At 39.9% G+C, this 72,089-nt stretch overlaps 3 protein-coding genes across 6 annotated transcripts in view; all 3 read left to right on the forward strand.

Moving 5' to 3' along the window:
• The first annotated feature begins 2,061 nt into the window (after positions 1–2,061).
• On the forward strand, positions 2,062–3,629 carry LOC145459645 (pinopsin-like). The gene is made up of 4 exons (XM_080338223.1): positions 2,062–2,291; positions 2,482–2,699; positions 3,268–3,414; positions 3,473–3,629. The coding sequence occupies exons 1-4, from the start codon at positions 2,210–2,212 to the stop codon at positions 3,581–3,583; spliced, it is 558 nt and encodes a 185-aa protein (XP_080194349.1). The 5' UTR covers positions 2,062–2,209; the 3' UTR covers positions 3,584–3,629.
• Positions 3,630–34,243: 30,614 nt separating this feature from the next.
• LOC145458536 (medium-wave-sensitive opsin 1-like) lies at positions 34,244–48,163 on the forward strand. Of its 4 annotated transcripts, none has more exons than XM_080336956.1 (8): positions 34,244–35,021; positions 35,776–35,944; positions 38,829–38,930; positions 40,737–40,829; positions 40,899–40,954; positions 43,254–43,400; positions 43,459–43,545; positions 46,064–48,163. In XM_080336956.1, exons 1-8 carry the CDS (start codon positions 34,806–34,808, stop codon positions 46,169–46,171), a joined length of 978 nt encoding a protein of 325 aa, XP_080193082.1. In that variant the 5' UTR covers positions 34,244–34,805; the 3' UTR covers positions 46,172–48,163. The 4 variants fall into 4 exon arrangements, with proteins under 4 accessions (XP_080193082.1, XP_080193090.1, XP_080193075.1 ...); XM_080336964.1 differs by having other exon boundaries at positions 43,257–43,400; XM_080336949.1 differs by having other exon boundaries at positions 34,259–35,021; positions 40,737–40,954; positions 43,257–43,400.
• A 20,933-nt stretch (positions 48,164–69,096) lies between these two features.
• The window catches only part of LOC145434506 (pinopsin-like), an 8,909-nt gene continuing 5,916 nt past the window's right edge, over positions 69,097–72,089 (forward strand). The window contains exons 1-2 of the mRNA XM_080311861.1: positions 69,097–70,659; positions 71,104–71,266. Of these exons, the coding sequence (XP_080167987.1) occupies positions 70,510–70,659; positions 71,104–71,266 (313 nt within the window). The 5' untranslated portion in view covers positions 69,097–70,509. The remainder of the gene's footprint in view (positions 70,660–71,103; positions 71,267–72,089) is intronic.

The raw sequence follows: 72,089 nt of genomic DNA on the forward strand, positions 1-72,089 counted from the left end.
TTTCAATTTTTGAAAGTCCACCGGTCCGCCAGACATTTTTTGAAATTTTACCGGTCCGCGAGGTGAAAAAGGTTGAGAACCACTGGTTTACACTACACTGTGCGTGCGGATTAGTCGATATTTTCGTTAACTTAGAAGTGACGTTCAGCCTTGTTCATACGACTCTAACTATACCATTTAGATAAGACGTCTCTGAAGTCCTGTAAATACTTGGAATTACAACACGCTGTTCAATTTCCGTGTAACATAGCATGAGGGTCGTGTGTACACTGTATGGAGTGTACACTGTACATGTACAGTGTACAGTCTGTAATACACCATGTCGTTTTATTACATAATCTACCGACACACGGCTGATACGCGAAATGTGATGTCAAGGATTTTTAGTAGGATGTTTTTCGTCTTGTGTGAGGTTTAACTATTATCATACTGATAATGTAATGAATGTACCATGAAGGCTACATTGTACATTCTTATCGCGAAAGTATGACGATATTTTGTAGAAAGTCATCAGGGTTAGCCTTATATATTTCAATCGATCTCATATTGTCGAACCCAGCGTGTACTCGAAGGGGGTGTGGACATCGAAAAAATTATCTCTTTCACGCTTTAATAACGTGGTCAACATTATCATTTTCGATTTGTCTTCAGTACTGATTAAATAGAAACGCCGGAATCCGTCAGTGTTGATTTGGACAATAGGACTACTTTATACCGAGATAGTTCCCAAGATTTAGTATGGTATATCTTGACGATATCATCGAGCAGTGCACCTCGTTTCAAGGCTGTCACTCAATGAATAGGGTACACTCTGGTCGTACTACACCACAAATTCTGCGTATAATATATTAGGAAATATATGTTGAGGGGGTCTGGCATCGAACCCAACAGACGAACATTGGGATATTCATGAGCCTTGCATGCATGTTGAAGCTTATTTTTTTATTTATTTTCAGCCAACCAATCAGAACAAAAAACCAATGACATTGCTTATCATCAATCTTTGCTTCACCAACTTACTCAGTGCCGTGGTGAGCGTCATCACGATCGTGCCCATCAACACGGGAACTTTCGTCACGACCGATGTCATCTGCGCAGTCTACGTGCTTATCCAAGGCTCTCTAGGTTGGTTTACCAAATGCTGAAGTCTTGTAGTAAAGCTGTTTCCTCAATAATCACAAGATTGTCAGGTCGCAATGAATCATTCCGTTTTCAAATGGTAATATGGTAAACTTCAGTAAGTAAGCTCAAACATTGTTTACTTCATAATATAGAAGGTTCACGCTGGCTGAATTAATAAAATATACTTCATCATGGAGTATGAACGCTCGATATCCACGGTATGGATTATACCAACATAAAAACCATGATCCCCATAGTCTTCGTAGTTTTGAAATGAAGTGACATCAAATTTGACAAATTTGACATCGCCTACAACTAGCCTTAGCCTATATAGATGTGCTTGTACAATGTACATCTACATCTACGGAATAAATTAAACGAGTTAAAACTGAAAATATTTGATGACTTGAAATCGACTCGAAATCGGAAAGTTTGAGATTACTCCTGGCTTGACTGGAAAACTTAACCCGGGATTAAATTTACATTGACTCGAAATGACTTGTAACTCGAAGAAAGGCAGTGACTTTATCCCAATATCTTGTGCACGCGGATTATTTACAACAGGGTGTTAGCGTTAATAACCTGAACAGAAACAACCTACGTGGCAATGCGAATTCAAACATAAATCACTTTTAGCTTTTGCGCCCTGTCTGCATGGCATAGTCGGACTTGGGATCTTTTATCAGAGTATACGCTTGGTACCATTCGAAAAGTGCCATGCATAACGATGTGACCGCAGCGAAATCACTTATGATGAGTTGCTGTTACAATATTAATGGTTCAGCAGGGGTCGCCATCTGGATCTGTTTTCTACGTTATGATTATATTTATTTTGTGCTCGATTTCATATCTGTATGGCTCCCAGTCCATCGCCTTACTGAGAAATTAAATAATGATGTTAAATGACTGTAGAATTCTGATATTTCACAAAAGTGTTCACGATGTAGAAGTTTCCCAAGTCGGTTTGCGAATCTCTAAAGTATTCGCACCATCCCTTTGGCATGCTATACTAATCTAAATGTAGTAGAGAACTGAATAATTATTTTCAACTAAATCGTACATTTCAGGCGGGACTTGCTTATGCTCGATGGTTGCTTTATCAGTCGCACACTACATTATAATATGCAAGAGGGTACGAATGAAATTTTCGCAAATGAGTGCTTTTGCAGGTATGCATTACCTGCAGTGAGTTTCGTTGTGGATTACATGTGATTTTCTAATTTTGTTAAGATTCATATGTAAGCATGCGTAATTTTGCCCACTCAAGTCCACCGCTCTCAATCTTATTTAATGATTTTCCCTGCGTGGAAGAGATCAAAATCAAAAAAATGGTAGTTAGATTTACTCAATTCTTTTCAGCTATCATCTTCACCTATATTTGGTCTGGGCTGTGGAACACTGTGTTGGTGATAAGCGATGGATACGGATCCGACAGATTGCATTCATTCTGCGTAATCGTCTGGAATTCACCTGACAAATACTTAGTTCAATATTACTTCTATATGATTTGCTGCTTCGCTGTGCCGTTAGCTGCAATGATCTTTTGCTACAGCTCAATTCTGATACGTGTTCGAAAAGTGAGTTGTGTAAAAGCTAGGTGCTGTAGCCTATATATAAATACCTAAATTATAATTCTGTTCATTATCTGTCGTCCCACAGTCGGAAGAAGTTGAAAGACGTCATATTTCTTTCTTTCTTCCCCTCTCTGCCAAGCCCAGATAACATTCCGAATTCTTATGGTATCTGGAATTTTTTTTATCTTTGCGGTAACATGGCTGTTGTCATATCAATGCAAAAACGTGCCATGGCGTAGCAAACGTGGTATAGCTCATTCTTAATGGATCTAGTTTCGTGACTTCCAAAGATAGTAGTATCGGCGCTTTTCACCTGTACAATCAATTCCTTCATATCATTACACCACAACTTGGTACTATAACCTTTCGATGCCTATGAAATTTCCCTAATTTTAAATAGCAAGAACGGAATAAACTGCCTACAACTGATGAAATGGTAAATATGAATGGAGTGAATAAGTTATCTGGCAACTCCGCAGTTTGTCTATCGAATTTGCTGTCATTATTTAAAGCTGTTGAATGATGTTGGTGAGACACCGTGAACTTTATGCAGTTCTCTTCATATTCCAAGGATGCGAAGAAACCTTCTGACTCGAAAACACCAACAACGCTGTTACGGACGATGAAATCAGTTTTATCGATCATGCTAGCATTTGTTATTTGCTGGTTCCCGTATGCGATCATCGTCATATTGAAGATAATGATACAGGAAGATAATGTAAGAAGTGTTGATTATTGCTGGCGAGTGACATGAAATTTAAAATCTGAATACTTAGGATTCATACCCGGAAATGTTCGCTTTCCTGGCAGCAAAAACTTCGTACCTGTCATGCCCGATCATCTACGTCATGAAGAATCGCAATGTAAGCCTTGTACCATCACACTAAGCGACTTTGAGACGAACCCCGAACCTCGAAACAACATGGAGTAGTCTTCGAGATCAGATACCCACTTTGACCTAGGCCAGTGGTTCTCAACCTGGGGGGCGTGGAAGCTCTGAAGGGGGGCGCGAAGAAGCGGTCAACTGAGAAAATATTTCGCGCTTCGCGCGATTTACCTCCGATTCACGCGTGTTTCTCAATATATACACCGAATTTCATACTTCCTAATTATCTCATCAACAGTTATAACATTCCATGCCATCAAAAAGTCAGTTGGGGTTGCTAGCATCCCGGGAGGATTTTGTGATATGACGATGAGGGGCGCGAAATTTTTCACTATCATAAAGAGGGGTATCTAAAAAAAAGTTGAGAACCACTGGCCTAGGCGAAGTAAAGAAGAGGCATGCACACTAAATGAAAAGTAATGCAGAGAATATAAGACGCAAGCGACAAAATGCCCATGTCGCAGAAGGCAAGATCGATGTTAGGTCGTGGTCCGGTAATCCTGAAAGCTGACTAGTATTCATTTAGATAAAATTGCTTGTATTTCGAGGTGAATGCGGACATACTCAACGACTGTCGGATAACGGGTGAGATGTTGTTCCACAATCGGGGTCCGGCATACTTGGTAGAGCAATGCCTTTTCTTGCATTCGTCATGATCATATGGTAGTTGTTCTTCGTTGACGCGCGTGTGCCGTACTTGTGCGCTTTTGACTCAATATTTGGTTGTATCAGCATCATTTGCTGACTACCTACATGTACTGTATTTCGTTCTTGATCTTTTGTGATTGCGGGTCACGCTCACAGCAGAGAGCCACTAAATATTCAAAATAGGAAGGCTGAATATCTCGAGCAAACCTTTGTAACAAAGCAAGTAGGCTAAAACTCTTGAGATTGGCAAGGTTTAGTGGTAATGTTGTTATGCGGCCAGTGCCTTGCATAGAGTGATCCGAAATTGAAATGCAAGGAATTTTAACCAAAGATGTTATATGGACGTGAAAAATTTTTATACTCGAAAAAGGTTCACAGTGCATAACCCACCAAGGTTTGTTTGCGAACGAGAACCTCTTAATTTCTGCGGTTCACGCAAAGAACGCGAACCCGAACCCTACGTTCATATCATTGCTACTGTTTCAAGTACTAGGGATTTAAAGTAGGATCGTCTACATGTCATAACTTGAAAATACGGATATATTCTTATTGCATTTCAGATAAGAAAGGAAGTCAAGTCCGTGTTCAACCGCTGCACACGTGCACAGCCTGTCCGAAATCACGGAGGGCCAAATAGAAAGTTGCCAGAACTTTCATAGAAATCAACCCTGTTCGATATTTTTACCTAAGGCAGTGGTTCCCAACCAGTGGTACGCGTACCATTAGCGGTACACGATGGTCTTCTAGGTGGTACGCGAGTAGATTTTGTTTTTTTGTCGACCGAAGGGAGTTTTTAGTTCTGGTGGGGTTGATTTTGAGTTATTTTGTAGCCATCGTCCGTCACTATTCCCCAGCTGCTAATTTTCCCTTATACGTCGGAATGCGAGCAAGGATTTTCATCCCTGATGACTATCAAGTCGAAGAAACGAAACCGACTTGTTGCGCCCATACATGACTTTCGATGCGCTTTGAGCAAACGTATGTCACGTATTGACCAGCTAGTGGTAAATAAACAAATGCAGCCATGTCGCATTAAATAAATTGACTTTTGTTGTGTGTTGTTATTTCATTATGTTGTTCTTCTTCCTGAGACTGGTGGTGAAAAAACAATTCCATGCACGTCATCAACCCTGGCTGATAATGCCTGGTTCAGGGGTGTCAAACTCAAATTGCAGCGCGGGCCGGATCCAAGTCATGAAATCGCTCGCAGGCAGGACAGTCAACGAAATCCGAAATGTTGCCTCGTGCCATTGCGTGTGAACGCGAACCTTTTTGAAAGGTTCTGTGTGAATGCAAACGTGAACCTCATGACGTCATTTTGCTAATTCAGACCCTACATTTTAGCAGTGTGGGGATGACTCGAGTCATGACTTGACTCGAGTCAGACTCGAGTCAAATTTTCATATGACTTGACTTGACTCGAGTCACTTTGGAAAAATGACTTGACTTGACTCGGAGCTTCAAAAATGTGCACTGACTCGTGACTCGGACCAAAATTTACGAGTCAATTTCAAGTCATCAAGTAAACGGTGTCGAATATATCACTGTATCTTGTGTATGTTCGGACTGTTCGATGTACGTACGCAGGTGTTACTTGTGAGAGCAACCAGTAATTCATGATTCTACGTTACAGTGATCCTCCATTGTTGGATCACAATTAAATTGACGGCAAACTAAACAAGCACAGCCTACGTTGTCGAAGTAGTAGTAGAAGATTGATCTAAATAGCAATGTGTTTCTCTTCCTTAGACGGCTCAATGCTCAACGTTGCGCACTGCTCACATTTACCAACCCTCTTGTATGATTTAAATTGAACAAATATAGTTTGTGCGTTTATATTCTCACGGATGTGTAAATTGGTGTTGTAGGTTATTGTACCATATCAATTTGTTTCAACTTCTCGAAGCTTCGTATTATATCCTACATTTTGGCTGATAATTACTCACTGTAGCATGTAGCTGTCCAGATACTCACGTAGTTTATTAGCAGTTCTACGTGTGCGAGAGGGATACAGCGTCTTTTTGCATGTAGATTTAACTAGATATTCGTTATTAGATCAATTAATCTTTCTTTCACCCATCTAGCGTAATGTAACGACTCTGAATCATCATTCATACATCGAAAATTCAATTTGAATTGAAATGTGACTAGACTCGTGACTTGACTTGACTTGACTCGACTTGACTCGAGTCACCTCCAAAAAATGAGTGACTTGACTTGACTCGAGTCACCTTTGAAAATCGATTGACTTGACTTGACTCGAGTCAAAATCTTCAATGACTCGAGATGACTCGTGACTCGAAGGTAGTGACTTGATCGCAACACCGCATTGTAGTGAAGTGATAGCGTATATTATTGTACACGATACCTAGCGACAACTCGGGCCCCATTATGCCACAATGCTGAAGTACATATTTGGGACAATCAAATGATATGATAATCCCATCCGTCGCTTTGCCAACAATTTCTACAAGTGGGCCTACTTGCAAGGGAATATATGCTTAATTGCTTACGTCTTAACGGTCTAGGCCAGACTGGAGAATGTATTCGGCGTCTGAGTATTGCTACGTTGATATTGTGCAGAGTGTAAAACGGATTTCTATACTTGCTACAGATATTACCCCATTACCAAGTTATACAGCAGTAGCCAACACCCCAATTGCACGGATTTGGTTTTTATGATACAATACTAGACATATGAAGTGAAGATTGTCCCAGTACGCCCGCTAGATTTTTTACATCAGACAACGATATCAATCTCATTGATTGCTTGAATAAGCATCATTCGCTGACAACCTACCAGAGATGAGCGGATTTGAAATTTTTATGTCCTAATCCAATCCAAATCCGAACCTTCAAATCCAAATCCTAATCCATTACTTTTTCATATTCAAGTCCATGTCCAATCCTAATCTGATTACAACTGGAAATTCAGAAAAAATACTAATTTATGCAATGGTGGGATTCGAAAATTTTCTTTCACACCAACGATTCACTTGATTCAAGATAACTTAGTAACAATAAGTACATTATTAACTGATCTGAATAAAGTTTGTCGCCATTCGCCACACGACATTTCAATCTCCCAAAAATAAGAAAATCCAATCCAAATCCTAATCCGTTCTGAAAAAAGTGTCTAATCCAAATCCGACAAAATTTCACAAATCCTGTTTTTTCAAAACCTAATCCTAATCCATGCTCATCTCTGCTACCTACATGTAGTGTATTTCACTCATGATGATGTGTGATTGCGGGTGAAGCTCACAGCAGAGAGCTTGATATTTCGAGTAAACTTCTGTAACAAAGCAAGTAAAATTTTTGAGATTGTAAAGGTGCCTGCTCGTTTAGTGTTGATATTTTTATGCTGCCAGCGCCATTCGTAGAGTGACCTGCTGTTGAAATGCAATAAATTTAAACTAAAGATGTTATGATGAAGTGAAAATTGTAATATATGAAAAAGGTTGACAGTGCAGAACCTACCAAGGTTCGTTTGTGAACGTGAACCTCTAAATTTCCGAGGTTCACGCCAGGGCTGTGGAGTCGGAGTCGTAGTCGGTGGAGTCGGAGTCGGAGTCGGGATAATTTTCGCTTGATGGAGTCGGAGTCGGACTCGGAGTCGTGAAAACTATAATAGCTGGAGTCGGAGTCGGAGTCGGAGTCGGTGGGAAAATACTGGAGTCGGAGTCGGAGTTTATGAGAATGACTTCGACTCCGACTCCGACTCCAACTTCTCTATCATGAAAACATTTGCTTTCAAATAATTTTCAATAGAATTTTGATGTACCACCAATCACCGTTTTTATTAACCATACAGATCAGGTGCGGCCAGCCCAAGGCACATAGCCCAAATTTGGCACATGAGAATTTTAGATGTGGCCTGCGAGGTAATCCTCGAAATTAATTATGACGTCAGGTACAATTACAAGGCCAACCAAAATTTGATTAGCATGACCGCGAAATTTGATGATGACTAAAACAACAGATCTGACGCATTGACGTATCCAGGGGTCAGCCACATTTATCCCAGATTTTCGTATATGACCATAAAGTAGAATATTTCATAGCAGATTTATTTGACTTGAAATTTTTCGCGGTACTTCGCATGATTCATGTCACTACATTTCTTACATTCAGTATTTTAGCCCCCTTCTGAAAATTATAAATACATATTATCCACAGAATTAAGTCTAACTATATTCGCAATTAGGAAATACGGCTTCGCTTGTCCACTTGCAGCGAGATCGTCGACAAAACGTTTGCACAAAATGATAGAGGCATGTTCACTGATAACGTCGATTTTGCTATGTCTAAACGTCGAATAATCCTGTCCTTGCCAAATGAGCCCAGTGGCATACCGATGCGACCCCCAATGTATGTTAGCGACACATTTATTGATATAGCTATAGCCTAATTCAGTCGTTATATTGCAGAAAAAATTCGCGCTTCGCGTGACCAGGGTCTAATTGCGCATCGGCACAGTTGCATGGCATATTGCTATCAATTTCAGAGCGTATCAATATAAGGCTTGTTTGCGATGTTACCTAATTCGGTTCGCTCCTATCGACGATTAAAAAAGGTTATCAACATTCCAGTTGCCCGCGCAATGGTTCGTAAATCTCAAGTGTCCCTTTCGCCGAAAAAGTTGCCCACCCCTGCTATAGATAAAATTAGACATTACTTGCAAATTACAACTCAGTTGCAGAAGGGAAGAAAATCGCAAGATGCGTTTTCGCGATGCAGTCAAAATTGATGCAATTTTTGTAATTATACCATGATACTGTGACAGAGAAAATGCATCGGCTGGTTTTGCAAAATTGTATAAATGATGTAAAGATGACCAAACTATGCTTCCCACTTGACAAAATTAAAAATATTTGTAGTGTAGGTTAGCTGCTTGGGTCGCACTAATGATTAAGAAAGACTGCAAGTCCCAATCCTTGAATACTTGATTAAGTACATGTAGACTAGACATAGGCTATGGTCTTTGACTACTTAACTAAATTCCCTTTATGATCAATGTCTTAAATTAGTAGTAAGAGTGTTTGTGCTTGTAATCAGGATAGTGTGCAATGACAAAATTAGTAAGTTCAATTTCTTTATTAGTTGCTGAGTCATACACAAGAGCTACAGTTGGATTTTTTATCTTCAGTTTTATTATACAGGATTGGATATCTGCCATAGTTGTATGATGCATACATTTCAGGATATTAGAGAGTCCATGTTATACAAACTTGAATAAGGAAGGATATTTAGCAAATCTTTATTTCATGTTAATTGCATAGTGGATAATTCGACCTGTGCCACAATGAAACAATTTAGCATGCCACATTTAATCATATGTTTGCATATGTTTAATGGTTGTATGATAGTCATTCAATCGACAATGTGGCATATAATTTTCGAAGTAAATTGGTAATACTGCTGGAGTCGGAGTCGGGAGTCGGAGTCGGAGTCAGTACGTTTAAAGACCCCGGAGTCGGAGTCGGTACGTTTAAAGCAGGGGTCACCAACACGCGGCCCGCGGGCCGCATGCGGCCCGCCATGTCATATTCTGCGGCCCGCGACCTGATTTGAAATTTAGGAAGAAACCTAAGAAAACCATTTTGAAATGCTGAAACTAACTTCAGTTTCAACATGCTGTTGTTGTTCCAAAATAAGCTATTCTCTTGTGCCCAACATCACTATTCGTCATTATAGCTAAAACGGCTGTGGTGATGGTAACAGCATTCCATCGAGGGAGAATCAGCTGATGTGAATGGGCATATTATATTGTCTTACCTTGCAATGGCCCAAACACTGCCAAGACCGAGACGCAAACGGCTTGGGCAGTGGTTCCCAAACTGGGAAGCGCGCGCCGCTTGTGGGGGCGCGAAAGCATCTGAAGGGTAGGCGGAGATGCGCTAAAAGGAAAAAAATTTTCGCGCTCGGCGCGATTTACCTCTATTTCATAGTTAGCGCTGTGTGTATAGTCCGGAATTCATCTAATAGAATTATGTTATCAACAGCCATAACCTCTCATGCCATTAAACTAGCCGTTGGGATTTCTAGCATTCTGGTTGCATTTTGTGATATGACGATTTTTCAGTATCATAAAGGGGTGTGTGTCTAAAAAACTTTGAGAACCACTGGCTTAGGGCTTCCCCACAAGATCATGCTTTACGTGGAGATGGTCTTTCAGCTAGTAACGTATCTCGCTAGTCCCAATATCGATTCCTTAGTCGCTGAAAAGCGTTTCCAGGTATCATGCACAGCTCACAGTTTAAAATAAAATATAATTGGTGATAATGATTTTTTGTTGTATTTGTATTCCTTTATTGAAATAATATTTCTTTTGTGGTAAAATATGCCCATCGCCTATGTTAGATAGCTTACCGTTGTACTGACGTAGAGATTTAGAGCGTGGTTGCATATTTTACATCGATATCGAATTCATGCGGCCCGCGGCCTCTACGAAATTTGAAAAGTGGCCCGTGGCCCGCGACCCGTTTTGAGTTGGCGACCCCTGGTTTAAAGACTCAGGAGTCGGAGTCGGAGTCGCTATATTGAAAATGTGTGGAGTCGGAGTCGGAGCCGGAGTCGGTGGTAAAATTTACCGACTCCACAGCCCTGGTTCACGCACAGAACGCGAACGTGAACCTCACGTTCACACCATCCCTATCACCAAGCATATATAGATAATATACGGATCGTAGGGGTTTCATTCTAGCGAGTCGGAACACCGTTATTTGCGAGCAATGAAATTGGCGAAGATACGATGATTGTCCAGTTGAATACAGTTAAGAACCACTAAAACAGCGGCATTACCGGCGATACAAGTTGACATAGTTCTGTGTTCCTTTGCTTCAGTCATAATCTGGCGTTAGCCCTGTGTATGCGTTGTGATGAATACAAGATATTTAACTTTTAACGCGGACGATGTAATTCGGTTTATTACTGTGGATGTGATGGATAATATAATTTTTTTAAATCTCTTCAGAATTGCTATGCGGGCAGGATAAAATCATCTGGCGGGCCGTATGTTTGACACCCCTGGCCTAGTCTAATAGCATTTGTTATTACACCTCGCATGGGTCAAATACGTGAGTATGACGTCATAAATGGTGAAAATGCGCTTTAATTATGTAGGTGGTACGCGAGCACTGCATTAAACCTCGAAATGGTGCGTGGGTGGAAATAAGTTGGGAACCACTGACCTAAGGACTACAGCGCCGCACTTCAAAATCCAACAGCAATTCGATTATTTCGAGATCGTTCGTGACATATCAACTCTTTTAATATATTTCGAAGCAAGTTATAAGGGATTCTGCCAACATTTATTAGCCTACAGTTTCTTGTTCGGTACGTGAACTGTGTGAAATGTGAATGGTAATTTAGAAGCTTACATTCGTAAACGATCCTTGATAGATCTTACTCGCCTGTGACCAAAATTTTCCAGTGGCCTCAACCTTAACGTCACGATCGAAATTCCCTTGATTGCAACTTGCGATCATTCGCTGTATGACGTAGGAAGCAAGAAGGAAATCAACACAGAACCATGAGGATCATGACGTTCTAAACCAGGGGTGGGCAATTATTTTTCCCCGCGGGCAAAATGAGAAGCATAAATATGTTGGCGGGCCGAGTAAGAAATTTTAGAATATCCAGCGTAATGATTTTATTTCTAAAATGGAAGCAGTGAAATGCACGAGTTGGTGCTCAGTGGATGTGTTGATATTGGGGAATGACAAAGTGACGGTTAATTACTCGAAAAAATATTTTTTTGCCGTCATATTTTGAAACAACGTTAAACATGATACATTTTGAACTCTCTTTAAACCCCTATCCGCGTTTTTCTATCAATAAATTAAAATGTATTCGGAATGGCCGAAACAACCCGTTGTCTTCCCCTAAAACGTTGGTCTTGGCCCCCCCATAGAGTTCTAAACCAAGCTCCTGGCGGCTTCGCTCCCAGACCAGCCGCCATCGAGATGCACGATGCACGAGATGTCTTGTATACACTAATTGGCAACGTTTATGCCCTAATCGCGCTAAGCGCGGAATTTCTTCATAATTCAGGATTCAATCGGTCAATAATATAGGTAATTGCAAATATATTGCTATATTTTTCAACCTCTCTCAGCCCACGTCGTGGCCTATTCAGTTTCACCGCTAGAGCTGAGTGAGGTACTGTCTTGAAAATGTTCGGGAGGGCCCGTTGGTATAATTACTTCGTTACATGTTGTTATTTAGTGACCTCCCGTCTGCTATGTGAAAATATATTGAAATCGCCAAAGCGTACCAAACTAAGAAGACGCTCCCGATTCCCGATTGGTATTTCTTTTCTGGCAAATATTGCCTATGAACAATAGGTCTTCGTGGTTTTCGGTCAACATAAGGGCAGTCCTTTGCGGGCAAGGTTTTCTCGCTGTCGAGCTTTTTCCCCTTTACTTAGTTAATTTGATCAGCAGTTGCAATTGCAGTGCCTTCTCGGAATCCGGTGTTGACCTAAAGTTCATTTATCTTGGTGCGCCGTGGTACGGTAATGGTTAACGCCGAAATGTCCAATTCTAAAAACCATTCTTCCCTAAATCGCGCGAAGCGCGAGAAAAATTTGAATGAAGTTGCATAAATTAAAAAAAAACACTATAATTTATGTTCATTCACGAAACAATTTCGGGCACCCATCGAGCTCGCCCCCCTATTGGGGGGTGCGGGGTGCGGGAGTTACAGTCCTGAAGATAATATATAGCTTATTGTCTTGGTAGCTGGTTTGCGAGAAGTGTGCAGCTTGCCGAAATGGCCTCGTTGTTTAGCCAAGGATGCAGTTATTAACCATCTTTGAATTTCAACTTTCGGCTTTTTTTACCTTCTTTATGGATGGTGATATATTCATAGAAATCATGGGCATTGATTCACTTGTTTCATGAATTATGGATTTGGAAACACATCACGTGACAATTTGAAACACAGACAGTGTAATGCGTAATGTGACAATGGCATCAAAGAAGGTTTGGTGACTTCTTGTGACTTCAATTCTAACGGCATAATTTGCTGCATTGACTTTACTTTGAGTCTGGATAAGACTCGGGAGGGACGTATAGGCTGCGTAATCACGGTACGGTAATGAACAGGCTTGATAGTAAACGAATTTCCGGTTCAGTTTATACATCCTATGGCTTAATTCCAGGCTGCAACATTAAAAAGTAGGTTTGATATTTTAAATTTTAAGCAACCTTCCGCCTGCCGCACAGAATCGCTCGGCGGGCCGCACTTTGCCCAGGCCTGTTCTAAACGGTACTGAATTATGAGAGTTTTGCTTGACATATCAAGATGTCTTGATTGTGTATAATAAAATGACTTTTCTGCTTCACCGTAAGGAGCATAGTACATGGGCCATGTTCCCATTCAGTGACTAGGTTTTGCATGCCAGCTACGACCGGATATGGCATAATGTGGCACAAATACAAGGTCCCTATATAGAGAAAGTAACCTTGGATCAGTTGTATTTAGCCGATGTTCACTGGAGCACTAGCGGTTCCGCGAGCCAGTATTCGGAGTTCCGTGGCGGTCACGACATACATTCAACGAATAGATATGATTGTGATGGTACGCCCGTCTTAAAAATAAATCAATGGTTGCAGGCAATTATAGGAGCGACCAGTAGCTGAATTGTAACTGTTATGGCTAGGGTTGTATTTAAAACAAAAATCACTTCAAAACAAACATGTTTAAGACAGGGCCCCTGTTCAAAACATGTTTTTCAAAGCCATGACGTCACGAATCTTCGATTTTGATGTAGTATTGGATTGACATTGGCGTTGGCTATACAGGGTGGTAAATGTTCGTAGGATCACACAAGATAATTTCAGGAAAGTATTTGCCCAGTTATGGTATAACTTTACAACTAAAAAACAACACATTTTTTAGGCCTTTGTTTTAAAACAGTGTTTAAAACATGTTTTAAACAAAGTGCTTCAAACAACAATTTGTTTTAAAGGCATCCCTAGTTGAGGTGGTAGGCTACGTACTGGCGTACGGCGGGAAGGTTGGGGATCGAAATTGAAACCCTTCCTTCTCAAATGATAACGCCAGCTCTAATATTTATAAGCACAATTTAGCAATTGGTGTCACGTTGCGGCGTTCCGACTGAACAATACGATGACACTTTCATAGGTGCAGCCTTGCATTTCTGAACAGTATGTCAAATGGAACAGCAGAAGTGACACTGACTTCAATAAATATTCGTTATAATGTTACCCTTTTGTGTGAATATTATACTTTTGTAGTTTTGTTCCTTAACACAGTTTATTTTGTGCGCCAGTAATATTTAGTAATGTATGAGATGTGTAATTCGATTTGTGTATTGTGGCTCATCGGAAATTTGGGGTTTCGTGGATGCTTCTTGGTTAGCGTAACTGTTCCGTCGGTAAGTAAAGATGAAGAAGCATTGCCTTGGATCTCGTTGATGCGAACCAGACATGGGGTAATCGTGATTAGTAATCGTAATAGATTACGACGATTACAGCATTTTGAAGTAATCGTAATCGCAATCGATTACAGTCGAAAAAAATCCGAAGTAATCGTAATCGTAATCGACTACTTCCCATATCTAATCAATTTCTTTGTGAAAGAACGATTACTTTTTATTTGTACAAAGACGATGACATAAACTGATCATTCGTGAAAAAGGAAGAGACATTATACCAGGTTAGTGATAGCACAAACGTCTGGTTTTCAAACGCCACTTCTCATTACACGTCAGAAGTAATAGCTTTGCTCGGCATTGCGTAAGAAGTATCTCTACACATGGTAAATAGATATTCGATGTATAACGTACATCGTAGTGTGATTGTAAGAACACCCACCGTAGTGAACATCAGGTTATCGATTCAGTTCAGTCGCCACTATCTCGCAGCAGGGTAATAATCACCATTCTGCCTATCAGTTTCATATAGTGGCTTACGCGTATTGATGTTTGTTTGTGCTGCTTCGCGCGCAGTAGACCTATGTAGTACGTACGTAGGCCTACACCGGACAAAGATTTGAAATTTTGTACTCGTCAAATAAAACATTACGGCTTCCACAACGAAGAATTCAAAATCAACATCCGCTGATATTTATCATTACCGAGACGACCGATTTCGAATCGTTGGGCGAGGCCGTTCACAATTCCATTTGTGTGCCTTGGAGTCGACTTTTATCAAAATACACCAACCAAAACTCTGTCAACAAAAGGAGTTCGTATACCACCTAAAAATAGTACATTGAACGCTCCTTCATTCACGAAATTTCATGCTGGTGACGTCATATTTTGTGATACGATTGTTGATATACAATGTTCTTTCCATTTCTCTCCTAGTTGCTGACGATTACCCCTGACGAGTGTCAGTCGAAAATATTCAGGTTTATTTCAATATGCATATACCATTGAATTGTATATTGAAGTTCTGTACCTCCAAGAAGCTCTGCAATCGTATCTGTGATTTGCCTCGTGCGCAAGATATTCTCGCTGGCCCGAATCATCGCGCCGCGGCCCTCGCAGGCTTTGGCTGCTATCTCTGCAATCGTTTGGAGACAATGCCGTTGACGTTAAATGTATAATGATTAGCGATGGTTATGTCATGATTGTTCAACAGTGACATCGCAAAAAAAGAATGGCATCGAATACTAAAACATAACCATTGCCAGTAACTTATCATATACGCGCAAGTTTGTCAACACGAGAAGCCTGTATAATCGGCATTTACGCATGTACTATTCATGTACTGCGAATGCAGGGTGCGTACTGCGTACTATACACGGGTACAGGCTTTTCTTCAGAATCTACGCGCCATTTTCAGGGTGCGTATTATACATGGGGGCGTACAATACATGGAAAATTACGGTAATTAAATCTATCAAAAATACACTATAATTAATGTTGGTTCACGAAATACTTTTGAGTTCTCTTCGAGCTCGCTCCGCACCCTATTGGAGGGTTTGGGGTGTGGCAGTTACGGACCTGGCAAAAATGCAAATCGTTCGGTGCGATAAATCGTCCTCTATAAAATTGGGCAATGGGTACATTATGACGTAACAAGCAAATGACGCGTCATTTATAATGAAACCTGTTATCTCACTAGGCCAGTGGTTCCCAACCGGGGGGGAATTTTGAAATTTTTAGGGGGGAATCTGGCTTTGGCATTGTATCGGTAGATACACTGGGTTCACAAGGTTTTTAGATTTTTATGGTATAGAACTGTTAAGTAGAAACTGGTTCTTTACAATTGTATGTTTCTTTGGCGGATTTCAAGCTAGGTGTATATGTTTAAATGCCTTCCCTATATATTACACCCCCGGATAAAGTGAGGCTCGCGAGACGATTTCGTTGGGTCCGCGACAGCCTTTCGACCAAATTGCTACTAAGCAGGAAAACGTCAAACCGAATTCAGCACAAGGCCACTAGTGAAATTGTTTAACTTTTTGAGCCAACATATGAGCTGCCGTGAAAAACATACCGTACCAAATTCATCGATTCAACTCAAGTCCATAGCAAGCGGACTTGGTGATTTATTTTTGGTCAGCGGCAACCCGACCGGTAAAAAACATGTCAAATTTGACTATACTTTACCAAAGTTTGGTGCGGTCCGCATTCGCCATAGTTCGGACAGATCTGAATATGTTTGGCTATTGATTGCTCAGTCAACAAATGGTTACGCGTTAAAAAGCACATTTTTCAGTCACGGGCCACTTTTTCGTAGGGGGGAATTTTAGCTCAAATATCGGCCAAGGGGGGCACGAGACGAAAAAGGTTGGGAACCACTGCACTAAACTATTATTTTGAACTTCGCAAAACAAGTTTCCAAAAACATGTCAAAATCTGAACAACCCCAATGGGCAGATTACCGCACTGCTGCCGAATTCTCTTTGCATAATAAAACTCTTGCTTGGTATGGTAGTATCACCTACAGCACATCAACAGAAATTACTACATGATTTTGAGTCTCGTGTAATAACCTACTTTCTTATCCACAACAACATGACATGACCATCAACAATTGGGGTTCCCCATGAGCATGTGAAAGCTTATGGCGTTAATAATCATAGTTAGGGTTTGGGTATCCTACAATTTGGGTTTGGACTAGGATTAGGACGTTAGGTAACGGTTAAGTGACGCTATCTTGGTCTTGGGGGCAAGGATAATAAATGCTCATACGATACCGCAATCATGAATCAATAAAAACATGGGGAAGCCTGGTTTGTGATGGTCATGTTTTGGATGAGAAAGTAGGCCTATACACTAGACCTCAGCTGGGCTCCCTCTACCCCTTTTCGTCATGGTGTCTAATAAATTGAATGGGGGCTTTGGTATCATACTACCTAACTGGATTGCTTGACCAAATCATGTCATGAAGAGTCCCGACTGATATTCAAATGCATACAAAATGTTTTGTTAATTTCATCGTTGAAATCGACGATGAAAAGACTTAACAGGTTGGGTGTTTGTAAAATGCTTCAAATATTTGTACTATACGGCAGTTGAACAACACTGAGCAAAAAGTAATGTGACGACTGTTCCACAGTGACAAGCATAACTATGCGACTTCATTCTAATTATATTGCAAATAATTTGCATTCCTCGATGATATGTCAACACCCAAAACTATAATACATGGCCAATTTGACAATCTTGGTTCTCAATCAAAACAACAAGGATTGTAGTTCCTTTGATTCCCCGTTTAATTCAGAGTTACTAAGTGACGTGTTTGAATTGTAAATCTTGCATTTTTGCAGACAACTCGGAATCAGACAATACCTCTGCTGGGCTATATTCCTATCAGGCTGGACGTGGCTCAACCTTGAGATATAAAAAGACTACCGCTCTTAATGCCGATGAGAAGACTTATTTATCAAATATGCAGCGTAGAACAGAAAAATATGTCGAGGACCATCATCGAGTTGCCTGGGTTCTAGATCCCGGAGTTAGAGGTTTTGGCTAGATCATGACTGGCAAAAGGCTTGGACCTGCTACACAAATATTTCAAGCCATCTGTGTCAGCTCGGGAATGTTCTGCACAGATTGAGGATGATGCTGTTTTCCACTAATGATATTGCCCTATTGACTTGAATGATGTAACAGTGCTGTCAAATACGTATATGGTACTTGATTGTAGTGGACGTTTGTCTATGCTAATTGTGGCTTCTTAAGTTTAATCCAACCAGGCAAGTTCTTGCAGATCGTGAAACTAGCTCTTCACAGGTGATACCAGTACTGTGATACCAGTACGTGTTCCTGTGGTATTACTGGTGTTGTTGTACAGGGTTGTAATGACCCGAGTCATGACTCGACTTGAGTCAGACTCGAGTCGCGATTTTCTGATGACTCGACTTGACTCGAGTCATTTTCTCAAAATACCGAAATGACTCGACTCGACTTGAGTCAATCTGTGTATTGACTCGGCTTGGACTCGAGTCATTGCGCATGACTCGGACCAAGTCATATGACTCAAGACTCAGACGGCCAAGGCCGACGTTTCATGGTGATTACGAAGAAAAGTAAAGTGACCACACTATTGGGATTTCCTCTATCGGTACTGACATTTTAAAATGCGACCAAAAACTGCTATGAGGAGAACTAGTGTATTATAATTGCCAACCATTAGATATCACCAAACAGAGTTATAAAAAGTGGGTTTGGCAAGATTTTAACTGGAAGCGCAGCGGTCAACACAATGACTTGGACTCGGACTCGAGTCATAATACCATGACTCGGACTCGACCCCCTGTTCAATGACTTGGACTCAGACTTGACTCGGTGGGAAATTGAGATTGACTTGTGACTTGGTTACAACCCTGGTGTTGAACCACATTGCTGCACATTTTGCTTTTATGCCTTATCATGCGACAAAATCTTCTTTGTAGAAAAAATCCAGCCCTTGGCTGAAATCTTAACGTGGTGTGTTGGCTTATCACCAATGTCAGCCGACAGCTTTCTGTATTTATGTGGCCGATTTGGCTTGCAGTTGTCTTTGGTATACTATTATGTCATGCTACACCCTATAACTCTTCTAAATATTTTGTTCTCGACACGCGCTATAGTTCTCTTGGGTCACTTGTATTCAAATATGACTAGTCGTTTATTGTACTTCGGCATGACATTATAATTATTTGATGTGCTGAAAGGTAATCGTTTTAAAAGGAGCACTGAACAGTTACATCAAGATATAGGCTTACACGTAATGTAATACCGGAACAGTCTGTACCAGATGTACAACCATTTAAGTTTCGTTCACCGTTAGCAAAGAGAGGGCTCTGGGGTGGGGCTTCCCACAAGTTGCGATAATATAGATAAGGAGGGGCCCCTGGAAGTTTCACTTAGCTTCCCCCCAATCGTAAGGCCCCTACTGACCATGCGTAACGATGTCAAGATCATGTTAGCTTTGCGATGCACCAGAGCGATGAACCTGTATAGTCGGTTTTTATAGACAATATCCCAACTGGCGTTGACAATATGAACTAGAGAAGAAAAAAAAGGTCAACTTGCTCGCTCAGCGCCCAAAATACAGTTTTTCTTTCACATTATCAGGTGGTTGACTAAAAGAAGAAAGAGGTCCACTTTCCGGCCCAACTCCCAAAATATCCGCCGGAGCGTTACTTCAGTAATGATTTACTGTATCTAAGTCTATTCTGCCATAGATATACCCGAAGTTCTCAAAAACGAGGACAAATCTCAAAAAAGGGGGCATTTGGACGTCCTCCGAGGGCACTTTCAAAAAAGTCAAAAAAGAGGACAAATCCTCTCAAAAGGGAACGTATGATACAACCCTATTATAAACGGATCACGTAGTCTTGGTTAGCAGTAGAACTGGCTGTGCACCCAAATTTCTAATGAAAAGACGTGGTCAATAACTAGGTACTATTTACGAGGAAAACAAGTCAATAACTAGGTACTTTTCACTGGAAAGCAAACGCCCACTTCCTGTGTGAAGAGGTCAAAGGTTATCAAGAACCTTTCAAAGGTTTTGCCTACTTACTTCCATGATAATGTTCAAGAGTGCTTCCTTCCACCTTCACTTGGCACATTCGTTCCTCTTGTGAGGGAAATTGTTATGACCAGTCGACGGAAAGGCCTTGTATCACGATCACTGAAGAGGTTTCCGATAATTGCTCCTATTTGTATTGTCGTTGGTTATTCTACGTTACTGGAGAACATGTACAATGTACACTGTATTTAGTGAAGTGACCACCTCCGATTACCTGCTAAAATTGTGCGATATATATACCAAATCTACGTTTTAAAACTAACAATTTAAGTACTTTTCTATCTAAATTTTCTGCTTCTGCTTGAGGCAGTTTCGACGTGTCTTTGAAATCGCTATTTGTACTTGTAATTAAGTAGAAATTCACGGCCTTGCTCAACTTCCTCTTGAATAGCAAGGCTGACTACAATGATCACGTGTGGCCTATGCGAAACGTGACAGTGCTGACGTAATATGCTGTAGCGGATGACGGAGACGCTCAAGTATCAAATTCTCTGGAGGAGTTCATAAAAAAGCTTCTTGCGCACGGGTAGGCCTATTCTCCGTTAGTGTTCTGTCGGTTTTCGTGTTGACATTTCCTGGAGTGTTAAGTAAGAGACGTTTTGCTACCTGTCTACTGGATATAAAACTACATTTGGCTAATGCTAATTATAATATCGAAGCATATATGTAGTGCTAACAAATGACGTAAGACACCTTTGTCGAATACTTGCCGGAAACAGTTTAACAAGGTACTATAGGATGTAGATGTCTTTCATTTGTAAATACATGATTCGACGTGAGTATATTCCAACTCAATTAAGCGGTCATTCCATGAAAATCTAGGCCTGCGCTCGTTTAAGACGGCCGTGTCGTATATAAATCAGTACAAGCGCATAAATAATACCAGTTATTGTTTAACAACAGTGTAAAATGCGAAGAATACGGTGATATACACGCGTTGCTGGTTTGTTCAGTGAGAAGAGGTCCTACATTTTTCTTCATATTCAATCAAATCGCTTTGTCGTAAGATGAAGGACGAAGGCAATGCCGTTAGCCAGGTATAGGTCGTTACCTGTTCTTGATAACATACTCAATATGGGTTATTGACAATAACTTTTATGGTAACAGTGAAATACGTTCAATGCAGTGGTCTTAACCAGTGTTCCACGAAACACTAGGGATCCTCGAACCAGTTCTAGAGGTCCTGCGGTGTTCAAGAGACACAGTCAACTCATCCATATGATTTGTAATGATACGCCGGTCTTGGCCCTCATTGGTAGTAGGTAATTATGCCCGATCAATATAGTCAAATAGTGACTTTTGTGGTGGTACGTCATCAGCAATGCTGCATGCAAGGGAGCATGGGATTCGAAATCGAAACCCCGTCCTTCTGAAATCATAATTCGATCCCCAATATTTATATGTTCATTTATAATTAAGAAATGGGTGTCTCGCTATTGCTCTTCAGCCGAACAATACGACGACTGAAGAATTTGTTGATATGAATTGGCATATTGCCATAGAAAACGATTTCGGGATCCCCAAGAGATCAAGCTTTACAAGGAAATAGTTTTCGAGCAAATACCGTGTCTAGCTAACCGCAATATCGATTCTTTAGTCCACGGGTGGCCAATATGCAGCATCAGAAGAAAACATATGCGGCAGTAGACGTTAATTTCGATTAGGATGTTTTGCCGGCCGTAAATATGCAAATTGAATTTACGAACTGACTCCCTAAATAATGAGAGGTTTGAATTATTCTTGTCGTTTTCTTCACGCTATTCGCGGCTCGATGCGAGTTGATTTTCGATTTTAATAAAGTAGTGTCCTTTTTAATCGGAGCCCCGCAGTACAGATGCGAACAACACAGGAAGATGATGCGCCCGATAAGAAAATGCCAATTTGTATTCGTGTTCTTCTCATCACGACGGAAATTTGTTTCTGTTAGGCCTACGTTTGGGCGAATCCAATACCATTTCACTGTATCGACAATCCTGATGGGATATCAAGAAATAACAGCATGCATCAAAGGGGAATAACAACAATTGCCCCACCCAAGGACGCAGCACAGCATTAATTCTTACGTCCCTAAATTTTCAAAGACACCCCCTGCATCAACTCTACCGATAGGGCATGATGTAAGAGTTGCATGAATTGATTTTATCATTGGATTGAATTGTGTGACATCGGAACTTCAGTACGTACAAGACATAGACCATGAGAATCATAATAAAAGTGCACCACAGGTAACTTGTTATGTTATATGTGTATGTCGGGAACGCTCTTGACAATAGTCGCTATGCGCTTTGAAAGTGTAGAGTTCAGAAATAGCAAGACTAATCAATGAAACTTCATCACTGCTGATGTGAAAAAATCGGACGACGTTTTGACGAAATCGGTGAACAAGGAGACGTAATGAAGTAAATGTCTTTGATCAATATCTTGCGACTATTGACTAGTATCTGTATCTTTAATCATCATACGAGGGCCCGATTTTATAAATCTCTCCGTTTGGCAGATTTGTGATAGATATTTATGGGTAGCATTGATGGATAGCCTATGTAGTACAGCTGAAGCAGCTAATGTTTAATACAACGTAGTATGCCGCTAACTCATCTTAGTGATTTTGTCGCGTAAATTTATCGTAAATATAAGATTCACATTCATGAATTACATGACTTGCACCAGTGACGTGGGGTCTGGGGAGGAAAGTGACGCAGCGCCTCACCTGTCGCCAGGATGAGTAAATTAAAATTGTGAAAACCTTCATTGGTTATTGATATTTACCGTCGATGTTCATGAATACCTAAATTTGAACATTTCGTCATCCAACATCATTTATTTCCATATTTAATGTTCAAAAATACAGCGCGAATGGAGAGGCGAGGCCCAGGTGAGGCGCGGGCGGGTCGTGCCTCACCTGCGACAATGCAATTTATGAGAAACAGGTGAGAATTCGTAATAACTTGTATCAATCAAATGCTAATATTACACAGATTTCGAAAATATGGATATTAACAGTCGTGGAGCAGTGGAACTCGTCAAAATTGTTTAGAAATGTGGAATTTGGTTTTATTACATAGAATGGCAGCGCAGAGAAACAATAATCAGGCAGAGCACAATCAAATATGCCTCACTCACTGTTCGATTACAATCGGACAATCGTAGCACAGTGCAAAGCCTATCGATTTCGGAAACCGACAGTACGGTTCTGTATCAATGGTGTAGTAGATACCGCCAATACTTTATGCTGAGCAAATACATTTCATTACTGATGTAGCTGTTATGTATTTTGTAACGCTTGTGTAACGCTTGACCGATTTCAGACCATCGATCAAGTTTCGCTTCAATTTAACCTGTAACACTGCACCGCATGCCATTTAATACCACATTGAAATATAGGCCAATAGACTAGCTATTCAGAAAATCGAGTGCCAAATCCTAACTGTAATCCAAGATCTGTTTACACCTTTCCGAATTTTACATTTATAAGCCTGAATGCTGCAGATCTGAAATGAGCAGAAAATCGTCAAATTTTCAAAATGTCGTAGCTTTTGACCCCGGAGTTCAATTTTCCTCAAATAAACGTAATTGTGTCCGAAATTAACTGATCTATGCATGTACCAAATTTCAGAAGATTTGGGAATGTGGTGGTCCCAACTTTTGTTGTCCAGGTTGGGAATGGCCCCTACCTCAAATTGTGGTATGTGATAGCCACTCACATAGCCTGCGTTGTCGTAGTTTGTTGCCTTTACGGTGTTTTCAACCGCATTAGTCATTTACAATAGGTCGTTATCCCATGCTAAGAATCCATATCTGCCGAGTTGTAGCACGGCCCACTTCTAGGCTTTCGTAACACAACGCTTACGTGGGTCAGACAGCGAGGAGCAGCCTAGATAAAGCCGGTGTGTGAAGATGGCTAATGTGATAAGAAACAGGTCGCCAACTCAATCGGCCAACTTTGTAGATGTTACATATTTGCGAATCTTATTCTAAGGATATCTGGTTCTCCAAGCATGAATCCAACCCTGATTTTCCACAGTCTGAAAGATATTTTCAACAATTTAAGTTCAATCTTAGTAGGTGACAAATTAAGTTTTGCTGATACAGTGTCCCTTTCAACCTTGTAAACAAGGGATTTGTCAGGCAAATGGCATTACAGAACATAAACCCGTAATTAGAACCTTATCGATTTACCTTTCATCCTTTTCGTTGAGAAATCTGTAATAAATAACAGTAGATTTCGCGAACGGAAAAATTGTTGAATTGCAATAGTCAACAGGGTTCGGAGAAAACGGTCTCGCTTACGCGCTTTCTCGTGATGCTGTTGTTATTCTCTTCTCTGTGTATCATCATTATCAGGTACTTCGCATGTTTTGCGTTGTTGGGGGGTCAGTGCTTCACCAGCAATGAACCTCACCGCACGTCACTGCCTTGCACTATCGCGCGCCACTTCATTGCAATTTCAGATGTGATTGTTCATTTGTAGGAGATTATGGTTAAAAAACAATAATTGGATGTTTCAAACAAGAACATGTTTTCAATATTTTTGCTTTGAATTGATTTTTGCTTCAAATCCAACCGTAATACCATCACACTTTCATCGTTTTCGTTGTACGTACATGCGTTTGAAGGAGTCCACATAACTTGCGGCTAATATGTGCCACCGAATATTTAGTCAATCGATTGTTTGATTGATTGTTTGGTTGGTTAGTTAAAATATCGATGTTGCATAACAAGGATCATTTGCATATAGCGTTGGTGACGACGCAACTTTGATATTGAAGACCCAAGCCAAAATGCGCATGATCATATGTCCAATGCTACAATGACCAAGTTTGTTGTTCTTTTTGTTAATATCGTAGTCTAATGTTGATAGTGTGTTGAGTCATTTTACTGCACTTAATGCAGGATTTTTTTCATATGGATCCAGACCTGTCGACTTATTGTATGATATCTCTTATTGCAGTTTTAAGACATCGCATATTTATTGGGATAGGATGGCAAAGAGAAGCCTTCAAGCATTGCAAGAGTTTGTGTGTAATATTAGAAAATAATATGTCAATAAATCGTTTCGATCGCAGCAGTGATTGAGTACCTGGGTTATACTTAATTGTACGGTATCCGAGCTGATTGCGTGGCTCAACTTCAATCAAAGCCTTGGTATAGACACCGAAAACGCGGAACAGATGGCGAGAATAAGCAACAAAAAGCTGTGAATACTTGGGTAGTAATTCTGGAGTCGAACCCGGTTGGCTCAGTATAACGCTAACTCATTGGTTATGCAACGATGAAGCGGGCAATGGCAGTAATCGCTACCGTTGGCAATATTTTGAGTGGCTATTACAGGGGTGGGCAAACTACGGCCCGCGGGCCGCATGCGGCCCGCAACGCCGTTCTGTGCGGCCCGCAAGAGTCTAAAGAAACTTAATAAAAATATTGATAAAATGCGCACTAAAAATCGAATTAATCGAATTAAACTTTTTCTTAGTATATTTCACCATGATAATTCTAAGTCAGTGGGTTTCAACCTGGGGGACGCGTGCCCCTTGGGGTCATGAAAGCATCTGAAGGGGATCGCGAAGCTGAGCTCAACTGAAAATTTTTTCGCGCTTCGCGTGATTTTCTTGCACTTCCTGATTAGTGCTCTGTATTTAGTATGAATTTCATACTTCAAAATCTCTCATCAATAGTTGTAACCTCCCATGCCACCGAACAATCCGTTGGGTTTGCTATAGCATCCTGATTGCGGTTTTTGATATGACGATAAGGGGGCGTGAAATCTACACATATAGTAGAAGCGTGTTTGAAGCTAACATGGTTATGATGCTGTCAGCATTGTGTGTCCTGGAACTGAACCCAAAGCGGAATTAGTAAATCTATGAACTGATCACTGCTCACAGATTTAAATTTCAATCCTGTTCTAAGAATCGGGACAACAGACTTTCATCTCTATAGTTTTGACAAATTGGTTATTGAGGTCGACCAGCCTATGAAATCTCACCATTGTGTCTGGCGCGTGTACGATATCATCATAGCAATGTTTGGTTTGTTTCAAATAAGCATATATATTATCTCCATGTCCTCACTATATAATCAAATACCAGCAATATTGCGTTTTGGTTTATGATCCCAATTTTATATAGTGCGGCCCGCGAATGGATTCAGATGTTGAATGCGGCCCGCGAGCTCAAAAGTTTGCCCACCCCTGGGCTATTAGCATTCATTCCGTTATCAAAATCGCTAGATAACTATAATTATTACTAGGGCTGGGCAAAATCGAGTACCTGGGTGATTCGATTCTGAATCACGTAATATGCTTCGAGTCGAGTCGAGTATCGAGTATCACCCATTATGATGTCATAACACAATGTAATACGTCAAACTTCAAATATGTACTGTTTATGCCACCACAAAGAATATAATGCCTGTTATCAATCTCATAAATGATACTATGGTATTTTTGGACCATACCGATTTCATTCCACTTAATGACAATGTTGCGGGATAATCATGACTTTGGAAATGTGCGACGTCCAGTAACCTTCGTAGCTTTGTACTATATGTTTCGTATGCTACAATACCGTCAACCAAGGTTTAAAGGCCTCAACAGTGAAAATTAGTATCGCAACTATAATTCTCGTTGATAAATTAACTTTCAGTGGAGAGAAGCGTATAATTTCAGTACTCGGAAAAATCGTCTTTTACTACTCGACTCGAATCATTAAAATTAATACTCGAATCAGATTCGAGTACTCGAATCATTATGCCCAGCCCTAATTATTACCGAAACGACACATGCCGTTATTTCGTGGTGTACTGTTTTTAGACTTGCTGTTTACCACGTTTAAATGGCTTAACCGAAGCGACGCATTGCAATAATTATGTCATTATCCACCACACGTCCGGTCGTTCATGATCCACCATAAACAGGCAATTTCGTTACCGTGTGATATCCGCTATTGAATAATATTGCATTATGTAACAATAGAATGGGGGTTTATTCACCATCGACGTGGCATACTAATAGCGTATATCTGTACGGTCTGCGACGTATAGTGCGTCGGTATTTGAGAGCGTATGCAATATAAGATTGAAATTACGAAAAAGTCGTGGTGAGGAGTCACTCAGAAATATATATATAAATTGGAGTTATTGGCCTACCCAATGCCATTGTTATGGTGCAACTGCACCAATGTGGAAAACTAATATTCTAATTGACGTGCAAAATTGCAAGATTATCATATACAATAAAGTTATGGGAAATTCGGTACTTGCCTCCTGAAAATGCTGGAACCCGGACATGATACAGTCGAAATCACATGCCATACAATAATCGTAACCTTCTTAGTACATTATTGAACGCTTAGCCCTATTAATATTCAGTATCAAATCAATACCGAACTCTCATTTCATCAGTACAGAAGTACAGCATTAGTATAACAATCGCAATATCAATCATTGTCGAGTCGATTATGTTCTTCTTGAGGAGTATTAATTCGCTGTTCGGGTACGTGTGTCGTTTCAGTTTACTGCGCAGGAGCAAGGTGATGAGCAGATGAGAGTATTGATGAGATATAAACCGAAGTAGGATGATAAATAGGGTTTTTGAGTCAACACTTTGCATCGAGAAATCAAGCTTTTCTGCAAGAATGTAGCTTTGAGAGCTAAAATGCACACTATATTTGCCCGTTTCATTCAAATAGAGCCCTAAAGGAGTATTCGTCCCATTCATCGTCACACCGTTACAATGAGACTGCTCGTTGTAGACGAGCCGAGCCTATCACCTATATTTCAGGAACAATGTCATCATGCTGCGTTAATCGCGACATATTGTCTACTTTTCGGAACTTGAGTAATTTGAAGACCGTTTGTGCTCCCAATTTTACCTGATTCGGCTCCGACTAATCTACCTCTAGATTTGAGTGAGCTAAACGTTAGCGAGATTTTAGTTACCACTGCCATAATAGATATCCTATCCCCGAGAAACATCAGAAAATATTCTAAGGCTGTAAAACGCTGATTTTTGTAAAATCCAAGCCGGCATTTCTCAGAATCGAGTAATAGTGCGCATTGTGGATTTAGTACATATTTGAAAAACCTTTAGCCATATTCACAAATACTCCAGCATACGCAAAGACGTGTAATATCGTAATAGCAGAAGTTCTAACATGTATTTTGATGCGTTCGCAAACATAAATCTTATCTGGTTTAGTATGGTCGTCGAATGTGCTCAGCCTTCAAGACAAAATGTGAGCAGGTCAAACCAAATCAATATCAACTTATCCATGGGAACAGTCGGTCTCGAATGTCATCAATAATTTCCCGCCGGTCTCAGATATGCATCTTGTAATTTCGAATGTAAGTCCTCCGATTAACGGCCGAATACTGCTGTCTTTCCGACGTGATTTGCTACTTAAAACTAGTTACTGGACACTTTTCACAATATGCATTTTGTATTCCCGCTGATTAGAAATTGCTATTGTTACTTGATATTCAGAATAAATTAGCGACAATACTTTTAATTCTGATTAGGTGGCATTGCTGACCACTTTCAACACCTATGTTCTAAACCGAATCCCAGCTAACAAAGATCCCAACCCCAGCTCTCACCTATTATGATTATTCTTATCAATTTTAAAAGTGAGACAATGGGGAGATAATCCCTTTATCGTCAGCTATAAACGATGACTCGCGTGTTGTCCTGCGACGTCCAATGAAATGTAACTATTTGTGTTGATATATGACAGTGTTTCCCGAACAGATGAAAACAGCCCCTGATCTATAGCAATAGATTATGAAACTGCGGATAGATGCCACACACGTTATTCCATGATTGGTCATCTGAATACGACCAGCAGTTTTTGGTCACTTTCTAAGTAGGTGGTGAGGCAATCTTCAATCTGGCGACTGGGAAGATTTTCAAAAAAAAACAGTCCCACACAAAAGCTACTGTCGCTCTGAATCCGGAAATATAAATTACATGGTGATTAGGGCACGGCAGACCCCGAATTCACTGTTAAACTCGGAAATTGGAATTGTTTCGAACAATCGAAACGCTAAACAGACATTGTGACTTCACTGAGAGTCTTGTCGAAGCGCCGCTCCGATTACACTGGTCAACACAATTTTTGTTGATTTCGATCTGACAGTTGTTTTGACTAACTTTTGGACGCTGAGTTCAAAAATGACTTGGTTCTTCTCTATCACGTCAAGTTTTTGGGTTAGGCACCTATCACATACGCTCATAACCCACATAAAAGTACTACTTCTAGTATTTTGTATTTCTTTTATAAAACGTTTCCAAAACTACGAGCAGTCGAAAGTAGATCAATAGACTCCACATAAACATTTACACTGCTTTATTTGGTTGATTTAACATGATATTGCGTCTGCAGGACTAATAAAGTTCGAGTTTCAGGGTCCAAATTTACGCTAAAAACTCATAATTCTATGGGTTGTCCCGACCAATAGTCAGCCAACATATCGAAGCTACAATCTACTCTGGCATCTTACCCTCATCATTTTCAGATATTAGGGGAGGGGTAGGCTACTTTCTCTTTGACTCTCGCAGACTATGCCAAGGTTTACTGGTAAATTATTTAAATACTTTAGCTTTTTTGAATGTCAGCTGTCCGACATAAACATATGACAGTGGCACATTTCTATCAGGGTTAGCCTACATGTGCATACTTATTGTCGGACCATTAAGAAACACAGTATTTCAAAGCTGATACATATGATCCAGTCGCGCTTGTGATATTGCAAAATTCAATGTATCATACTTAATGTTTCTGTATCATTCAGGATGACTGAGTGTGCTATTGGTAATGCACCTAATATATTGCCATTTTGGTGAATACCACACTATGGGATCATTTTTTAGTTACCAATAGACATTTGCCATTCTGCTGAGTTGTAGATCTGGATTTCCAACTCCTCCAGCAACCCATCGTAACAGTATTATACCATTGCCAGTGTCACGGCAATACACAAAGCTATACCGAAAGCAGCCCCCACGATGAAAACGCCGTTTCTCGTGATCGAAAGTGAGATATCGTCTCTCTCTTGCCAAGTAATCTTTTCTCAATTCGCAAGGATGCTAAAAGTTCCGAATATTTCTCTTCCACATCCCAAAGCTTATGTTTTATCATTTAACCTGTGTTGATAGATTACTCTACGTTCAGAATCATCTTCGATTTCAAAATTTTCACCCTTATCCGTAAGATATTCATCTTGATCCCAATTATCGAGCATGGAGGAGGTTCAAGTTACACTGGGTAAGCTGAATATGGGCATTGGACCTATAGCTGATAGTAAATGTAATGCTTATTTTTCTTTCCGTATCCTGCAGTTTGCATCAAATATGTGTCTAAAATGTCCTCGGATGATTGCATCTTCTAACCAAAAATGGATGGAAGCATCGGCCTAGATCGATACCAGTACCCTTTTTCCTAGTAATTCAATTGACCCCTTTGATATATAACTTATTCTACGATAAAAATGTGGATTTCTATATGGTATGAAAAATTATTATGGATTAATTCGTGAAAATTTGCATATTTTGGGCATATGTCGTAGAGCAAACAATTGACGTGATAGGAGAAAACCGAGCGCATTTTTGAAATCAGCACACCGAAATTAACCAGAATCAAATGTCAAATCGAAATCAACAGAAATTTGTTTCAAAATTGTTGGCCAGTGTTATGCGTCACAGCGTTTCTTAAGAAATGAGCATGCTGATCTATTTCGAGTCGAATATGTGCTTCCTGGAGGCTTCTGGCGTACCGTACGGCAGGGACGGGCAACATACGGCCCGCGACGGCATTTTGAGCGCCCGCAGTCTTAGCGAAAAGAGTTGTTATACACACCCCAAAAGGTGGTACGCGAAAAAAGAACTTACGTAACCCTGCGGTTGTATATGACCAGAATTCACCCCATTCCTTGCGGTGTACAAGGGATATTTCTCCCTACCCATTAGAATTGATAAGGGTGTAATTTCAATATAAACCCGACTTGAAATCCTGAATATCTTCCTCCAAATGGCACACTATTGCAAATAAACAGTCTTGATTGCATACATTCGATATCCATTGAACCATAATAACATAAAATGGAAACATATTTCGTGAAATAACAAAGACAGAGATCCCAGCGACGAATTCACTGAAAACACTGCTCGAATAATATTGCCCATGTAATATTGGAAAGCCGTCTCCTCCAGGTTTCCGCAAAACACTCTTGTAAGGCGAAGGTTGAGTCACTATCTTCAGCAAGAACTTGTGGCATCAGCCTGAAATCAAAATGCATATTCACAACCCAATTAACAGGCACATATGCTAACATGCATAAACTAGAAGATTGATAACTTAACGAAAGACCACAAAAATAGAAGCCATTACGACGTATACATATTTTCACAAAGTACTTAGAAAAAATCAGATTCTTCACTTGCTAAGGCATTGCAGCACAGACTGTGGCCCGATAGGGTGAACTTACCGCTATATGAAACATATTCACACACGATCACTGTATGTGTGGGCAATTAGGCATCGACACTATGGAAAGTTATGCATAGTTTTCATGAAAACCACATGTAACAGGCAGACTTGGACAGCCAGAAAACGTTCCCTTTTTCCGAATTAGATTGGAATTTAATTACAACTACAAGTTTTTTTCGAATTAGAGTAGAATTAAAATTATAGCTACACAGTTTACAATTAGATTAAAATTATAATTCTAGCTAACAGTTTTTTTTAAATTACATTAGAATTGGAATTACTGAAATCGCGAAAAGTTGAATCAAACTCCGTTAATATCAAATCATAGTTCATCTTATGAGCATGAGAATAGCAAATGTCTACTGTACAGTAGTGGTGTTCAAAAATGACTTTTTCTATCAAATTCTACTGGCTACTTGATATTATTGTTAGGTTACCTAAGGGGTCGCCAACTCAAAATGGGTCGCGCGCCACTTTTCAAATTTCGTAGCGGCCGCGGGCTGCATGAATTCAATATCGATATAAAGTAGGCAACCACGTTTTAAAACTCTTCTGTCAGTACAACGCTGTGCTACCTCACATAGGCAATGGGCATAGTGATCACAAAAGAAGTAACATTTTATTAAAGGAATAAAAATAGAACAGAATATCACCGTCATCATTTTAATCTTATTTTGAATTCTGAGCTGTGCACGATACCTTGAAACGCTTTTTGGGGCTAGCGAGATACGTTACTAGATGAAAGACCATCTCCATAACGGAAAGCTTGATCTTGTGAAGAAGCCCCAAGCCAGTGGTTCTCAAACCTTTTTAGACATGTCCCGCTTTATAATACTGAAAATTGTCGTCCCCCCTTATTGTCGCATCACAAAATGCATCCATAAAGCTAGCAATCCGAACGGATAGTTTAATGGCATGAATGGTTATGAATGTTGATGAGAGAATTCTATAATAGGAATTCGGGACTGTACACAGAACAATAACTACAAGTATGAGCTCGAGGTAAATCGCGCGCAGCGCGAAAAAGTTTTCGGTTGATAGCAGCTCCGCACCCCCTTCAGATGCTTTCACGCCCCCACAAGGGGACGCGCCCTCTTGGCAGTATTTCGGCCATTGCAGGTCAATTTCAGCATTTGCAAAATGTTTTCTTAGCTTTCTCCCGAAATCTCAAATCAAGTCGCGGGCCGCAAAATATGACCTCGGGGGCCGCATGCGGCCCGCGGGTCGCGTGTTGGTGACCCCTGGATTACCTAATTGAAGCCTGCACACCAAATTTGGTTCGATTCCAACCAGTAGCCGCATTGCTACAGGAGAAGAAAGATTTTTATTTATTATATAAAAATGAATAGAAAAAGATTTAAAATTTTCTGTTCACCCCATTAAATTGTTAGGTTGTCTATAGAAACAATGCTCAACCGATTTGCCTCAATTTCAACCAGTGGAAGCGGAGTTATTGCCGTCGCAAAATTCTGGATTTTAATAGAATAGTATTTACGGTAACCGATTCTTCAATCATTTATTACTGAACAATGCAACATTGCCTAAGCCCACTCAAGAAGCCTTAAAGACACGGTCAACAATAAACACGCATTTCAGTGGATAATTCAACCCCAAAGAGAATCTGTCCTAAACGACCAACAGCTAGACACAGCAGAGAAGTTCTCAAGTGCCCATGCAGTGATCAGTACAGTGATTCGACTGAATTTTTAACAAGAATGCAGACTTGCCGCACGCTTGCCTGTTTAACCAGACTTCTGACCGACACAGACTTAAAACTTCAACAGTCAAGTTTTGGGGAAGTGGTTAGCGCGGATTGAATCCCAAACTTCATATTTGTCTGACAAAAGGTGTAATCGCTAACAATTCATCCCAAATGCCAATACCTATGGGGTGTGTATTTTATTATATGTGTGTATAGGGGTGTATTTGGCTTATTCCCACCACTTGGTTAGGTGTAAATGACAAATTTAGTACCCAAGCGGTGTGATGACTCACAACACACCGTACGTTAGGGTATGAATTGCAAAAACACACCATTTTCGTTTGCAGTGCGGGGAGAGTTTCCACCCTGAAAGTGAAATTCTATTCTGAAAGTATTGACAATTTTTTTTCGCGTCTCAGAATGAATCCAAGATTGCCAACCTGAGAAAAAAGGTCGTAAGGCTACTTGTTTTGTTCGGGTTGATATACATTTGCGAGGAAATATTTTCGATCATGGACAATACCAAGACAAGACTGTGTTCCAATACAACTGATGTTCACGTGCAGTGCTAACAAATAGTTTTTACATACGACATGGATCCAGAAAACTTGCTGAAAATTTTGATCGACCACAGATGTCTGATTGACTTCAACATCTATTGAAGTACATTGGGGTAATAATTTCATTAAATACTGTTTTTGGTATCTATGAAGTTTACATTGAATACGATATACTCCTTGTATATGTGAATAAATGCGCGATTCATGTAACAATTATGAAACCCGGCCCGTCAAGTAGGCTACTTTATTTCCCCATGTAAGGGCCGCCGACCGGAGACGATGCCCACCAATGTCGTACGGGGATGAGAATCGTTTTAGGTTGCGAGTAGCAGACGTGATATAGATGAAGGCTTGATTGGGATTTGTAAGTTGGATGGGGTTTGGAAGTGTTTTCAGGAAGCAATACCGCGCGAATGTAACTTTGAGCGCTTAGATAAACGACTATTACCTGTTTCATGGGGATGATATGATAGTAGCTGACTACAGCAATATCGAGTTTGCGAGGTTTCAGAAAAAACCACGTCAGGGCAAATGTTATGCAGTCGGTAGCGTGTAGGCAATGACGTGTAGTTAACCTGACAAATCCGTGCATTGCTTATTTCTATTGATAGATCTTGATTTTCGAGTATCAAAGTGAAAATCCTAAACATGTTCATTTCTTAAAAAGGGTTGAGTAATAATTTCGTTTGCGATAGTAGCATCTAGATTCTAGAATGTCCCGAAAATCTCCACAGGAACACTGTATAGTGCGAATTAATCACGGAGTCAGCACTTCACGAGTTGCAAAATTAGGTCAGAGCACAATTATGATCGCAGCCTTTTCTATTCGGTGATGTCCTGTCTTGGCTGTTCATCGCGAATTATATTTGGTTTTACGCCGCAGATGAATTACACTACAAATCCATCTTCTTTTAATCCTACTGATGCTGTCACTGATGGTGCACCGTCTTGGAAAAGACACGCCCTGATAACCTACTTGCTGTTCGTTTCAGTTCCAGGAATCGTTTTGAATGGAACAATCGTGTTCGCTCACATGAGGAAATACGACGTGGGTATCATAATGTATTGTCGATTACTCGAGTAATCGTCAGTGCTCGGATTCGCCCGGTTCGAATCTACAGTACTCTATCACTAAATATTACGAGATGAGCGAACCGGTTCTATGCGATAAAACCGAGACACGAAAATATTGAATTCAACCTCTGGCAACCGTTACGCGACGGTACAGTTTGTGTTGACATGTTTTGATAAGGGAGGTGTTTTCGTTACCTTTAAAAATGAGCATTTTCACCCTTTTAAGGGGTCCAATAACCAGCGATATCCTGTGCATGGGACGTCAAAGAAGTACGGACTAGAATCGGACGGAAGTATTGTATTGCATCAATAAAATAACAGCAGCATGCCAATAACAAATTGAACAAATTGATAACTCGATCTCAAGGGCGTTTAGAAGTAATATTCTTTCTTAACATGGTCATTCAGTCTCAAAGAGTAGATATTTTGTCTTTAGTTGAGGTAAAAATATGAGAATTAGAGAGTTACTCATTCGCAGGCATTTCGCCAAGGTACAACAAAATGCGAAAGAAATTCAGATCAACTGGCCCTTCAGATTCCGGTAGATCTCGTGATTAGGCCTACATTGTTGTTTGTACATGAAATGCAAATCACATTTGGAGATATACTCACACAATAGAAAATGAACATTGGAACGTAACCGAACAATGTTCGAATATTCATATTTATATTCAGGTTAAGCATAAGCCTCACTTACGTGACGACGTTTTTTTACAATATATTTTCAGCCAACCAGTCGGAACAAAAAACCTATGACGTTGCTTATCATCAATCTCTGCATTGCCAACTTACTCAGTGCCATGGTGAGCGTCATCATGATTGTGCCCATCAACACGGGAACTTTCGAGACGTCTGATCTCACCTGTCAAATTTTCGTCCTTATTCAAGGCGTCCTAGGTAGGTTGGCCGAATGCTGACTTTGTTTTCTGAATACTTGAAGAGCTTCTTGGAGGTACAGAACTTCAATATACAATTGAACGATGTATTCATATTGAAATGAACCCGAATATTTTCGGCTGACACTCGTCGCAGGAACGCATAAACCAACATGTCCCCAGATTCATCAGAACACGTGCATCTCGCTCAGTGAAAAGCTCACCCTTAACTCATCCGCTTGAGATTGATGCAGATCGATCAAAGGCCATTAATTCTGCCATCGGCAAACATCTGTTGAATAATACGATGTGCGCGAATATTTATCGAGACGACCGATTTCGAATCGTTGGGCGAGGCCGTTCACAATTCCATTTGTGTGCCTTGGAGTCGACTTTCATCCAAATACACCCACCAAAACTCTGTCAACAAAAGGAGTTCGTGTACCACCTAAAATAGTACATTGAACGCTCTCTCATTCACGAAATTTCATGCTGGTGACGTCATATTTTGTGATACGATTGTTGAATGTTGATTAGGGCGGTTCAAAAATAACCTTTTTTCCTTAATCTTGCGGGCTACGTGATTAAATCGTTAGGTTGCCTTAAAAAACGACGCACACCAAATTTGAATTCATTCCAACCAATATTCGCGGTTTACGTAGAGTTTGAAAATTTTGAATTTGCCCAGAAACGCAAAAAATTTTTTTTTTCAAATTTTTCTGCCAACCCCATGAAAATGTTGGGCTGTCTTCAAAAACTATGCAAAACAAATTTGACTCAATTCCAAGCCGTAGAAGTGGAGTTATATCAGTTTTTCCTTGATAATTCTGGGATTATCCTTGATCGGTGGATAATCCAATAATTTTCATCGAAAAACTGGAATAACTCCGCTTCTACGGCTTGGAATTGAGTAAAATTTGTTTTGCATAGTCTTTGAAGACAGCCGAACAATTTCATGGAGTTGGCAGAAAAATTTGAAAATTTTTTTTTTTGCGTTTCTGGGCAAATTCAAAATTTTCAAACTCTACGTAAACCGCGAATATTGGTTGGAATGAATTCAAATTTGGTGTGCGTCGTTTTTTAAGGCAACCTAACGATTTAATCACGTAGCCCGCAAGATTAAGGAAAAAAGGTTATTTTTGAACCGCCCTAATGTTGATATACAATGTTCTTTCCAATTCTCTACTAGTTGCTGACGATTACCCCTGACGAGTGTCAGCCAAAAATATTCGTGTTCATTTCAATATGAATATACTGTTCAATTTTCTGAATGCCCAATAATTCCCAGGTCGATAAGCATTCAATATTGGGAAATGATAACGTATTAAGCCAAAATCAATTTGAAGGCATTCACTGTTACCAACATGCTTCTTGTATTTCTCTCTTACCAGAAATAGCTCTGATTTCTACGCAGAGAGCAACGAAGTACTATACATTTTCGAGATAAAACGTTCCTACGTAGATATGTCCATGTATGTACATTATATATTATGGAGTATGGCACTCATCGGCAATGGCCTTGTGCACCAATACTGGCCGCTCTGAGTCTCTATTTTGGATTGATCCATTATAGCGGCCTGTCCGTTAGCAATAAGTATTCACTTGCTGTTAGACCATAGATAGGGATACTATGTCTAAGGGCACATTAGTCCGTTGTGCTATATTCTACAAATAGTACCGCAGTTAGTTTTGACTTGTTTACTTCTAAACGGGAAGGTCAGTAACAAAGTATACTGCCTACTTGAGTCGGTTTTTTATGCTTGCAATACTTAGGCTACATGGTTATGTTGTTGTAGTACTTCAACTTCTATACTCGAACTTTTTCTAGGAATTCTTACGTAATTTTTTTACATTTCGAGTGTTACGAAGTAGACATCAGTTTCGGATGGGTTAGCACCCCCGAAATAGCTAAAACTTGTCAATATAGAACCGTTTGAAATTGACACTGTAGCGCCGTAACTGACTGAATATCTTCTCTAACACTGTACCTAATTAGAACAAATAAAGTAATCAGTTATCTGTGGTAGTCACGAGAATACATGTTTAATTTTAAACCAACTTATGACTACCTATCGAAGTAGCCTTCAAACATTTGATTGTCTGCTTACATGTGACGTAGTTTTGAAATGTCTTGGAAATGGACACTGCTAGTTACAAATCAGTTGTTTTCGACAACGCTGGTTTTATTTTAGTTTTCAGTTGGATTTCTTCTCTTGCTCTCATCGTGATAGGAAATTCCAATTCAACGTATTTGGACAGGGCATGTTAAGAATAGAATAAAAGTCTGCTATTCCGCGAAACTTTTCACAATGTAGAACTAAGATTCGGAACTGAGGCTTAAAAAACCGCATACACCCCAAATGTAGCTTACTTGCATTTCTCACTCATGCAATTATCTCGAAGCGAAGATACGCCAGTCTATTCTGATGAAATTTAGGATGAGAGCAATTTTTGATAGAATGAACAGGCCGAAAATTGAAATGAAAATCGTTAGGCTGATGGAAACCTCACGCAGCTACGGCTTACTGCATCCTCTACAATTTTCCCTCGTTTTTACGAGCTTTCTGGGGCTCAAAGCGAACGGACAGTGGAACAATAAATTGATTTGGAGGATTTTTCATGTTACTGTTGCTATTTGTTGGAGCACGCTTTCATGTTTAGAATCTCTCTTACGAACAATTGAGTATTCTAATGTGGCTCGATATGGACTCGGAAGCTTTTTTGTTCACACAACACAAAAGTTTGCGAACCACTGATGTCGAACTTTTTAAGGTTAATTCGTGAAAAATATTGAGATGCCGAAAACGAAAGTGTACACGATTCCTACATGGCATGCCCTGATTGTTTAATATTCGAAATGATTCGAATTACTGAATCATTTTGCCCACCCATATCGTATATTCCAGGTGGGACTTGCTTATTCTCGATGGTTACATTGTCTGTCGCACACTACATCATTATATGCAGGAATATGCAGATTGAATTTTCACAAATGAGTGCTTTTGCAGGTATGCATTCACAGCATGGTAAATTTGTGGTTCTTATTCGAAGAAAATGTAGGGTCCATAAAAGTGTATGTCAAATATATTTTGTGTCAGCTTCCCAGCATCCAAGCTTCATGCAGGTTTAGCAATATCTGAATCGCTATTGCCTTCCTCAAACTCGTTCTTAGTGGGGACAATCTGAAATAGAGCAGAATTCATTTCGTAAAACAACAATCAGTAGGATATGTTTCAACAGTTTTGTAACATATTTTTTCGCACTTCGTATCACTGCAGTTCTTGAAGCAAATACTGCAATCCATACGTCCAGACAAAGGATATCACACTAGGGTTTGTTTATTTGTGCATGTTATTTATGGTGTTTGTCGACTACTATGGCCATTTACACCAGGCCGATATTATTCATTATTTTCCGAAACTGCCAACTTATAGCACGGCCCACCTCTAGGCTTTTTGTAAGACACCGCTGATGTGGATGTGGTGTCGAGGAGGAGCCTAGGTAAACCTCCGACACTGAGGCATCGGAATTCTGAAGTCGATCTCGGTCGGACTCGAACCCGCACCCATTGGTGTTGCAGCCGCGAATTATACCACTGCGCTATCCCGCCACATTATACTAGAGATACCATACGTCCTCTTTTAAGAGGATTTGTCCTCTTTTGTGACTTTTTTTAAGTGTCTCGGAAGACCAAATGTCCTCTTTTTGAAATTTTGTCCTGTTTTTTGAGAATTTTTGTCAAATTGACGCCCAAATTCGACTGAGATGCCGTAAATCAGCACCGAAGTAACGCCCCGGCGGGTATTTCGGGCGCTGAGCCGGGAAGTCGACCTTATTTAGTCTACCACCTGATAATGTGAAGGAGAAACTGTATTTCGGGCACTTAGCGAGAAAGTTGATCTTTGTTTAGTAAACCGAACACGAAGTGAGAACAATTTACCAATTTTTCAGGATTTTTCTCCGGTTTTGCAAGTCTGAAAATTCTGAAAAAGTATCCTATTTTCCGATTTCCAAAATATGGTAACCCTATATTATACGAGGAAAAAGATGAAAATTTTGCATAGTTAGCAGGAATAAGTTCAACCTGTCTAGAAATTGTGATACATCGGTATATGGCAATATAGTGCAGTGTTAGACCGTTTATATCTGTTGAGCTGCTTTAGTGTAGGAGAGTGAGGCTTTCAGGTGTGGAATTATTGGGCAACGAAAATATTTCGGCGACCGATTACGCTCCGGTGCACACCACGGCCTGAGAGGATTCCGTTAACATGCAACTGCGCAGAGACCGGTGTCCAAAATCCGGCGCCTACAAAACCAAATAATGCCGACGCATGTTGATCGAAACATTCACTTCCGGTCTCTTAAAACTACTTAGCGGTCACCCAAACCAAACTTTAAAAAAACTGGAGCTCCTTAATCACTTCCTGCATGATAACATATGGATTCATGTTTAATTCTCCGAGCTGACTCCTACCGCCCATCAACTTATTGATGATCACTCGTTGTGGTTGGTACCTATACACGAGTTGTGAGGTGACCTCAAAATTGATCCAACAAGTACGGTCGAATTACGTCCTATTTATTGAAAAAAGAGGACAAACCCTCCTAAAAAAGGACGTACGATAACCCTCATTAAAGCCTCTCATGAGTTGTGTTGATCACAATTAAGAGATACGACTGCCGTTTTATTACGGCGAAGGGATGATGAAGTGTTGCGTTTGCGTTACTCAATCATGTAGATAGCCTTTTGCTATGGCCTTTACAGACAAAACTAGTGCCATGAATAAGAGTAATCGTGACAAGATTATTTCCAGCTATCATTTCTACCTGGATTTGGGCTGGGGTGTGGAACACTGTGTTGGTGATCAGCGACGGATACGGCCCCGATAGATTGCATTCGTATTGCGGTATCGTATGGAATTCACCTGACAAATATTTCGTTCAATATTGCCTCTACTTGACCTGCTGCTTTGCAGCGCCGTTATCTGTATTGGTCTTCTGCTACAGCGCGATCCTACTACATGTTCGAAACGTAAGTTATATTTAGCAGATTTTATGCTTTTAGTCTGCATATATGACTGTATAGAAATAATGATGTTCATGATCCGCTGCCTCACACGTGGAAGAAAACGAATAGAACTCTCTATCAAAACGAATATATATTATCTCCATAAAAGCTGAGGAATGAGTTTGTTTTTGGCATTTGATATTTGAAATTACGAGGCACAATCGACGCACCGCGTAGCTGAGAGGTTTAGCTAATATTTAGGAATCTCCTTAAGTGAAGGTTAGCCGTCGAAATATTTGCTCCTTTTCTTTGTATTATCAATTAAAGCATACCCGTTTAACCCGTTCGTGAGGTAATTCTTCTGATTTGAGAACCCTGATGGTGACGGCAGATCCTAAACTCTAAATTGCAACATCTGAATCAACTGCATTTCATTTAGGAAATTTGAATTGAATTAGTAGCGGTTATCTAACACAGTGGTTCTCAACCTTTTTGACCTCGCGGCACACTTTGAAAATTAAAAATAGTTCGCGGCACACTAGCACAGTGGTTCCGAACTCATTTGGCTTACGGCACAGGCAAACTACCAGAATGCGTATAGCAGCAACCATAGTTTTACAGAGGTGGTCTGCTGGTCAATGACGAAATACTGCTACCTTTTCGGAGCACTCAAGTAGGCGTTTCTCTGCTTTTATCTCTGCGGACATCTCACAAATACGTCTACTAATGGTATCATTTGACATGGGAATCGTTTTTAATTCTTTCGAAACATTTTTTACAATTTTATTGCAGGCCGGAAGAATAGCTTTCTCCGTTTCCGTGTGAGGTTTTGAATTATCAGCTATTACCTCTGTTACCACATAACTGGCCCGCTGAGATCTCGTTTAAACTTCATGTTCAGCTAAATTTCGTAAGAATGACTTGACAATAAAGTCTGCCCACTACCGCATTGTCGATGTAATTAACCGTCGCATCGAAGAGTCGATCACGATTGCCACTAACAAATACAGAGGTGTATTATACAATGTGCATAGATGCCAAACGCATTTCCACGCAGATCGTGTAATAGCACCTGTTAGGATAGCATACCTCAATAGTCTTAGTGGCAGCCACCCGCAGTTCAATTGTAGTTCCAACAAATCGGGATAATAAACTTCAGTGGCGGGGAAATTTGCAACTGATATAATTTGATCAACTTTACTTCTCAATTCTCGAATTTCTCACCTGCAACATAACATTGCACACTGAGCCTACATTTTACCTGCAGTGCTGGCGCGCTACCTAACAATCGCAATGTGAATGGCTATGTTGGCAATTCTAATTTTTAAACGTGAACATCACTTTCAAATAAGTTCATTTCTCGATGGTGAGAATGCCTTCCTAGGTGTTGGAGGTTTATGTAAGCTCCTACTCGTCCTCCAATCTGCAAAAGCAGTGTCTTACAAAAAGTGGGCCTTGCTATAAGTTGCCATCTCAGGAATTAAAATATGAAACATCGGCATGGTGTGAAATGATCATCGATGACGAAGACATGGCAAGAATACGACTACAAACAGAAAAATAAAAGGTCATCAACCTGGGTCATATCCCTGTTCTGCCTACGGTTCTGATGCGAGACACTTGAACACGTGAACACTTCGGCCACACCTCAATATCACGATCCAATTACCTGAGTTTAGTTATCACCGTCCTAAATGCTACTGATGCTACTATGTGGGCAAACTAGCATATCACACCGATTGACGCTGGAGGCCCCAGTTTGATTCATGGCAGTGCAGTAGCAAGTTACAAAGCGTTGCAGAGTTATTAGATTATCCGCCCCTATACGTTGCTGTGCTCAGAGCGTCTTTACAATAAAAAGCCCAGAGAAGGACCCAATCCATGACCTAATGGGGATGCCAGATTGAAATTATTGATTGAGATACCGTAGCTACGGTCGCCTCGGCATCCTTATATCTGTTCACTGCATCGGTTTGGGCATCGCTTGTCTTGATCGGGTAAATTCAATAGAAAAACCAACTATGATACACTCAAAATTGGGATTTTTTGTTATAGTTCCGCATAGTTTACCACATTTGCTCGCGGCACACCTGAGCAGTCCAATTGGTACACTAGTGTGCCGCGGCACACCGGTTGAGTACCACTGATCTAGCATCTCGACTGTTGTGATTCAGTTTTTAGACGAATTTGCTGCTATTCAGTTTCAAACAATAGTGGAAGAAGTTACATGCTTTGATATTCATATTTTACCTTCGCACGGGCCATGTTGCAGTGTCGTAGCCCAGACATTGGGACTTTCATTCCATTCCTTTAATGTTTTCAGCAGGCGAAGAGACCTTCCGACTCGAAAACACCCTCAGCACTGTTACGGACGATGAAATCAGTTTTTGCGATCATGCTGGCATTTGTTATTTGCTGGTTTCCGTATGCTGTCATCGCGATATTAAAGATAATGACACGACTCGACAATGTGCGACTCATTGGTTAATTCTGACAAATAGCATACAATTAAAAATCGAAATATTTAGAATTCATACCCGGACATGTTCGCTTTCCTGGCGGCCAAAACCTCGTACCTTTCATGCCCGATGATCTACGTCATGCAAAATCGCAATGTAAGCCTGGCACCATTACACTATGCATCTTTGAGGCGAACCCCGATTGCTACGGATTGGAATGAGGAGTTTATATACATCGTGTAGTCTACTTATCCAATTTATTTATTAGTTTATGTTCGTATGTAATCCGTCACTAAACAAAATATTTGAAATAAAATCTCAATAATAGACTACCTAAAGCGGTAATGGTTAAAATCGTCGTTTCGAGCAGTGGTTCTCAACTTGTTTCACTTCGCGGACCGTAAAACTTCAAAAAATATCTGGCGGACCGGTGGACCATCAAAAATTGATATCAACCCAAAATGTCAAGTATTAAACCGTTTTTGGCTAGTATGGTACTAGAGAGTGACGATTTGAGAGTTTTGTTCGTAATTAAATATGTTCACGATGGTATAAAAGTGATTTTACGGTAGTTAGTCTGCTAAGTGGAAGTAAAATTCTTTGGCCAAGATAAACATGCTAGCGCCGAGACTAGATAATAGTCTTTCGCGTCGAATTCCGAAGGCACTGTGCCATTTCGAATAACATTCTTCTCTTCTATAATAAGTAGAAAAGACGCGTTTCGGAGTGAAACCAAGCACTGTGTCGTGCTACCTTGCTCATTTTCCACTACAACATGACGTACTGTGAATCCAATACGCGTCAAGAATACACATGGCAACAGTGACACGGGGTCATTCACAAAATGAATGTATCGGAAACGAACGAACGATCCAAGATCGTGCAAACTGCGTGGTTAAGCGAGTCAGCTCGTACTTGTCGCTCATATGTAGTTGACGATTTAAACTTCAAATTAAATCCGGCGGGCAAATATTTTTGTAGGCGTGCGTACTGCGAAGATAAATTAGGTTTGCGGGCCGGGCCAAAAAGGTCCAATCTATATTCCGCGGCGTATTTTATTCTAAATAATGAAGAAAAAACAGTGAATTGCATTGTTAACACAATCTGCTAGCAAAGTGGATGTGGTACATTTGGGATATGAGAAAGTCGGGGTTAATTTACAAAATATTGTATTGATTAATTCAGTGACAATATTCTAAACAATGCGAAACACGAAACAATCCTAATTCATTAAAATCACTTTTACCAATACCCATTTTTCTATGGTGGCGTCAAAATGTATTTGGGATATCACGAAGCCGGTCTTGGTCTCGAGCTGTGTGTAGCGTGGCATTTAGCTTCGTTGTTTTGAGAGTTCAGCTGGTAAATGACCTGAAGTCCACGATCTCTTGGCCTCGGTCAGCCGACGGATGTTAGTATTTCACTGCGTTTTCTCATATTGCCCATTCAAAATATATCTCCGAACACGGCAACCCGCTCACCACAAAGAAAGTGGCGTGTTTCCCTCTCACACAAGTGAACAAATATTGAGTGCTCGAAATCTTTAAATGTCTGCCTCGAGCCTCTTATGTTTTACCATGCCTGTTCATCGTATTTGGGAGACCGGTGCTCACGTCCACTGATTGACTTGTTTGACGCATTATGGATTGCAAACGCATGACATCACAATTTAAATCACAGATCGGGTAATTCGCAAAGTAACATTGGCAACATACCATTTTAAACCATCTGGAAACAGTTACTTTTGACTTTAATTGTTACGGTATACTTTGCTATATTTACAGTATTTTGAATCCAGATTATGCGACCTATACGTAGTCTGTGTACTCAATGACAAATTCGTTCAGCACCGTTTTTCAGACAACCGAACAATGCCATGGGGTAGCCAGTAATTTTTTTTTCTAAATTTTAATTTTATTTGTTAAATAAATCCAAAACTCTTTCTTTTATAGCAATGCCACTGTACGTTGGAATCGCACTAAAATTGTAGTACAGCGTTTTTTTGTAACCTAACAATTTTACGAAGTAGCCAGTACAATTTGTGAAACAAAAATCATTTTGGAACACCCCTAGTGTACACAGATGAAGAAAAAGGCTTAAAAGTAAACGAATTCTGGTTCAGTTTATGCAGTCTTTGGCTTTATTTCACACTTAGGATACAAAAGTTGGTTTTCTGTTCGAAGTTCCAGGTAAATGTTCATGGAAAAGTCAGAGTCGAGTAGCATGCTGCATTTGGCCCGCTTGTCGCACTTTGCCAAGGTTTGGGTTAAATCGAACATGATTTGCAGGCCTAATGTTACCACGCGAAGTTTCGAATATCTTTAAATTTGATCTTTTATTTCACCAATTGACAAGCCTTCAACATTTTGCAACTTGAAATAAAAATATAAAATTTTAAAATACCTGACGGACCGGCACCGGTCCGCCGTCCTCCGGCGGTTGAAAACCACAGGTTTCTAGTACTTGAGTCGAGGTAAAAGTAATGTTGTCAATTTTGAGTTATTCACGAGTAAAAATGGATATTCATGAGCGATGCCAAATTCCAAACGAAAAGTATTCGATGAAATGGGGCCTAAGGGGGGAAATAGTGGACGTTTACCACAGAAAGTGCTTGGGATTAAACCCAATGATATAATTATCGTATACAATCCTAAGTATTCCCACTTCCTTTCAGATGAGGAAGGAAGTACTGGCAGTATTCAACCGATTCACAGTTTGTTTCAGACCAAAGCAGGACAAGAAGGCCGAAGCTATTACGGTCATGGAAAACACCGCCATTTGACATAGCTACTGAGTTGACCTCCACATTTCATCACATTTGACAATGGCTTGATTAGTTACTGTGGGATGTAAGCCTACCGTTATTGATGTGGAAACTCTTGTAATATATTTCATGATTATCTTATATTGTTGAATACAAGTAACACTATGATGTTGATCATTATCAATCTATTTTTTAAATCCTTTCTCACGCATTGCTTCTGGTATCAAAAACCGGTCGACAGCTTGAAACGTAGATATATTGTGTATGGTATTGAATTTTTCACCACTCATAGTACTGCATGTACCTGATCTAAATTTATATTACCCCAATGAAAAATATTTGCCGTCTTACTGTGTTGGCATTTTTTGTGCTTCCCCCGTATCCACCGATTGCTTTCTACAAAATAAGCGTCGGACACCAGAGGTGTCCTAATTACGGATTACAACAATCACTACCGTTTTTATTTGCTCCCAGCAAATTATGTTTGATGCATTTTAGCAACGGATGTGGGTATGGGGACTCGGGATGGTCTGCGTCCTAAGCGCGGTCAATTTCACCATAGATAATTGTGTTTTTATTCATTTATCTTTCTTTGAGCAACTGTATGGACTTACAGCTGTTGTGTGTTTATGCACCATGAAATCCGTCCGGACTAGAGCGAACCTGATGACTATCCGCTTTGATGTTGTCCCATCGACCGAGTTATTGTTTTTGATTTTAATTCATATTTATGTCCAATAAATAAATGCACATGTCTGTATGAAATGAAATGAGTCAATTGACCTTGAGTCACAACAAATACCAAATTGTATGGCATCTTGCCGAAACGAAGAAAGTTTTTCTATGTTTTATGACAGGACATTAAAGTGCAAATACATTGGTGGTTGCCAAGCGTTTTATGGCTGCGGCCCAATTTCCAATTTGGAAATGTGGCGAAAAACCACCTCCTTAATTTGTTTGATTGGCTACCAAAAATGTCAGCACCGTCGCCCGAAATCTACTTCGATATTTGTAAGGCTGAATACTAAAAACATCAAAGTTCGGGACCTCCGCTATCCGGGGGTTGAAAATATCTTCCGTATACCAGATAAGCTTTTGCGCGCTGAAAACAACGTCGTGGATCAGTATGGTGTGTCGTTGCATATATATTGAGAACCTTTACGGCAAATGAACGAATTATATTTGATAACATAACCAACATTGGCATAGCAGAGAAGGGCTGATCTATACAACTTTCCTTCATTGTGGAATTGTGAAAAGGTTATTTACCGCAAACTCATACCCGATTTGTGACGTCAAGTAATTGTCTACTTTTTCACCTACCCTAAACTGCGACTTCTCATCCGACATCTCCATCTGAACATGTTTTTGCAATGGGAACCATGTGACATCAGTAAGCCGACAGTGCATGACACCAAAAGTACATGCCAAGCATACTAATTGATTTTGTTGTTGTTGTTTATTAAAAGCAAAATTTGGCGCTTATCACCTGTTGGTCTTTTGCACCACGGTCAATAATAGCGTACGAAATATAAACAGCCAATGATGGCGTAGGTATTGGATAGACATAATATTTAAAAAATAGCATTTCAGTGAAACCACAGAATATCAAGGCCAGAAAAATTGAAATTTCAGAGCAGTGGAAATGAAACATTCACGGCCATTCACAAATTACGGTTGCAGGATAACACAAATTCAATTGTGAAAGGGATGATTTCATCTTCGGTGAGGAGAATTGCATGGCGGAAATAAACAATAAATTCAGCACATTTAGCAATGGGGAAAGTACGCTGTAAAGAGAGGTCAACGTGTGACTGGGGCAGAAACCAAGGTAGAATAGATGGAAGTGGTCCAATATCATGCCGTCAAACAACGACAAGTTTGTGAGCGTATTAAACGTTCGAAAGTTCGGTCTCGTTAGACTGTAGATCTCATGCCAGCTGTCTTGAATGATATGTTGGAATAATTCATTTCCAGGCTCTTGATTCAAAATATGACATCGACATTTCATCGAGATAGAAGGTGTTGTAGATCAAGGTACTGGTCATTGCATTGGTACAGATCCGAAGGGCTTTATTCTCGATGGATTTGAGCTTCTTGAGATGGGTGACAGGCACAAATAAGTATGCAGGCAAACCATGGGCCATATTATATCTTAAATGTGAACGGTAAACGCGCAAAAGGGTTCCCTTGTTGGCTCACCAGCTCGTGCAACTCAATATTCGCAGTACTTTTAGCCTCTTACGACACTTGGACGAGATATATTCAATGTCAGGTTTGTATGAGAGTCTTCTGTCAAAAACAACGCCAAGGTACTTGAATGTTTCCACCAACGGGATTTCCGAACCGTCAAGATGCTGTGAGATGGGGGGAATTTTGTGCTCACGTGTAAAGTACCTTGCTACATTTTTTTCCGTGGATAATATCAGGCCCCACTGATTACACCAATGCTGTAAGTAAGACGTAAAACTTTGTACCGTGTGGACACGATTGGATGTGGACAAATCGCTGCCCAAGATCAGAAGATCATCAGCGAATAGTGCGTGGGAGCAATCGGCCATTGGTGGAAGATCAGACACGATTACCGCATGGAGAAGCGGACTTATGACACTGTCTTAGGGGAGACCATTTTCCAGATAGTGTGTGTTAGAAAGGATATTCCCGTCCTGGAAAGAACGCGTTGACTAAAAGTTGTTGATCCAAACTAGCATTTGACCTTTGACCCCAAAGCATACTAATTAACAATAAACCTATCCCCTGGATTATTGAAGTCGATTTCGCGTGACTAGATAATAGTAGACTCCAACACTTTCAAATGAAACAAAGATCTGCCACGCGCAATGACAGTGAACATAAGGTCATTATAGTGCTGTGTACAGACTGTTATGACGATTACCCAGCATATGCTTCATCAATTGGTCAGCATTTCAGCGAAAATCTCGCCCGTGCACAACACTATAAAGACAATATAATATGTTCATTGTCATTGCGCGTGGCAGATCTTTGTTTCATTTAAAAGTGTTGGAGTCTACTATTATTCAGTTGAACAAACTAATTTTATATAGACATAAAGATTTCCTATATAACCTACAAATTTCTCATTAGTTCGTGTTGTTTTGTGAGTGTAACTGTTTATTTACAAATTGCGCTGCTACTATAGACGGTCTTATCGATCATTCCTATCTAATACCGAATACTGTGCAAGCATATTTTCTGTACCACCATTCACGGTCTTATCGATCATTCCTATCTAATACCGAATACTGTGCAAGCATATTTTCTGTACCACCATCACTGCCGTGTGTTATGTATTTTGGTTGGATGAAAATAAAGAGTCTCTCTCTCTCTCTCTCTAGTACCTTATGCCCGTATAATTCAAAGTTTGTTTTTGTTGCCATTGTTACAATGCATATTTCATGGTCTGTGATTTTGATTGTTTCGTAATACTCTGCTTTTTTAGTTTTGCTTTTAAATCTGTTTAAATCCCTTCAGTCCAGTGATTCCCAAGCGCGGCCCCCAGATAGCCTTCTTGCGGCCCCCAAAATATATTAAGAAATCGATTTATGACAAAAAATAAAATTTATATTGATAAAATAGTCTTGCTTGGCTTGGCCTCTGCAGATTTTCATTATAGAATTGCTGGAAAGTTGTGAGTATAGACTGCTCACGTAACGTCACTGCTGTTTCAATCCAATGTGCCCTATCTTTCCAGTTGAACGAGCAGTACCTATAGATATAAATAGGTATTGATAACTTTCAAAACCGGAGGAAAATCCGCAAAAATGGTAAATTTTTCCCACTTCGTGGTCGCTTGACCAAAAAAGAAAAAGAGGACCAACTCCCGGAAAATACAGTTCTTCTTTTACATTAACAGGTGGTTGACTGACAAAATAGGTCAACTTTTCGGTCGAGCTCCCAAAATAGCCGCCGTAGCGTTCCTACAGTACTGACATAATGTATATCAGTCGAATTTGGCCCATATGTAACCAAAATCTCAAATAGGAGACATCTGGGCGTCCTCCGAGGACACTTTAAAAAAATCAAAAAAGATGACAAATCATCTTAAAAGAGGACGTATGGTAACCCTATGATAACTAGATGTGCAACACGTGACTCACGGTTGAATACGCCGAGATGCATACTGCTTAGCCGGCTAAAAGCAGCATAATAGGTAGTCCTATAGTCAGGGCCGTAACTGCAGCACCCCAAACCGCCCCATTGAGGGGACCGAGCTCGAAGGTGGCCCTAAATTATTTCGTGAATTAGCATAAATTATAGAGTATTTTTTAAAATTTATGCAACTCTTTCAAACATTCTTCGCGCTGGCCGCGATTTCAATTCGCCACATATCTTGATTATTGGGTACTCTTCCCCAAGTAAAAATACGGAAGATTTATAGAAATGGGCATATCAGCGTTGGCCATGACCGCACCACAACGCACCAAGACATATAAAGTTTTAGGTCATGTAACATGTGACTCCGAGAAGTGTGTCAGAACGATCGGCAGCGAGAAAGCCTTGGCCGTAAAGGACTGCTATAATGCTGACCAAAAACTTCAAAATACAAAAAACTTCGTTATATTTACAAAATACAGATAGGTTTAATTGCCCGTAGAGGCGCCTAAATGACTGGCGCCGAATGTTCTTGTCTTGGCAATCTAAACCTCACAAGACAAATACCATCCCGCAGGAAAGAAAATTATATGGCAGTGAAGAAATATCAATCTGAAATCGTGTGATCTTTCAGTTTAGTGTAGGTTTGGGCAATTCTACATTTTTTGATGTATCAGACAGGAGGTCACAAAATAACATCATGTAAAGAAATCATACCTAGGGGTCCGCCCGCCCTAAGATGTTTAATTTTACGGGGTCTGCAGTTTCAAAGACACCTCTCACTCAGCTCTGCCGATAAATCTGATTACGTGGGCAAAGAGGACAACCATGCAATTCCCGATCTTATTCACCAATTTTATCATGAATTATCAAAATATTCGCGTGTCGCGCTGTCTCACTAAACAGTACAACTTTAATTTCGTGGCGAAAGCGAACAACGTGGTGCGAGGTAGTTTATCACCCTATGGGATCCCGGGGTCCTGACAAAGTTCTGTTACGTTCCTGCCAACGGGTATACCCCGGAGATGTTTAATTACTATTGAGGCGGCCCATACCGGTAAATCAGATTACGTGAACAAAGACAAGATACATGCAATTCCCGATTATATTGACCGATTCAGTCATGAAACTAATGAAATTTCTCGCGCCTCGCGCGTTTAAGCGAGAAAAGCTGATTCCCTCAATGGACACCCAATGCAGCAGATAAATAGCGGTAAACAGTGTACACTGTACAGTTTTGAAATCTCGCCAGGGCAATAAAACTACTCCGAAATAGACTGTTTGGGTCCGTTTCATAGCCGTAGTATTCGTGAGGCCCCGACCGTACTCTGAAATTATAAATTTGGCCCTCACACCGAAAAGGTTTGGGAACCACTGCTTTAGTCTGTTTAGTGTGCCGTTAAGTCTTGAAAAGAGGCACCCGAAAAGTCTTCGAGCTCAATAAATATTCTTTTACAATGGATGTTGTATTGAAAGACATGTTTATGCTGTCACGAGAATAATTATCATGCTGGCCGTTACGAAGCTGTATACCAACAAGTTGCTGCAATATTGACATATTGAGCCGAAAATTTAAAGAAATGTCAAAGAGCCATATCTTATACCCAAGAGAGCCATGTATGGCTCGCGAGTCATAGGTTCCCGACCACTGGACTAAAGCATCCCAACAGTCTCCGAGAAACCGATGTCGGACAAATCTTATCATGAATTCCTGTCAAATTGTGTAAGACAAAGGTCGGTGCATTTTCATGATCGAGCCATATTTTAATATTGAATTCATTATGGATCTCGCTTATCGGCGATAATAATCATTGCAGTGACGTCGGATATGTACAAAATTTCCACAGGAAACTGCAAGAATTGCAAGAAATTCAGCAAATATTACATATATAGGCCTACATGTTTGAAGATATCTCTGGTGTCACCGCGACCTGAAATTATACCCTTGACGACCTATGTTTGGGTCACGACCCTACGATCACATTGCGAAATTGTAACATAAAAGCGTCACTATTTACTTAGCACAATGGTTCTCAACCTTTTTGACCTTACGGCACCCACTGAAAGGGTAAATAGCTGGCGAAACTTGAGTGGCGAGTAAGGTAGTTGCGCCGCTGCAACACCGATTGGTCCCGGGTTCGAGTCCAGCCGAGCTCGACTGCAGAAATCCTTCTTAAATGTTGGAGATTTATCTGGACTACTCATCGCCATCCGATATGCGTAAGCGACATTGACGTGCGGTCAAATGAGGCAAGTAAGACAGTGCCTCACCTGTCGCCAGGGTTAGTAAGAGAAAATTGTGAAAACCCTCGATTATTATTGATATTTTCCATCGATGATCATAAATAGTTAAATTTGAAAATTTTTTTCATCAAACATCATCAATTTTCATAATTATTATTCAAATATACAGCGCGAAAGGAGATGTGAGGCACAGGTGAGGCACGGGCGCGTCGTTGTCACCTGCGACATTGCAATTCATCATAAACAGCTCGTAATTCATAATAATTGGTATCAATCAAATGCTATCGTTGCATTGATTCTGAGAATTCTAATATCAACGGTGTCAGAGCACCAGAACCCCCTCACAATCGCCAGGGAATGTGACACTTGGCATTATGACAGATAATGCCATCGCAGAGAAACAATAGCAAGGTGTGGCACAAACGTATCTGCCCACTGCACTATTCGCTAACAATCGGACAATCGCAGCACAGTGAAACGCGCTATCGATTTCGGAAACCAACAGTCGTGTAGGTAGTCTTGTAGTAGTGACGGCCAATACGTAATGCGAAGCAAATACATTCCATCGATAGCTACGTTAAATCGTGGTATGAGATAGCTCCTTACATATAGCCTTAGTTGTAGTTGTTTGTGGTCTTTATGGTGTTGTCGGCTGCAATAGTCATTTACACCAGGCCGATATTATATGTTTGATTCCATATCTGCCGACTTGTAGCACGTCACACTTCCAGGTTTTTGTAAGACACCGCTTACATGGAACAGATGACAAGGAGTGGCCTGTAGATAGCCTGCGTCTGAAGATCGCTAATGTGATAAGAAACAGGACGCCAATTCAATCAGCTAGCCTTGTAGGTTTTATACAGTATATTTGCCAATCTTAATCCATAGAAATCGGCGTCCCCAATCAAAATCACGAATCTAACCCTGGTTTTCCACTGTAAAAAAAAACTTTGGAGCTTAAGTGGGCCCTGCTGGAAGTGGGCATTCGGTAATCATAATAACCAATATCGGTCTGGTGTAAAATGACTGTCGATGTCCAAATACTATGAATACTGAAAATCAACCACATCCTCGAATTTTTACGTATGGCAAGAAGATGACTAAAAAGAAATAGTACAAAGATAACCAACCTACGTCAAATCACCGTTCAGCGACGGAAATGAATTACATCAGCAATTCAGCATACTTGTGTCTTATCGTTATCTTGAAGTAGCCTACATAGAAATATAAGACAGCGGGTCACTTTTTATGCTGCCTATTGCCTTATGCAACAGCCGGTTGTTAGTGCTACTATCATTCACCATTTAGGCTAATAGATTTAGAGCAGAGAATGGACCGGGGCCGGAATGGATATCCGGTCGGATCTCATTTCTGCTCGGAGCCGGATTACCATTTTTACTGGTACTGTCGGTGTAGGATTGAAGCCGAATTCGACCATTTTTGATACGGTCAAAATCACAAACGGGGCTATTAATAGGCATGACTTGAAGTGATGCCACTAAGTGAGTAGGCCTACATATATTGAAAAAATTTGCTTCGTTTATCTTCATTTCACTTTTGTTATACAATGGCGGACTGCCACGATTTAACTTGACGACCATACGCATAGAAAAAGGAATCCGAGCTATATTTATACGATCCACCTGTATAGCAGTCGTTCCCAACCGGTGGGGAATTCCCCACTGGTGGGCAAATCAATGATTTCTGTCGGGGAATAGACGCATTTGTTAAACATTGTATACAGGACACTATACATCAGGGGTGGCCAACCTTTTTGAGCAAAGGGCCACATGAAATTGACGAACCAGCGCGCGGGCCACTAGCCACGCCAGGCGCGAAAATTTTTCAATGTTTATTGGTTAATAATATTGTTACTTGAGTATATTGCGGGTCTGCTGTTTAGCGCTGCGCTAAGGTCGCAAGGATTTGACTATTGGGTGCTTGGGCCAACTCGCGTCAATCAATTTATGCCTATAGGTTTCATCGTCGACGATCTTTCTGCGAGCGCAAACGTAACGTCCATGTTGAACGACATTTTCTCTCGTAATTGAGACTATAGTTACACTCGAACTGGTACATTATGCGTTCTTTCATTTTCAGGGGAAGTGTAACAATATACTAAAAGCCAAGAATCTAGTGACATCATATTGCGGGAAGCGGGAATAAAGTTTTACTCTAGATCAGAGGTCTCGAACACGAGGCCCGCGGGCCGGATGCGGCCCGCTAGAGCATTTTGTGCGGCCCGCAACGACATTTTAGATTTTTACTAATTTGACAATATATAAGTGTCACATATATCTTTACAGGTTATAAAGTGAAAATGCCCTCTTAAATTACTCCGAAAGCCTCAAACTATTCATCAAACTTCACTATCACATCAATTGCAAACGCTACCATGCAGTGGAAGATTCACTATTTCGCCAAATTGCCAATTCATTATGACAAATCGTGATCCTTTGACGATTCGTGACTGAAATTTGTGAGTTGGACTTAGGCGCGACCTTTCCTAAATTACTCAAGACTCGGGCTAACTCGATGGCAAAATGAAAATGAATCGAGTGGACTTGGAGTGACTCGGAATGCCGTGAATTTGTTAGAACCATGGACGCAACAAACTAATCGCGTATCAGGGGAGTAATAGATCAGAAGGTCGCAGCTTGGTATTTCGCTAACTAAGCAAGTTATTATGGCAACCATAGGCAATCTGTTAGTTACATCTCTGGTCGCTAAACCGTGTTATCAAGGCCACTTAAAGGTATCGAGTACCGTAGTGAGACGCTCCAACGATGTAACAGCAATGGGCCGTTCGGCGTTCCGACATTTCAATCAGTAGGACACATTCATTAATATATTTTCATTTTATTTATATTTTTTTCTGCTCCTATATTTGAAGATATGTGGCCATGAGATTAATAGCCTACTTATCAGAAGTATACCCGAATCATGGATTGGAATTACAATGCTCAAATTAAAAATGTTTTGATATCAGATCAGTCTCTATTATCCATCTGTTAAATTCAAAATATTCATAGTAGCTGAAAAATAATAACCCGATAGCTTTTATGATGGTATCATACATTTGTCCGCCATACGGTGTCTATATCTAATTATTATATATATATATATCAAGTACGACAGCAATTCTATTCAAATAGTTATAAATGTGAGGATTCTATTCGTGCCAGGCTTAAATTGATACAAGAGTACATCACATTTTGACGATCTGTGTTCACTGTCAGTCTGTTGGATCGGCTCACTTTCAATAGGACAATCCATTCCCGCAAAATAAGGCCTACTTGGAAAGATACAGAATACCCCCATAAATGCTGCGGCCCGCGACGTCGTCAAAACTGGAAAACTGGCCCGCGAGCACATTTGAGTTTGAGACCTCTGCTCTAGATAAATCTACCGCAGAATATCCTGCTTTATTGTGATGTACAAATATCTACCAAAATGCGACTGGCTTATGGATCTGCCAAGTGCCAATGCGTCGGAACTGATATTTTAGTCGTCACATCCCAAGTGTTGCGGCCAGACTAACCAAATATTTGGTTAGTCTTGCAAGTTCCCAATCTAGGCAAATCCATTTTTGATAATATTGCTAATTTCAAAAATTACCTCACGAGCCACTCAAAACCTTCTCACGGGTCAAATGTGGGCCGCGGGCCCCTGGTTGGCCGGCCCTGCTATACATATTCACGGATACACAGGCGCAATTACCGTTACATGTTAACTGCTCTGGAATATATGTATCGAAAATTATATTGCGTGTTGTTCACAAAATCACATTTTTTAAACTCTGGATAACCAATGATGGCGTCTCAAACGCATCCAACACGACCAGAATGACGTGAAATAACGCTTTCCCTATAAGTTTTGAGGCAGGGTCGGAAAAATTATCCAGTCGGTGGGCCGGATAGGGGGAAAATAAAGTATTCGGCGGCCGGATTCCTGAATTGATACATTAATCGCGTACATATTCACCTATAATATAAACTGTAAGTTCAAAGCATAGATAACAAAACCAGTAGTCAATGAATTTATTAACGTAATGTACTTCGATGCCTGTTGAAGTCAATAAGACATCTGTGTGGTCGATCAAAGTTTTTCAAATAGTTCTATAGCTGCATGTTGGACTACAAACCCGTAGTAACGACTTTACGCGAACATCAGTTTGATTGGAACGCTGATTTGTCATGTTTATGTTTATGTTTGCTCTCAAATGCATGCAGACCCGGGACACGGGTCACATTATCATGTAAAACTGAAAACAGTCCTGCGGGCCGCTCAAAATCCCGTCGCGGGCCGGATCCGAGGACCCGCGCACCGTGTTTTCCGTCCCTGTTTTGAGAGTTACCGGTATCGGCTCACAATACGTTTTATATTGCAGTTATAGGCGATTGTTTTGCGTACTGGGTGGTTGTGATTCTGATGTACCCAAACAAGCAAATATCTGCCCCTTACTGACAAAAGTTTTCGGAAGTGGGCAATGAAGGCTCGGAATAAATCTGAAGTGGGGAATGAAGAAAAAAGGTAGGGAACCACTGATCTATAGACTAATTAGGGCTTGCTTGAACTGCTGAGACTCAATAATCTTCATTCATATGGATATTTTGAATAATAAAGAACAATTGTAACTATTTCATACACCTTGGCAGTTATTTACGGAACATTTGGCATCCAGAGTCTTCCAATAGTTGGCAGCACTGATGCTCACCACTGATAACGGTATATAGTAATCATTTGGGCTGGCTAGTCTTACAAATACAGTTCTTTGACAACCAATTAGGACTTTACTCGGATATCAAAGTAAATGTTGACTAACTTACAGCTCCGTTACCGAGAAAGAAACAAAATATTATTCGTTCCAATAGACATATTGCCATCATGGATGCGAACAGCTGTCGTCGCAGGATTTAATAAATATGCCGTCTCAAGTAGCCTAAGTCATCTAATCATTTCTTGAGTTTTCATCTACGGAATCTACATTTTTAACTTTGATTTCAGCGCAGCATGCAGCAGATTCGAAGTTCCTCATTATCAAATGTGATATGCAAGCGAAAGTGCCAGTATACCATTTCCACATAGTTATCACCAGAGTTTGTATTTCAAAGCAACCAACACAAAATACTTAGAGGTCCTTGTTAACTGACATGCATAGATTAGGGTAACCAAACGTCCTCTTTTAAGAGGATTTGTCCTTGAAAGTGTCCTCGGAGGACGCCCAAATGCCCTCTTTTTTTGAGATATTGTTCTCTTTCTTGAGACTTTTGTTCAAATGTAGGGTATAATGCGAGTGATATACAGTGAATCAGAACTGAAGAAACGCTCCGGCGGCTATATCGGGAGCTGAGCCAGAAAGATGACGATTTTTCAGTCAACCAACCGATAATGTGGAATTAAAACTGTATTTCGGGAGTTGAGCCGGAAAGTTGACCTTCTTTAGTCAACCGGCCACGAAGAGGGAGAAGTTTTACCATTTATTCAGGATTTTCTTCCGATATTGCAAGACGGAAAACTTTTAAAAGGTGTCCTTTTTCACATTTCCAAAATATAGTAACCCTAGCATAGATGGTTATACTGTAAAGCTCATCAAACCTCATTTACACTGAAAATGTTTGTTCAGTCATATTTAGTAATAGGTTTGCGTTGGTGATAACGACTATTGCTTCATCAATCTCGTACACGAATAAACTTGAACCGTTCGTTCAAGTTCGGTAGGCTACGCACTTTTCAGTAAAGTAATGCCCTCTGATGATATATGAATAAATGAATACACTGTGCATAAATTATAATATTTATGAGCCCTAAGCGAGTTACGGGACTCACTCCGATTGGAAAAGGTATTACTTATGGCATTCTTCAAGTGGCAGTACAGGATGTAGTTACATTTAATTGGGATGCAATCAATAAGACATGACGTAATAATTGCATTTTGCCAAGACAATATTTCCAAGGTTCGTCCATTTACATCTACAACTGTCAACATCAAGGAAAATATTAACAACGGAAGAGTATATCAGCGTAGCAAAATTATTCGAAATTACAAGTATTAAATTAAGTAAATAGCGTACTAATAGTGATATGAAGAGCTTCTTGCAGGTACAGAACTTCGGTATACAATTGAATAGTATATATTCATTTTGAAATGGACCCAAATATTTTGGGCTGACACTCCTCAGGGGCATAGTCAGCAGCTAGTAGAGAATTGGAGAGATCATTGTATATCAACAATCTTACCACAAATATGAATACTTTGTCGCGCCGATAGCAAAAGATATACAATACAGTGTAACCTAAATAGTTTCACGAGCTTTAGTTATATTCATACAAGTTGACGGTAGATAGGTTGTGGAAGCTACCAAGGTCTTACGTTTTTTACATTTTCAGGCAACATCCTATATACTTATAATTTGTGTAGTATGATGTTTTGGGCTGTCTAATTGAATTTTATATTGTAAATTATTAAACTTTTCTCAATTTTTCAAGCAAGTTTTGATTGCAACTTTTAGCAAGTATTACGCAGAATCTGAATTAGGAATTTAAAAATCCTGCTATAAAACTATTTTAGTATGGCTCTACTCTCTTCCATTTGCTTAAGAAAAAACTTTGTGATTAATTAGTTGCATCTTAACGTTATCTATGACGCAAGTTCAACAACTCCAGCCAAGCACGATAGTGCCAGAACTAAATTAGAAGTAGAAGTATGACTTGACTTCTGGCGAAACCCGTATATGAACGGAATTAGGTTGTGGGGTCAAGTTTATTGATAGCTTAGTTAGTTCGAGTGTTTGTTTATAAACGTTATTTTGGTGGGTTTATTGACTGTTGAGATACTGACTACATCCCCCCCCCCCCCACTACATACGTAAGGTACCTGATGTGAATAACAAAAGCAGCCAGAAAAAGAAAGCAGGTGGGCGAAAGCATTTTTTTGCACACTGTTTAGTTGTTGCGCTTTTAAATTTTACAATGGGTATTTCATTTTTCTCGTTTAGTGAAATATTCAATTAATTTGATTGATTGGATACAGATTGCATAATGAAGAGGATATAAAGAAAACAAACAATATTTTAATTAGGGTTCCTAATTCGGTTTTTTATTTTCTATTTTCCTTTTTTCGTCTAATCTCATTTTTAAGAAATTTCAAATTGACACTAAGCAAAACTAAATATGCCAATCACTAACATCAAACTTAGATGGTTGAAGACATCATTCAGACTGTGAAATACCACGCTTATATTCATTATCGGGAATGAATATTCCTTTGGAATAAGATTCGCAAATATCTAAAACCCATACGGTTAGCGGAATGAGTTACATTAGCCATCTTTGAACGCTGGCTATCCAATCTCCTTCTCGCTATGGATCCTCGTATGCGGTGTCTTACGAAGCCAAGAAGTTGGCCGTGCTACAAGTTGACATATATGAAATGATACAATGTTAAACATCGGCCATTGCAGTCGAAAAACATCATAAATCCCCATGCAACAACAACAAGGCATGCCATGTAAGTATAGGTTTACCATATTTTTGTGTCTCGATTTCCGGACACTCATTGTCGCCTACTGATGGGTCTTACAATGAGGTATGATCCCATTGTAAGTCAATATGACGTCACACTAGCTAGGCTTTGCCAATCAACTGTATAGAGCTGTTCAAAAACTTTTTTTTCAAATTTCATTGGCTTAGCTGAAAAATCGTCTGGTTACCTAAAATATACGTTGCAGACCAAATTTGACTCAATTCCAACCAGTAAATGCCGATGCCAGCCAATTCAAAATTCCGGTAATTTTGGGAATAAAAGTAATAAAATTTCGTCATCCCGACATAATGAAAAATCGTGTTCCATGCATGCCTGAAGGTGTTGGGTGATTTTCCATGCGTTTCAATCTTGACGAGGGCCTATGGTAGAGTTTGGATGAAGATATCTCCAGTTACGAATAAAAGATATGACACGGATTAGCTGAAAATTAGTCGACTTCATTGAAATAGTCACGTTCAAATGATGGTGATATGATTTGAAAATAAAGTACTTTCACACTAGAACTACCGACCACGAAAACGAAATAAACTGACAAGCATGCAAAACACCTGTAAATATATTTCTCAAGTTATGTTCAATATCTATATTGTTTGTCGATCTAATGTAAGTTTCACGAAGTCTTAACGAAGCTTGTGACCGTATTCTTCACAAATACAATTTGATATTATGTTATCGTATCATTTGCTCTTCAGCGCTCCTCCATTACTCTCTCAGGCGAATTGAGACTAATGGGCACTGTTTTGGACTTTCAGTAGAGACACAATATCGTTCATTTATTCATGAGTATATGAACTCGGCTCATGTACCGATAGAATGCTCGAGAATGATCACCGAAGTTGATAATATTCGTGACATATCTTCTTCCTATCAAAGGTTATCGTCCTATCTGCACGTCATTCTCCATATTCGGTGAACACCATTTAATTGTCTTCATTTATCACGGTAGAACACCAATACTTTTTATTATTATGTGTCGTTATATCTTATGAGTAAGAATGTATTTTGGGATATGCTTGTAATGAACCTTTTGAGGAAAATCGAAATGGCAAGTAGACGAAGGAGCTCTTGTATTAAAATAGAAAATGAAGGCGCGAAAGGTTTCAGTTAATCGAAGGTGAGCGCTTTACCAGTAAAGACACTACGAACATATGGGGACAATTATTCAGTCACCGTGCGAATAGGTTTTGGCATGTCTTTGAAATTGCTATTTGCCCTTCCCTTTGAGTAGACATTTAGACTGTTGCTTCGACGTCACCCTGAGTATTAAGGCTGACTACTTTGATGACCTCTGCACTCACGCAATATGTTGTAGCGGGTGATGGAACGCCGCAAGTATCAAATACTGAGGAGCGCATTAAATTCGTATTGCACACAGGTAAACTTCGTTTGTGCTCACTTGGTTTTCGTGGTGACTCTACCCGGAGTGTTGAGTAAGAGAGGTAATGCAACCTGTCAACTGATATGAAATTACGTTTGACTAATGCTAATCTTGGTAAAAAAAATATATATGAACTGTTAGCCAAAGACGTAACTCACTTGTAACGAAGGCTTGCCAGAAACCATTTAACACTGAGGTAATATAAGATGCGGATGACTTTCATTTGCACTTACTTAGTACGCCGTGAGTTTATTCCCACTCAATTTGGCAGCGATGTCACGCAATTCTAATCCGGCAATATGTCGTATGTATATATATATATATATCAGTACAAGTCCGTAAATAATATCAGTTGTTTGGAACTACTTTGAAATGTGAATGCTGAGGAAGCGTTTTGAATCATTGTTATTTTGTTTAATGAAAAAATATCCAAAATTTTATACATAATCATATCTTTGGGTCGTGAGATAGAGAAGCGGGCGAAAAACTCTTTGGTAGATGGCATGATTTAAGAAATCAGACACCTACCGAGGCATATGGGATGTAAAGAAGAGGCATGTACACTAGGGCTGTTCAAAAATAAACTTCTTTTCAGATTTCACTGGCAACTTGATAAAATTGTTAGGTTGCTGAAAACAACGCTACACACCAACTCTGGCTCAATTCTAACCAGTAGAGCGATTTTCTTGCAGTAGAAGGTTTTGAATTTATCATTTAAAAACAAAAACAAATTTTTTCTGTCAACCCCATAAAATCGTTAGGCTGTCAGTAGATATGATGCACACTAAATTTGGAACAATTCCAACCACTAGAAGCGAAGGTATTGCAGTAGAAAAATTTCCAATTCCATGATTTTAAAATAGGTACTTGAATACTATTTTACTCAAATCCCAGTTTTGATACTGCAATAACTTCGCTTCTACTAGTTGGAGTTGAGCCAAAATTGGTGTGCAGCGTGGTTTTCACCAACCTAACAATTTTATCAAGTAGCCAGTGAAATCTGCAGAAAAATGTTTTTTTTTTACTTGGAAATGGATTACTAGATTACTAAATACTTGATACTTAGGAATGGATTGTGGAGTCAACCTCGGTCGGACAGAACCCGTAACTCATTGGTGTTGCAGCGGTGCATCATACCATGACGCTAATCACCACTCTGGGTATCCGAAGTGCGATAGGGTACCCCGAGGTTGAAAAGGTTGAGAACCACTGATCCACACTCAAACAATTGATTAGACGTAAAATAAATGAAACAGAATCTTGGTCTAAAAACAATTTACTTGGCACTACGTACAACGCACAGTGAGTTGATGAAACACTCTCCAAACAACATCGCCCCATACAACTCAGACAAAATGAGAATTTGAGAAGTTGAAAAGAAACAGTCACAACAAGTGACAAACATAGATGCTTATAATGAACAGTGGCTAAAAACTTTTACAGTCTACCGTGCTCTTGTTGAAATGTTGGTTCAGTCATCTGTCGTCGTGATTTCGCGTTCGTGTTCTCAACAATCGCTTTCACAATCACGTACGCGCATGTCAACCTTCCTAGGTTTGGCACACACTTTCCAGTAAAATATTCCATTATTATGATATTTTGGATATTCTTTGGACAAATTAGAATATTTATTATTCATATGCGACTTACTTGACGAGCTCAAATTTGAAAATGCCTTTACTTTTGGAATTCTTAAAGTGGCAGTACAGGATGTAGTTACGTTTCATTTGGATGCAATTAATGCGCCTCAACGCAATGATTGCATCATCAAGGTAAAGAATAATACTAGAGACGGAAAGTTTGAATACCATAGGGTTACCATACGTCCCCCGTCAGGAGGACTTTTCCTCATATTTCTTATTTTTGAATATGTCTTCCGATGACGCCTTAATGTCCTTATTTTTGGCAATTCGTCCTCCTTAATGGCTTTTACAGCTAAAATAAGGGACAGATTCGAGTGAAAATGGGCATAAATGACGCAAAATAGCAAAGACGGACGTGCAAGCGTGAAATTCCTGGTTCGATCGCAGGTGACGACCTTTTTTTTAGTCAAAACCACTAACTTCAAGTAAAAGGTGTGTAAAACACTAGTCAGACGAAGGTGGTAAAAATGTCCTCCTTTCCCCGTTCCTAAATATGGTAACCCTAAATAACAGCTTTATACATGTTCCTAATCAGAACAACAGGTTACATCGACACCATTACATGCATATAAACGTTATATGTCAAAAACATACTACTACGACTTTGAATTTATCCGCAACAACTGCATTTATATGATTCTGTTCATATATTTATTCAAAGTATGTCGCACTATCATCTTAGGGTAGGCATGTGAACCGAAGGCACCACAGCGACAATAATATTAGATACTAGGGATGGTGTGAACGTGAGGTTCACGTTCGCGTTCTGTATGTGAACCTCGGAAATTTATAGGTTCGCGTTCACAACAGAACCTTGGTAGGTTCTGCACTGTGAACCTTTTTCATATATTACAATTTTCACTTCAATTTCACTTCACTTCACTTCAATTCAATTTTCATTTCAATTCAACATCTTTCGTTCGAATTTACTGCATTTAAACTGCGGGCCACTCTATGCATGATGCTGGTAGCATCAAAAATCAACACAAAACGAGCATGCCCATTGACAATCTCAAAAACGTTACTTGCTTTGTTACAAAAGTTTGCTTGAAATATCCAGCCTTCCGGTTGTGAAAATTTAGTGACTCTCTGCTGCGATATTAGCCGCATTTACACGACATCAAGAGCGAAATACACTACATGTAGTCAAACGAATGATGCTTACCCGACCAACAAATGAGATTGATATTGTTTTCTGATGTAACAAATATAGCAGGTTTACTTTATCATTGGAACCATATCCGTGTGATTGAGGTGTTGGTTACAGCTGTATAACTTGTACTAAAATTTCAAGAGGGAGTAGAAAAACCTATTTTACACTCTGCTCAATATCAATGTAGCAATAATCAGACACCGAAAGCATTGTCCGGTCTGGCCTAAACTTTTAAATCGTAAGCTTATATTCCCTGGCATGTCCTCGTCGAAATTGTCGGCAAAGCGTCGGAAGATATTTAATTTATGGGATTAATATATAATTTAATTGCCTCAGTTGATGCATTTGGCGAAGTTTAAAACGCTGTATTGTGGAATTATGTGGCCCGAGTCGTCGCTAGGTATCGTGTACAAAGCCTATCACTTCATGAAAAGATAGGACTGGAATTTTAGAAATATGACGTCATGTGACGTCATAAGGTTCACGTTCGTGTTCACACAGAACCTTTCATAAAGGTTCGCGTTCACACGAATCTGAACCTTTCAGAGGTTCACACCATCCCTATTACATACTCGCTATTGTTCCCGGATACATATAAATATATATATATAATTAATATGTGTGTATGTGGTGGGTCGCCAAAGTGTGAATGAAGCAAGTCCTTACATGGCGTCTTGTCTGGTGTGAGATTAATGGAAATTATTATAGCCGCTGGATTCATGCTAATTATATTTTTGAAAAATACCGTGTTCCCGAATAGTAATGTCTATAATTCTTTACGAGGAGTCATGTAACAAAGGCGTCTGAACAAAGTCAACATGGGCAGATTTATTTAGCACTTTTAAGTCATTTTGTGCATCTTGACTGAGTTTTCTTGACGTTTATTGAAATCGCTTCCATACTACTGGGCTACTTTCTCGGAATATTCAGCGATTGCTTAACAACTTGTAGCTGCATGCATGCAATCCAATGCACAGTTATCCAGAAAGGAGTTGTGTTAGGCTTACCACATTTAGAATAACTCATTTGGAATTTTTAATATGACAAGATGAAATCCTCTTGACAAAAGTTGGTATACTTTACGGAGGTGTCACATTTATTCTAGGCCAGGTTCGTTTGATAGTGGAAAAGTTTTTTTTCCGCATTGAAAATACGATATTCACATGATTATATGAGCAAAATTTCTTCACAATTATACTGTAACAAATATAGTAACAGTTCAGTAAATGGTCAGATTAAACGCTGGTACATCCCGTCAAATTTGTAACATTGACCGGTCATAACCGGTGGAAGGTGATGCTGATATCAATATAATATGTTTCAAATATATTTGCCTGCAGTCTTCAAAATCTTGGTTAAGCATTGCAGATGAGTAATTATAGGTAATCGCCCCATTCAAACACAAAAAACGCGATCAGTTCGTACGACAACCACTCAACAAAACCATGATCAATGTTCAGTATTAATGGAACATCTCACTCTTACTACGATGAGATCTCAGATTAGGATTGTAAGAATGGTGGCATTTAAAACAAAAATTCATTTAAAACATACATGTTTGAAACAAGGCCCTTGTTTAAAACATTTTTTTATTGTTTTTTAGGCCATTTCACGACTATTCAACTGTTTTAAACAACGATTGGTTATAAATGAAATTCTAGTTGTAATTGTGAAAACAAAATTCGTGGGCATTTGCATCTGAATGCCATTATTCGTACCGTAGTTATAAGATTTTTACGTTCGGTTCTATACTGTACCTCATTAATTTCTGCGCTATCGCGTTCACGCGTCATCGCTCCCTAACGATTTGAGAAACTTCCGACACGCATTTAATCACAATTGAATATTATCGACGCGATTTAGCTGTCACCCCAGTGAAAGAATTTCCGATGCTTCTCAGCTGCTGATGTGAAGGAAATGTATATAGTGGTCAGCTGATAATATACAGAGCAATCGAAAGAGATTACGAAGCGATGACGAGTTAAGATGAGATTATCGTAAGATGACTTTTTTATCTGACAAGACACACACCATGTACAATGAAATGTAATAAGCCGGAAGATGCGGTTGCAGTTGCGGTCTCCTAAACTTGCATACACGTCGGCCTAGCGCCCGGTGTCGCAGTACTTTCTTCGATGCTTTTCTCTGTTCTGCGGTTCAATTTTTTGCTCTTTTCATGCCTTATATATGTGCTCTTTCACGTGTCATTTTTTTCTCGTTGTAAGTACGGCGACGTGAAGGAAGAGGAGCCGAGAATAATCTCCGTAACGGAATTGGTCCCGGGCGGCAGGCGTTTATCGCCATCACTACGCTTTCTCCTCGCAAGCGATCGCGATAGTGCAAAGATTGATTAAGTGCAATAGCATCAACTAGAACAACTAGAAATGAAATTAGAACCGACAGAATATACTCGTTGCGATTGTTCATAACTGACTGAATCGTCTGCGGCGAATTTAACAGTAATAACATTACAACTACAGTACAGTTCAAGAAAGTATAAACATAAACCCTATATTGTTTTCAGAGCGCTAAGACCAGGCACTGTAGATCTATGTGTGATTAAATAGGTGTATTATCAGATTTCAACCATAATGTGTGGGTATATAGAAGAGATGGTGCGTATCCTGAAAGTTTCTGACTCGTGTGAACGTGAACCTTTTTGAAGGGGTCTATGTGAACGAAAACGTGAACCTCTGACGTCATGTGATGTCTTATTGCTAATTCTAACCCAACATTTCCGATGACTCCGCCCACAATGCTGAAGTACATGCTGATTTTTTATACGTCACTAAATGTATCGGCTAGAAAAGTCAAATCTATAGTAATTACATGAAATCAATATCTCCCGTCGCATTGCCAACAATCCGGACGAGGACTTGCGAGGTAATAAAAGATTACGTCTTGACGGTGTAGGTTAGACCGCAGCATGTATTCCTAAGACGTGGTCAGACTATTGTTACATTGAGTTATATCAGAGTGAAAAAACCGATTTTTATAGTTCCGACAAAAACAAGTTATGCAGCAGCCAACACCCCAATCCGACGGATTTGGTTTTCATGATACAACAACTAAATAAGATCAAGATAGAGTCCGTTCGCCATCTAAGATCTTTTACATTAAACAACGATTCATCCTCTATATAAGTTTCGTTGATGTCAATGTCAATATATGTGGTTACTACGACTAACTACATGTAGTGTATTTCGTTTTTGCTATTGTTTGAGTACGGGCAGAGCTCACAGCAGAGAGTCACTAAATCTGCACAATCGGAAAGCTGAACATTTCTAGGAAATAATTTCTAACAGAACAAATACCTTGGGAAATTGGAAAGTTACAAGCTCGTTTAGTGCTGAATTCCTTTTCATGCTGTACCTACTTCCTGCGGTGAGTGGTTCGAAGTTGGAATGCAAAAAATTCCAACAAAAAATGTTATAATGACTTTGGAAATTGTAATAGATGAAAACGGTCCACAGTGCAGAGCCTACCAAGATTCGTTGGCGAACGTGACCTCTAAATGTCGGAGGTTCACACAGAACGCGAACGTGAACCTCAGTTTCGCGCCATCCTTAGTAATTATGGTCGCTGCAGTTCAGTGGTTGCATCGCTAGTTCTACAGAAAGTCATTTTTTGGTATTTGTCCGTAGCTATATTCTCAAAAGCTAGCCACATTCCAGGATACAAGGGCCGGCTCCACGCCAATGTGCATGAGCATTATCCATACGGGCAATCCGGGGTCACAGTTTCACAACTCTATTATAATCAACTAGTCAATTATGATCAATTCATCACTAAACCCCCTGGTAATCTCATACGTGATGGAATCCGGAAGACGCGTCTTCTCATCAACGCTGAGTTAAGCACAGGTAGAATGTGATATTGAAACGTGAATCCATGTTGCGGCGAATTATTATACGTTAAACGTTGGACTGTTACGGCTGTGATGCATTCAATTCAATGAGGATCCGTCACAACTTTATGATTTCGCAATGCAAGAGTTCTCTGCTTCTCAGTGAACCTTGTAGACTTCATTCTTGTTGACTCTTTACTGATTTCGGGTACGGGAACAAACTGAATACACTGAACACACTTCGATTGGATAAAGATTTGAAACCAGCTGTGTTCAATATTGCTCACCGCAAGGATAGCATACCTTACCTATACCATAAGTACCGATTTCAAATTCATGTTAGCCTTGTGATGTGCGAGAGCGAGGAACCTGTAGTCGGTTTTATTGACAATATCTCGACTGGCGCTGACAATATAAACGGATCGTCCTGCCTCGGTGAGTCGTAGGGCTGGCGGTGCACCGGATTTAAGGTACTTTTCACTGGAAAGCAAACGTACACTTCCTGTGTGAAGAGGTCAAAGCTTATCAAGAAACTTACAAAGGTTTTGCCTAATCACTTCAGTGGTTATGTTTAAGAGTAGGCTACTTCCTTCCACTTCCCCTTGGCAGCTTTATTCCTCCTTGTGAGGGAAATTAACATAACCTATTTGCACCAATTTGTAATGACATTGGTTATTCTGTGTTACTGGAAAACATGTACGATGTAAAAGTAAACTGTATTCGGTGAAGTGACCACCTCCGATTAACTGATCAAATTATGCCACACCGAGGCCAAATCTACTTTTTCAAACTAACTACTTGGGTACTGTTCGTATCTCCATTATTCTGTTCCTGCTTGCTGTAGTTTTGATTTGTCTTTGAAATTTTTAGAAATTAGTAGAAATTTATGGCCTTGTGCAACTTCATCTTGAATAGCAAGACCGACTACGTTGAACACCTATGGCCTATATGCGAGCCTGCCAGAGCTGACGTAATATGCTGTAGCGGATTACGGACCTGCTCAAGAATTTAATTCTATGCAGGAGTTCATAAGAACCGTCTTGCGGACGGGTATTCTCCGTTAGTGTTCTCTCGGTTTTCGTGTTGACACTTCCTGGAGTGTTGAGTAAGAGACGTTTTGCAACCTGGCAAATGGGTATAAAATTACGTTTGGCTAATGCTAATTATAGTATAGAAGCACATATGTAGTGCTGACGAATGACGTAACGTACCTTTGCTGAATACTTTCCGGAAACCGTTTAACAAGGTAATACAGTATGTGGATGTCTTTCATTTGTACGTACTTGATTCGATGTGAGTTTATTCCAACTCAATTAAGCGGTCATTCCACGTACGTCGAGGCATGCGCTCGGTTATGTCTGTCGTGTCGTACATAAATCAGTACAAGCGCATAAATAATACCAGTGATTGTGTCACATTATTGTAAAATGCGAATGCTACGGTGATTATTATAGACACGTTGCTGGTTTATTTAGTGGGAGGAGGTCCAACACTTTTCTGTTTATACAATCAAGTCGTTTTTTTCGTAAGATGGAAGATTAAGGCAATACCGTTCGCCAGACGAGTCGTTACCTGTTTTAAATAACAGACTCTATGGGTTATTGACAATACCTTTATTGGTTACAGTGAAATACGTTCAATGCAGTAGTGTTCTAGAGGCTCCGTGGTGTTCAAGGAACACAGTCAACTCATTCATATGATTTGTGATGATACGCCGGTCTTGGCCCCCATTGGTTGTAGGTATTTAGGCCCGATCAGTATGATCAAATTGTGACTTTTTAGGTGGTACGTCATGAGCAGTGCCGCGCGCATGGGGGTTGGGGGTTCAAAATCGAAACCTCGTCCTTCTGAAATGATAATTCGAGCGCCATTATTTATAAGCCCATTTATAATTAAGCAATGGGTACCAATCACGCTGTTGTGCTCCTGCCGAACAATACCACGACAGTTTTGAAGATGAAGCCTCGCATTTCTGAACTGGTGTCTGAAAAGGAACAGCTGAAGACACATTGATTTGCAATATTCATTGTAATGTGTTCGTTTTGTTTGGGAATTATATTTTATTGCATTTGTTCTAGTATGTTGATGCATATATCTTTTAGACCTTCAGTAATATGTAGTTTTGTATCAGATGTGTAGTTAGATGTGCATTGTTGTGGACATTTGTTTTTATGACGTTTGGGGTTCAGCGAAGGTCTGAAGATTAATGTGAGTGTTCAGCGGGTTTTTACTAAGGTTTCATAAATAATGATTTATCTTTTGCCCAGCTGGGCCCCAAATCAACACCTTTTCAGGAATGTAGGTTGCGCCCTTACGCATGTCGCACTCGTCACTGGGATCTTAATGATGATTTTCAGGGAAACTTAGCAGTTAGCACCGTATTTCATTCATCCATATCGCACTTCCTCACCCTTATTTGTGCAGTTGTGTTAATGATCACCATGAATCTAACTCTGGCCGGAACTGTGGACTATCAAGTTCCTTTTTGGTTGCGAATCGTTATCATCATCTATATATCTCTAGTCACGTCTTCGGGAATTGTGATGAATGGGATTGTTATAACTGCCTTTTGGAAAAATAAGGTTAGTTCTGGTAGCACAGCGTTTAATCAAATTCATGGATTGAAATCTCTATCTCTACTGCATATCATGGGGGTGTACTTCGGAATTATCAAGTTCACTTAGCTTTACATTGTGCTAGTAGTGCTATGTGTAAGGCGTTGCATATGAATGCTTTTTTAGAATTAATATCTCGTATTCAAGTATTTCCAGCTCCGATAGGATTCTCGCATTAACCTGGTTGTAAGGCTTGAAGAAATTACGCGGGCTATCTAGCTGTTCATCTGATCGGCTAAATATCCTCTAGGCTTATGGCAACACTTACTGGTCGGAGGTATTAGTTTTAAGTTCTGATTGGTTATTTTTTCTTGGGATTCGAAAATTTGCAGATAAAGACTGACCTTACTACTGTCCTAACATATAACATAATATTATGATGAATGAAGAACTCGATTTTGATTGATTTAGAAACTACGAACGCCGGTGAACTATTTGATTTTGAATCTATGCGTGTCCAACCTTCTCAGCGCTACTGCCAGCGCATCTTTAATCATTCCAATAAATACGATTGGAGAGCAGTTTTTTGGCAACAAGGGCTGCATGATGTATGTTCTCGTCTGTGGAATATTCGGTACGTATCCTCAGGTGGCTATACACGGGTTCACTGGCGACTACGGCTTGGGCACTATAGGGTTGTTCAAATATTTTTTTCAGGATTGCAAGGATTCAATGATTACATTGTTGGTTGCATAAAAAAGCGCTTCACCTTCACGCCACATTTGGCTCAATTCCAACGAGTAAAAGCCGAAGCTGATCCTATTGAAGATTTTGAATTATCTACAAAAACGACGCAAAATAAAGTTGACGCACTTCCAAGGAGTAGAATCGAAGTTATTCGAGTTTTTACATTGATTATGCAATTTATAAGTCAAAGCCATTATCGCAAATACAAAACTTTCAGCCGCAATAACTGCGCTTCTACCGGTTGGAATATTGCAAAAATTGTTATGCGTCGTTATTTTAGGCAGCTCAACAATTTCTTCGGCTTGAAACTAAAATTATTTAAAAATAAATCCAATAAATTCAATTTTTTCAATTGGATTTGCCTGGGCTTCTATTGATTGTAATTAAGCCTAATTTGGTGAGAAGCTTTTCCAAGACAGCCTAAAATTCAATCGGTGATCCCCGGAATACGGAAGAAAGTCATTTTGAACAGCCCTACTAGGCACAATCATACGAGTACTCGAACCTGAATCTAGTGTTATTTCTAATAACTCGAGTCCGAGTAGTAGGAGTGATTTTTTCAGTACGTAAATTATACTCTTCATGCCAGAACAAGCTCATTTATCAAGGGATATCATAGTTTCCAGCATATCATAGTTTCCTTTAACCTCCATTGATCATGGCGCATCACGGGATCATGTAGCACAAGGCTACGCATGTTAGTGGAAATA

Source organism: Botryllus schlosseri, chromosome 2 (genome assembly GCF_051294905.1).
Source record: "Botryllus schlosseri isolate E-star chromosome 2, Bs_hap1, whole genome shotgun sequence".
Taxonomy (NCBI): Eukaryota; Metazoa; Chordata; class Ascidiacea; order Stolidobranchia; family Styelidae; genus Botryllus; species Botryllus schlosseri.

Bases quoted from the DNA above. Each gene is read 5' to 3' on its own strand.
- LOC145459645 (XM_080338223.1), top strand. From the start codon at position 2,210: ATGGTTGCTTTATCAGTCGCACACTACATTATAATATGCAAGAGGGTA. The intron at 2,700-3,267 runs GTGAGTTGTGTA...TCATATTCCAAG, and splicing joins TTCTGATACGTGTTCGAAAA to GATGCGAAGAAACCTTCTGA. The intron at 3,415-3,472 runs GTAAGAAGTGTT...CTGAATACTTAG, and splicing joins TAATGATACAGGAAGATAAT to GATTCATACCCGGAAATGTT.
- LOC145458536 (XM_080336941.1), top strand. From the start codon at position 34,806: ATGTCCTGTCTTGGCTGTTCATCGCGAATTATATTTGGTTTTACGCCG. The intron at 38,931-40,736 runs GTATGCATTCAC...GATTATTTCCAG, and splicing joins ACAAATGAGTGCTTTTGCAG to CTATCATTTCTACCTGGATT. The intron at 40,955-43,253 runs GTAAGTTATATT...TAATGTTTTCAG, and splicing joins TCCTACTACATGTTCGAAAC to CAGGCGAAGAGACCTTCCGA.